Consider the following 60,614-nt stretch of genomic DNA (forward strand, 5'->3'; position numbering starts at 1 on the left):
TCATACTCCATAAATGAAGGATCTTGGCCTTTCAATCTCTTAGTAACTTTGAAAAGCAATGGATCACCAAATAAATCATCAAGCTCAATGGGTTATAGACTGGAACCTTCACACTGCACATCAATAACACAAACTGAACAAAAGAAAGGGGTATAACAACACACCGTTGTATACCATGACTAATTACTATAAGGCATTGTATATTATAAATCATTACCAATGACATCAACGTCTTGCAAGTATCACGTGCAATGGCCCTAACAACATCATCGCAAAGAAGAAACGTTGTCTCACTCTCAAGGGTACCAACATTGACCTTAAGCCTAAACTTGAAGTGAATATTCACACTCCACACAATTAAAAATGATTCGGCAATAAGGATCACGTGGAACACACATCATAGAATAGCAAATCACAATGGCAATTCCCTCCTCACGTGAAGAGCAAAACTCAGAAAAACATGTCACCCTTTTGTCCCCAACAAAATCAGAAAAGTTAGCCATGAGGAAGGAATGGAGAGGTGAGAAAGAAAGGCATTAACCTACCAACATATAAATAGAGATATATGGCAAGTGAAGAGGGAAAACCCACAATTCAAAAATTCTCACTTTAGGAAAGACATACTAATTTATTATAAAAATAACCGCAGTTAATATTATTTTACTTTTAACTACACCAACACATGGCCAATGTAACACCCTATTTCTATTAAAGCGATAAAACAAGCGAATATAACAAATATTCAAGAAATAGACGCTACGTCTCAAAATAAAACCAACTAACATCATGCATATATATAATATTTCTACGGTCAAAGCGGAATACAATTCATAAACTTCAATATATACATGTCATGGTGTTTACGTTGGATTTTCGTAAACAACCGCTGGTTTACAAATGGTAACTTGCAAGATCAACCAGTAAATCTTAGGACATATTGTGTTTGTTCTTGTTGTTAGAAATTCTGCGTTTTTGATGTCAAAAATATAAGAAATATGATAAAAACAATCGAATTCAATCCACTTGAACTCAATCGAACTTAATAAAATAAAGTGCAAGAACACTTAAAGAACAAAGGGTAAATTGCATTGATTAAACAAAGGTTGGTACACAGATTCATACATTGCAACTTGTGACTCGTTTCTCGCTTCCATACGGATACTTTGAGTATAAGTTAGTATGACGGAATTGTGACCCGTTTTTCCTATGAAAAACTACTATTTATACTAAGTCTAGAAATAACTACACTTCTTTGAAATTCAAACTACAACTGCCACAAGTCGACAGTTTTCCTTATTTGAAAACAAACTTAAAATAAAAACTGACTTAAAGAATAACTGTTGATAACCACCTTCGAAAACTGCTTTATCGAAGTCTTCTAGCATCTTCGAACCCATATTTGCTTTCAACACAACACTCTGTTCGAATCTTCTTTAAATCTAGGTCAACTATACTTTGACCACATTTATTACAGCTAGTAAAATATATTGGCTAACAAATTGCCCCCCAGAAACGCCATTTTCGATTTCACCGAAGGAGAAAAAGACGTTTTTGAAAAAAAAAAAAAAAACTAACATTCTCCATCGAAATGAATGATGTCAGTATTTAATTCAAAACTAATTCAAATTTCCTTTAAATACTGACCCCACAATCTTAGTTAGTGGGCCACGTTCTCTATCATTGGAAAAGACAACACTTTAATGGTAAAACTGTTAAAATAAGATCTTGACATGTGTCATGATCAAAGGTCCATATAGAAGCAAACTCACCTTTACTCTTTTCACTTTTCACCATTTCATTTTCACTTTCACTGTTCCTCTTCTCCGCCAAAAAAGTTCTCTCGAAAAAAACTTTGAACTTTCTGCAACTCCTATCTTTAAACACGAACTATTCATCAAATTCTCACAAAAACACTTAAACAATGACGAACGCAGCAGGAACCTCTCATGTGTATCGCGAAGAACCCATTGATTTTACTAAAGAAATCGCTAATGCTGCTCCTGCTTTTATGAACGAACCAGAGATCAATGAAGCTGAAAAAGCTATCTGGAAAACCCAGGTAATCATCCCTTGTACTGATACTCCATATGCATTTTTAGGCCCCATTTCTCTAGAACCTGAAACTCCAGAGATTAACTCTCTTTTCCCATGCATTGAAACTCAACCTCCTTTAATTTTCACAAAAGGTCCTTTTGACCTAAGTTTTGTAAAATCCAAAATTAGGACTGAACCGAAAACTTATCCAGAATACATTGCTTGGTTAGACAAAGTTCAAAAACAAAAGGGCCAATTTTGGAAAGAGAAAGGGATTTTTGATCTCATCCAAATATCTCGATATGGTCCAAAATACCATAATGAATTGATATTTGCTACTTTACATTTTTGGAACCCATCGAACAACAGCCTTCACTTGAAATGTGGAATGCTCACTCCTACCCTTTTAGATGTGGCTGGCCTTACTAGCTTAAAACCAACTGGATACACCTTTAATCCAGATGTTACCACTTCTCAATACTCAGTAAATTTCGATAGCCCTGCCTATGGTTTATTTATAGCTAACAACCATGATACCGAATGTGCTGAAGTATCTGCAGATGAACATGTAGCTTTTTTGACCTACTGGTTATCTATGCATGTTTTTTGCTCAAGGTCAGTACAAGTCCCTAAGAAATTCATGTGTCTAGCTAGTCAGTTGCATGAAGGAACAGATATCTGTTTAAGCAAACTGATTCTAGGTTCTTTATATGAAACCCTTAACCAAACAACTAATAATCTTAGAGATTATCCCCAAACTGGTGGAAATTTAGTTGTATCAGGACCCATATGGTTGTTTCAACTATGGCTTTTAGCCACTTTTGGATCAAAACTTGCTTCGATCCTACCTTCCTCTTACACATCAGCATACTCAGACAAGACCACTGAAGGTATAGGCTTAGCTATGTTTCACCCCGATGGGAACAAGTCTTCACAACAACTTTTTGAAAATGCTTATACAACCCTGCTTGATTGTTCCATTTTCACCCCTATGATGGCACCATTTACCACTAGGAAATATGGACCTAACTGGTTCAAAGAGGACTTTCCTACTACTTCGAAAAAAGCCAATAAAACAGAAATCAATGCTATATGGGAAGCTTATTTGACCCCTACCTATCTATCTAGCAGACTTACACCTGGTAGCCCTTATGGAGTATATGGTTATCAACCTAACCATGTAGCTAGACAGTTTGGTATGGTTCAATCAAAATCCAGCTCCTTGTTCAAAAGTATAAGTGAATGGAAAATTCCTCTGATCGAACCTGTGTGGAAATCCATAATTCAAGCCAAGAGAACAACTGTGTTCGAGCCTACATATTTCTCAACATCATTTGCATGCTCTGAAGCATTCTTTCGATGGTGGCGAAATTATTACATACGCCAATCCAATCGAGGGAATCCCGATGAATTGCTGCCTCAACTGACCAGTACTTTTCACACTTTGCAGAACAAAGACAAGAAGACTAGAGGTACGCACATTAAAGAAATTCAGCAATTTCAAAGATATTATCAAACAACATATGACCCTTTACATCCAAAGAGGACAATATATTATGCTGCTCAAACTCTGAGAGATAAAGTTCGAGAGAAAATTTCAGAAACAATTTTTCCCCCTGGAACACCCAATAAATATCTTTATGTTTTAGAAAAGAAAATGAGACTAGCAAGACTTCCATCTTGTAATCTTGCTTTGGCCTTCAGGCCACCATACCCAAAATGGTTACTTTATAATTTCAAATTCCCACAAAATAATTTAGTAACCTATGCTAAATGCAATTTATACCAATATAATGGTGAACTTGGCTATGAATTATCCCAAGTTCGAATCGAAACTCCCAGTATCATGGGTATGATTTTTTCTTTCGCTAAAACACATTAATACTATTGTTAAAAGAAATAGTACTTATCTGTATAATCACATATTTCAGCTTTGCCTTTAACTCCAGGAGAAGCAAAGCTCGATGATGCCAGCACCCAGAACACTTCGAAAAGCAAGTCTGACAAGAAGAAAAAGAAAGCTTCCCAAACTAAAGAAGTTGAATCGAAGAAATCTGAGGCTGCATCGAAGGAACCTCCTAAATCAAAGGAACCCAAAGTGAAAACAACTTCATCAAAAGAACATTCTAGATCGAAGAGCAAGAAAGAACGAGCAACTGTCGATCTCTCTGATGATGATAGTGAGGTGGAGATAACTAAAGAACAGATCGAAGCTTCCAAAGTAACACTTCCCAAAGTCCATACTGAAGGAAGAAGGAAAAGAAAACAAGAACAAATATCACTTGTCCAAGAAAAGGAAGTCGAAGTGGAAGCTTCTGAAAGTTCTCCCCCCATCTCACCATCTAAACCATTCAAACGTCGTCGAAAGACTTCTCATTCTAGTGCTCATTCACATGTTGGTGATAATGTTTCGAAGGTATTTTATCGAAACCATATTTTATACGAAATGTCTCTAAATGTCTTGTTTTTTAAACATCTATCTTATTCTTTTTAGGGTATCGAACAAGAACAAACTAATCCATCACAACATGGGCAAGTTCTTCCTTCTTCGAAGACCACTTCACCAATTGCTGAAGACAAAGAGGATGAGCATGATGATGCTAGCAGTCCAGAAGGTCTTAAAGTGGATCCTCCTCAACAACAACAGGCAGAAACACCCACTGATGACTTGGTAAATGATGAATCACTTAACAATGACCAATCTCATTCTGCACCCACCCTTGGAGATAATGTATCGAACTTTGCTACTGAAGATACAAACATAACTACTCAACAAGATGCTCCTGGTGATGCAGAGATGATTGCTCAACAAGATGCCCCTATGATCGATCTGGAAGAAATCGATCGATTGGCCAAAGATGATCCTTTCAATGCCTTTGCCTTGATAGCTAAGAGTAATACTCTTTTCTCAACTAGCACTGGCCAAACTTCTGATTCATCCAAGGGAAATCCTTCTGAGACTTCAAAGAACAACCTGCTAGCAGAATTTCAAAAGAAGATCATCGAAGCCAACTTGCTAGAGTTGATTGAAAAAGATGCTGGAGCTCTTGCTGAAATCAAGAGTTTATTTGAAAAACTTGGTGCTCTCCCAACTGGTTGGAAGTTTCGAAACCTGTTTAATTATCTTGAACCAATGTTGGAGAGTGCTAATCAAAATTTCCAGAAGAGGAAAACTGGTCAAGCTCAAATGGCAGAGAAGAAAGCGTATCATGATCAAATTGTGATCGAACTGTCATCCTTCCAAGAGAAATTTAGAATTCTTCAACAAGAAAGAAACAATGCGAAACAGCAAGTGGTTGACATCGATGCCAAGATCAAAGAACTGGAAGCTCAGAAAGCTGAAATTTTGGCTAAGGATGAAGCCAGAAATCGAGAAGCCAATGAAGCTGTTAACAAATTCAAGCTCTCCAAGGAACTAGAGTCTACCATTGCTCAACTTGCAAATGACAACCATGCTCTCGATACCCAATTGGCTGAATACAAAAGCCAAATTGAGAAACTCATCTCATCATTTGAGATTTAGTTCTGTTTCCATTTTATTCTCTAAGACTTTTATTTTATTTCAGCCTTATCGAATATCTTGGTCTATAATGTTTTTATAACAATTTGTGGACCATTTTCTATTTCGAACGACAATTTCTTTTCAATCATCGAAATTCCTTTCTTATTTTCTTGTATCGAATTTAAATTTTATTTAAATCCAAATAAGATTGGAACAATTTCCAAGACATTTTAATGATGAGGAAACAAAAAAGTAACTTTTTGTTTAACCCAACAAGTTAAACTTGCCTAGGAAGTTGAAAAGAAATAAAACAAATAAATGACCTTTTAACACAAATTAATCCTTTTTAAAATAAAACCTTTAAAACTTCCCTCAGATTACGAAGTTAAGTAACCATTGGCCATCGGAATAACTGTTCCCACGTGTCATCATCTTCAAAGCAAGAAGAACCGTTTGATTGAGCCACTTCTTTCAACTTCCCTCCATTATAAATATGATTTTCCCTTTTATAAAAATCACTCTTTTCTTTGTTTCGTCTTCGTCTGAAAAATCTTTCTTACTCAAAGCTTTTCTTTCTTAAATCATCTTGACCACCATTGATAATCTGAGTGATGATCTTTTAGTCAAGATTGCTGCAAAGATTGCTGCTCAAAGCAGGAAAGATCTTTTCGCCTTTCGCCATACCAATAGCAGGCATTGGCGCGTCAGTGAAGATTCTGAAATTTCTAGGGCTTTTGGAAATGATGTCCTCTACTTCCTCTACGACCCCAATGAATGGTACAACAATGCTATGGTGGCTCATTCTAAGTTTGCTTTTAAACTTAGACTCTGGAATCATGGCAACGCCATGTTCTGTATTCTTCGAAGCACTCAACACATGTTGGATGCTAATCCAAACATTGAAGAAATGAAACGCCTCCTTACTACTGCTATCAATGCCACTGGCTCTCTGAGTGCAAGGTACTACCTTCTTCTCATCAATGCGCTCTCCATGCCTATGCCAGAAAACATCCTCGAAGACTTCAAAGATCTTGCATGGACACATCGATTGGCAGAATTTCGAAGCGACATTTTGGGAGGAACTTCAACTTATCGATTTCGCTGTCCTTGGTGGAATAGGCCCATGCCTATTTGGCTTACTAGGCGTCGTTTTTGCAACAACTACCACAACTGTGCAGGAGATGGGAGAATTGGAGGCTGGTATTCACTTCTACCTGGGCCAGATCATGACTACTACTTGGTCAATGCTTGCTTCAGGTGTCGTCTCGATACAGAAATTCGCTGGTTTCTCGATCGTTTTGGGATCGTAACTGAATGGTGAAAACCATTTCTAAATGCTTTCTAGACTTTAAGTACTTTGTGTTTTCTTTTGTAATGGTTTTTCCATTTTAAGCATTTCAATGTAACCTGCCCATCAGTTGGCATTTTTAAATTAATGCCAAGTTTTTATTTCGAATCAAATTACTCTTGTGTAATTTTAATTTCTTGTAACATCGGTTTATATTTTTTCAAATATTTACCGTTTATGCGTAGAATTCTCTGATCTTCTTGTAGTTCCTCGATCTCATACGCATTATTCGAAAAAACTCTTAGAATTTTCCATGGTCCTTCCCAACTAGGAGACCATTTTCCTAAACATCGATCCTTTTTATCCATAGGCAAAATAACTTTCCAAACTAAGTCTCCTTGCAGGAATGATTTCGATTTAACTCTTTTGTTATAGGCTTTTGCTATTCTTTCTTTTTGCTTTGTAAGCACTTCTAAAGCCATCAATCTTTCTTCATCAATATCTACTAATTCATCCAACATCATATCCAAATATTGATTTGTTGGAATTTCGATTTGTCTTTGAATTCGAGTAGATTGAAGTAAGATTTCTGTTGGCAATACAACATCATGGCCATATGTTAATCGAAAAGGAGTAGTATTTATAGATTCTTTAGGAGAAGTTCGAACTGCCCATAAAGCTTCATAAAGAAACTCATGCCATTCTTTGGGTTTTTTCTTTTGGCTAGCTTTTCTTTTGATTATAGTAATCAAATTCTTATTTGCTGCTTCTACCTGACCATTTGCCTGAGCATAATATGGTGTTGAAGTCAACAATTTATATCCCATTTCTTCAGCAAATTTTACCATCTTTCGACCAGTGAATACAGATCCTTGATCTGTAGTAATAGTTTCTGGTATGCCAAATCTATAAACAATAAATTTTTGAATGAAGTTTATAACTTCATCTTGAGTAACATCTTTTAGTGGAACAGCTTCTATCCATTTAGTGAAATAATCTATTCCAACCAAAATATATTTGTAGCCTTTGGATGACTTAGGTTTGATTTTCCCAATTACATCTAAGGCCCATCCTCTGAATGGCCAAGGTTTTACTATTGAATGTAATTCACTAGCTGGTACTTTTTGAATTCCAGCATGTTCTTGACATTCTTTACAACCTTTAGCAAAGTTTATGCAATCTTTTAATATGGTTGGCCAATAAACACCTTGTCGAAACAAAAGCCATTTTATTTTATGGCCTGCTTGATGTGTACCACAAGCACCACTATGAGTATTCGATACAGCCAAATATGCTTCTGCTTCACTAAGGCATTTAAGTAAAACTCCTTCTGGAGTCTTTTTAAATAATTCATTGCCTATTATCACATAACTCAAGGCTCTATATTTGACTTTTCTACAAGTTGTGCCATCTGGATTTTCCAAAAAATTGACTATGGGTTTTCGCCAATCATCATCATCCAAATTGTTAATGACCAAAATTTCAGAAAATTTTGCACTCTGAAGGTATCCTTGAGATGTTTCCATGCCCCCAAGTTTTGGTCTTAACAATTTGTTAGGCACAATGTCCATCGAATTACGCTTTGTTTTAATTTCAATAACCTCTTGCTCTTGTTCCTTCGAAAGTTTGTACCCAGAAGCCAATTGAGCTAAATCATTAGCTTCTTGATTTTCTGCTCTAGGAACATGTTGAACTTCAATTTGAACAAAATGTTTAAGTAATGCATTAACTATAGTGTAATACATTATCAAAGTTTCTTTGAGGCATTTATATTCTTTTGTTATTTGCTTTATTACTAATTCAGAATCACCTCTAATAATTAAACATTTTGCCCCCAGTCCGAGCAAAATCTCTAAACCATTTATTAAGGCTTCATATTCTGCCTCATTATTCGAACAATATTGGCTAATTCGAAATTTATATTTGGTTACCTCATTTGTTGGTGAAACAATAACTATACCTATTCCAGAACCATTTTTATGACTAGACCCATCGAAATACAATGTCCATGGAAATGTTTCGATGCCCCCAGTCACAGGTTCTTCAATGGAATGATCAGCAATAAAATCAGCCACTATTTGGCCTTTCACAGTTTTCAAAGATTGATAAGTTAAAGAATATTCTGTGAGTGCCAAAGCCCATTTACCAACTCTACTATGCAGAATAGGTTTAGATAACATGTGCTTAATAATATCGAAATGGGAATAAACATAAACATCAAAAGGCTTTATATAATGTTTAAGTTTCATACATGAGAAATATAAACAAAGACATAGTTTCTCACTAGGATGATATCTTGTTTCAACATCACTTAAAACTCTACTAAGATAATAAATGGCTCTTTCTATACCATTTTCATCCTCCTGTGCTAACATACTCCCTATAGTTCTTTCAGATGATGCTATATATAACTTCATCTTTTTGTTTTTCAACAAAGGTGAAAGAATAGGAGGATTAGATAAATATGACTTTATGTCTTCAAATGCCTTTTGATGTTCAGGCTCCCATCTAAAAGTTTCCTCTTTCTTTAATCGAAGTAATGACGAGAATGCTTGCGCTCTGCCACTGAGATTAGAGATAAATCTTCTGAGGAAATTTATTTTGCCTAATAAAGACTGCAACTCTTTTTTGGTAGAGGGTGCTTTAGCCTCCATTATAGCTTTAGTCTTATTTTGATTGATTTCGATGCCCTTTTTATGGACAACAAATCCTAAAAAATCACCTGCACAAACACCAAACGCACATTTTAATGGATTCATTTTTAATCCATATTGTCTCATCCTTTCGAATGATAACCGTAAATGTTCTAAGTGTTTGTTTTCAGAAGATGATTTCACAACAATATCATCAATGTAAATTTGCATAAAATCTTCAATAAAATCATGAAACATTGAATTCATTGCTCTTTGATATATAGCACCAGCATTTTTAAGACCAAATGGCATTACTATCCACTCATAACATCCTAATGCCCCTGGGCATCGAAATGCTGTTTTAGAAACATCTTCTTCAGCAATAAATATTTGATTATAACCTGAATAACCATCAAGCATACTCAAATATTCGAAACCTGCTGCAGAATCTACCAACATTTCTGCTACTGGCATAGGATATTCATCTTTGGGAGTAGCGAGATTTAAATCTCTAAAATCAATACAAACTCTTATACTACCATTTTTCTTTTTAACAGGAACTACATTAGCTAACCAATCAACATACCTTGCAGGCCTGATGAAGCCACATTTGAGGAGTCTTTCGATTTCTTCTTTTATTTTTGGTAGAATCTCTGGTGCAAACCTTCTTGGAATTTGCTTCACTGGTTTCTTGTCTGTCCTGATTGGCAATTGCAACTCTACTACCTTTCTACTCAAACCAGGCATCTCATGATAATCCCAAGCAAAGCAATCCTTGTAATTTTTCAAAAGCGCCACAATTCGATCTTTGAAGCTCTTAGGAATCTTTGAACTTATGTATGTTGGTCTTTTTACAGAACCATCTCCTATATCCACTTCTTCAAGAGGATCTTGGGCCTTCATTTTTATTGTAGATCCCATTGGATCTTCTTCAAAACCCAAAGGTTCATCATCATAAATACAATCTAATTTTTTATCATCAATGAGGTCATCAGAATTATTTTCCACTGAAGCATCGAAGACCTCTTCTTCTTTGGCTGTTTCAGCCAAATCGAAGTTTTTCTCGGCTACATAAGCCGTAATCTTTTCCCATATGCTGGGCTCAACCATTGATCACTTATTGATATCCCACCTAGTTGGTGAGATTCCATTTGCTGAACATCCTTGGTCATCAGTGACCCTCTTGTACGAAGTACTTCTTGTCTTCAGCAAATCTTTTTCCTTTACAGGTATCTTCTCATGGCAATCTTCGTTGTTCACCACTACGAAGTCATCGTCGAATGCAGTTTTCCAACGAAAACCCCATTCTGGTGCAAGTTTTACAAAGAATTTTTCTTCTTTAGTCATAGAACTTGATGCATCATTTTCCATGAATGGTGCAATAAATTGAAGCTGTTTGTCAAAGTTCTTTTTGTTGATATCTTGATTATCAACTTCAGCTTTAAAATAATAACTCTGATCAGCCTCAATATTCTCTACCAAACCATCTTTCCTCCAAATCACAATCCTTTGATGCATTGTAGAAGGAACTGCACCTACAGCATGGATCCATTCCCTTCCTAATAATGCATTGAAATTGGCTTTAGAAGGAACTACCAAAAACACAGTTGCTCTGGTTATGCTTCCTACTACCAATTCTAGTTCGATAGCACCAAGAGATTGTCCAGTAGATCCCTCATAATTAGTGAGCACTACATTATGTGGTTTCAAATCACATTCAGAAATACCAAGTTTCCTTAGAAAAGATTGTGGTAAGAGATTAACAGTAGCACCACCATCTACCAACACTTTGTTAATTCCAACACCATTTAATTTAGCTTGAATAAACAAAGGCTTTAAATGAAGCTTCATGCTATCATCAGGTTTCTCGAACACTGCATGTTGATCTTCGATGCAGCCATTATTCATAACATAATAACATAGAGGTCTATGACGAGCCATTTCCTCAGTGAAATCACATTCATCATCATGATTGGCCTTCGAAGATACATCATGTGCATATTCAATTGGTAGTACAGAAACCACACATATAATGTCAAGACTTGGTTCAGAATCTGAAAAAGTAGAAGTTAGAATATCATCATCCCCTTTAGGGATGTTTAAAGCAGAAGATAATGGAGGGAAAATTCTTTCAGTAGCTGGTTTTTTAACCATTTCGAAAACTATTGGTTGTTTTCCCTTACTTTTGTCACCATTAGTGACATCTTTTAAAACTCCTTCCTTTTTCTGGCGTTGAAAACGGCGCCATTGAGTTCTAGTCATAGGATTCTTACCTTTATAGTTATTTTTGTAAGCATACTTGTTAGGATTAGAACTCTCTGGTTGGTCTGGAACTTTGACAGCTCTTTTTACCCATTTTGTTGGTGGTGCTGGAGGCGCAGAATGACCAGTTTTCTTGCCTCCAGAGAAAACCCAAGTATCAATAGGAGACTTCGATGAAGGAACGAACGTCTTCTTATGGTTCTTCATTTGATACTTCTCTGAAGTTTTCATCTTGTAAGGAACACCTCTTTTGTTAAAGCCAAACTTAGAACGGTTCTCGAACCACCCTCCTTTACGTTTTGTTTGAGGTTGATATCCTTCAACTGATTTCGCAGCTTCTTTATCGAACACTGCACTACATCGAGGACAAAGCATAGCATGGGTGTTAGATATTTTACATCGGTTTAAAAAATCAACCAAATCTTCTTCAGCCTTTGGATATGCTTTCTCCATTTCCTTGGCCAATTGATCATCAGTAACCACTGGCTCTTCAATTCGATGGTCCTCAGTAACCATTTCTACATCAATATTATCTGAAATTTCCACCATATTGATAGAAATATCAGCAAACATGGACTCTGCCTTTTTCATAGGATCTCCATCCACTTGTTGTTTTGGTTTTTCTCCGAATTTTAGCCTCCCTTCATCAAGAGCTTTTTGTACAGAATCCCTGAAACGAGTACATCGAGATAGGTTATGACCTAAAAAACCATGGAATTTACAAAATCCTCTTTTCTTCCTTTGTTCCAAAGGAGGTAACTTCATATTAGGTGGCACCAATATTATGCCATCATTAACTAATAGATCAAAAATTTCTTCACTTTTAGTAATATCAAAAGTATAAGTTTTAGAAGGATATTTGTCACTCTTGGGATCTTCAGGATTTTTTCCATTGGATGGCCTCAACATTTTACAAGCATATGGAGGTCCGTCTTTTAATTCTGCCAGGTTTATATCATTGTCTTCAACGATATCTAAACCCCAATCGAATTCGGTTTCACTATCTCCTGTTTCTATATAGGCAATTTTTTCTTTTTTAGAAAATTTGTTATGAGTTCTAGTTTTTTCAGCTTTAAGTCTTTCAACTTGTCGAACTCTGTCTGCCAATTGGGCCATGTCTCTTAAGTACTGGGTATCTAATTTCTTTCGAACAGAATAATCGAGGCCACCAGCAGCCATTTCGACTAATTCATATTCTGGAACAGAAGTAAAACATCTAGCCTTAAGGAGACGAAACCTATTGAGATAATCATCTATTGACTCATGACTTTTACGTCGAACACTGGCCAATTCTTTCAAACTAATCTTAGATTGACCCATGTAAAATTGTTCATGAAAAGCTTTTTCTAATTGGTTCCAACTATAAATTGAATGAGGAGGTAAAGTTGTAAACCAAGTAAAAGCATTTTTTGTCAAAGAACTTGGGAAATATTTCATTCTCAAATTTTCATTTTCTGCAATATTTCCTGCTTCCATGAGAAACCTAGCAATGTGTTCGACAGTAGATTCATCAGTTTCTCCAGCAAATTTGGTAAACTTTGGAATTTTCCAATTTCTAGGCAATTCAGCATCTAAAACATATTCAGACAAAGGAGACACAAAATTTGGTCGACGTAAACCCATATTAAAACCACTTTGGGCTAACAAGGCCTCGACAATACCCGCTATATTATTCTGACCATCGAAATTGTTCCGACGGGCTTGTAAAACCACTTGATCGGCATCCTGGTTTCTATTAACCAAAATGGGTTGCCTTTCAGGTTCTGCCTGAACTTGTGGTCGTACTACTTGTGGTTGGACAATATTTTCATGATTTCGAACCATTGGTTCATCAGCAATTATTTCAATTGCCCTCACATTTCGATTTTGAGGCAATTGGGTATTTTGGATTGGTGGAGCGCCAAAGAAATTGGCAATTCTTTCCATTTGATCAGACAACCGTTGATAACTAGTGTTGGTGTCTCGAATTAAAGGATTTATGACAGTACCAATTTGTTGGGTCATCATATTAATCATATCATGATTAGTTTCTTCCATAGTTTGCCTAATAGCAGCCATAGAAGCGTTGGTTAAATTTTGTTGGGGACTTCTATATGTTGTAGATACCCCAGGACCAAAAAGTTGTGGTAATGAAACATTTAAATTTTCTGAAAACATATTACCACTAGTTTGTAAGCCTTGCATTAATGATGATGGCATACCATATGGCATTGATCTATGATCCCAAACTCCTTGAATAGAAGTATTATTTGGATAATCATGTGAAGTTTGGGTAACCATCGAAGGCATGGCTTGAGAAATTACTGTGGCCATCGAAGGCATGGCCTGAGACGATGTTTGAATGACTGTATTACTAATTGGAATAGCCTGGGATGTTCTAACATTCCCTGGGGATGAAACATCATCTTCAACCGTCACTTGATCCACATCTTCATTTGAAGATGTTGGATTTGTTTTCTTTTGGTTGTTAGCGCGTGTCATATTAAGAAGCAATTTCTTGTTTCTTAATTGCATACACAACAAAACAAACCAGAATTAAAAGAAACTCTAACAAAAACTATAAACAAAAACACAAACGGTCCCACTGGGCGTGCCAATTTGTTTACGTTGGATTTTCGTAAACAACCGCTGGTTTACAAATGGTAACTTGCAAGATCAACCAGTAAATCTTAGGACATATTGTGTTTGTTCTTGTTGTTAGAAATTCTGCGTTTTTGATGTCAAAAATATAAGAAATATGATAAAAACAATCGAATTCAATCCACTTGAACTCAATCGAACTTAATAAAATAAAGTGCAAGAACACTTAAAGAACAAAGGGTAAATTGCATTGATTAAACAAAGGTTGGTACACAGATTCATACATTGCAACTTGTGACTCGTTTCTCGCTTCCATACGGATACTTTGAGTATAAGTTTGTATGACGGAATTGTGACCCGTTTTTCCTATGAAAAACTACTATTTATACTAAGTCTAGAAATAACTACACTTCTTTGAAATTCAAACTACAACTGCCACAAGTCGACAGTTTTCCTTATTTGAAAACAAACTTAAAATAAAAACTGACTTAAAGAATAACTGTTGATAACCACCTTCGAAAACTGCTTTATCGAAGTCTTCTAGCATCTTCGAACCCATATTTGCTTTCAACACAACACTCTGTTCGAATCTTCTTTAAATCTAGGTCAACTATACTTTGACCACATTTATTACAGCTAGTAAAATATATTGGCTAACACATGGTCAAATATATCCTTATGTGAAAATACTCCAAGTCCGACAAGTGGACAATAGCAACAACATAGCAACAGAATCCAAAACAACAAATAGACGCTAAGCCTAATCAGAGTCTAGATACTACGACACTGACACGACAACGGAGAAAGCTCCCTTCGACCAAACATCCAACAAGCAAACTCACCAAGCGTCTAATCCTGCACAACGTCTACCCATCCATACAGACAGGTAGGCGGTCGAAACCACTGGGGGTAAGTATTACATTAATCATAATCAAATCATAATAAACAGATATACAATTATAAAAGAGTTCATAGGTATTTGCATGCATGACCAACATCAACATTCAATCATACAAGCAATACAAGTCCACACTTACCACCCATCATTAACAATCACAAAACACAACCATCTGACAATTCAATTTATGCAATGCGCCTAAACTCGACACATATATGCATGTGGTACCAAATCAACAACAATAGATGTCAACCGCACATCTAAGTAAGAGTACACCTCCTCTTAGTATGTAAAAGTACACCTCCTTTTACATTTCAACAACTCAACATGGTATGATGCATGGACATATAGCAATGACTCGATAATGCACAACTCCAACATAACAACTACCAAAGACAATGTAGAAGTACACCTCCTTTTACATTTCAACAACTCAACAACATTGCATTATCAAGTAATCATGCCCACACATTCAACAATCACATCTCACATAAGATTCATCAACATACATCAACATCGATTTACAATTCATTTCCATTTACATCACATAAACCAAGTAAAATGGAATAATACAACAATTTATGATAAACATCATTCTCATCCTTCCGCAATCATTCAAATACAATCATTTAGTCATACGTGACCATTTAAAGAAAAGATTCATAAGACTTTAGTTCATCAAGAGTCATTTCTACTAAGTTCGTCTCCAAAAGTCACCATTTAAAAATACTAGAGGTTATGAACCAAAACCAATTCCACAAGCTCAATTGCCTATGCCATGTATTCTCACAAGTCACTTATAGGTGCAGTAGAGGTTACATAAGTATTTCATCGGCCAAAAACGACGAATACAAGAAAACCCAAAGTTCGTCTCACTTTTTCACTTTTCACAAAATTTTCCATTTTCAAAGCAAAACAAGTTCAAACTTGATAGAACCAATCACATCCATTTTTAGAAATCATATAAACAATATACAACTCTAATCCCACTTCAATTTCCGGAGAAAACGAGTTTTTGGAAAAATTGACGTTTGGACCGTTTCGGTAAAAGTTAGACGATTTTCGTAAATTCAAATCCAAACCAACTCAAATCATGTTCCAGTAGGATTAAAGGTGTAAACAGAGGTTAATTATGTCCAAAGAAACATTTTAGAAGTATTGGATTGGTCCCCCAAAGCTCAAAACAAACAAAACAAAAAAACTGTTTCTGGGCAATTTGGCTATTAGCTCAATCTGGGCTATTAGCGAAACAGAAGAAAACTGCTTCTGGGAAATTTCGCTATTAGCTCAATTTGGGCTATTAGCGCAGTTCTTGATAAATTCTGCAGTAGTTACGGGTTCCTCATCATTTTCACCCAAAATCCCATTTTTCAAATCCCCAACTCCCAAACCAAGTTCCAGAAAGTGTTTATGGGTCAAAATAGGTTCAATACACTTAAACAAACATGAATCATGCATTAGAAACAACAAATTGGCTTAGTTCATCAAAATCATGAAATTTTCTCAAAACACCAACATAACCACAATTCTCCTCATGAATCCATAAACAACGATTCCAGTTACACAAATTCGATTCCAACAGTTCAACAATCATCAACAACAACTAATGAACACAAATTCATGCACAATTCAACATCACAACCTCATTTTTCATCAAAATTGCTCAAGAACACAATATACCCACAAATGCACATTTCAACATGCTAATTCACATAATAACATGCAATTATCATACAAATCATGTTTTCAATCATAACAACAACAATCATGCACGAATTCAGAGCAATTAGATTCAATTTATCAATTTCATAAAAATGGGTATAAATGAAAAATGATGAAATTATGATTAAAATATAACCCCCTTACCTCTAACACCAAGAATCTCTAATTCAAGCTTCAATTTAGCTCCTAGATGATGAATCCCCTCTTCTAACTCTAGCCCTTGTTCTTGTTCTTCTCTCTAGCTTCTATCCCTTCTCTTCTCAATGAATGAAATGTGAAATGTTTGTAAAAACCTAATTTCACCAACAACTAGAGTTTATATATGTGCTCTATTCAATTGGGCTTATCTCACAACCTTAATGGACCTAACCCATTTCTATTCTAACCTCCAAAGTGTCACTACTCACTTAACGGTAATTTACAACACTAACGGTCACTTACCGGTAAATAAAACAATTACTATACCCTCTCTAGTAACTTGATAAAATAACATTCTTACTAACACTCAAAATAATAATCCTCAACCAAAATTACAAAATTACCCCTACTCTCAAAATGACCAAAATGCCCCTAAGTCCAAAATGACTAAAATACCCTTCTACACCAAATTCTACAATTCCCAACCAAAAATACACACAGATACAAATAATCACATAAGAGCACATACAACACACATAAATAAATAATAAAATAAATCTAGCGAAAATCGGGCTGTTACAGCCAACACATTAGACAATAGAAACATACATGCTTTAGGGTAATTGTCTGCTAAGTTGAATCTTCAAAACACAAAAAAGACAAACCTGTCAGCAAGGGGCACATTGCTGACATCAAAATACATAAAATATATTGCATGAATGCCAAATATACAAATAAAGGAGTACAATACAAAAACATAAACAACAAAATCAAAAGTCAAAAATATGTCACAAAAAACAAACCAACAATTGTTTACAAAAACACAATCTCAAACTTATTGATCGTATTATCCAAGCAGAGAACAAAAATACCACAAAGATCAATAATCGAACTTGCATAAATAAAAGGAAAAGGTGGAAGCAACGGTTGAGAAGCACCACAAAGATCAATAAACCAAGAGAGGTAAACCAATATTATGTTGGCCATCCTTGCATTACACCAAAGATATTACACCTATACATATGAAATTTTTCATACCATCATAAATGGAGTGTAAATGATGTATAATTGGATTAGCAGGTTAAGGTACCTATTAGGAAGCTCCCCACACCTGTCATTGCCTAAAACATAAATAACAAAAAAAAAATCCATAAATTACAGTTGAGTATACCAATCCAGGCCCTAAACAAACAAAAATTCTTACCCCTTTACTGATGGCCAAAATGCAAAGTGTTACACACCCAATAGGCAACGCATTACCTAAAAAAAGTACAATGACTTTCACTGCAACAAACGCAAATACTACACAACTTATACTCTACAATTGCTTGACTGATATTCTTAAAAAAAAAAAAAAAGAAACTTAAAAGCCCATGCATACAATACACACTATAAAAAAGTGAATAGAAAATAGGATCTCAAAACATATACAAATATGGAAGAATGAGTAAATTTCAACAACATACACAAATAAAGGATTGCACTCATGGTCCCAAGAAATCGGCGATTGCTTGTAAAATTAAATTGATTGCACCAATCAGACTGCATACATCAAATTTAAGGGAAAAAAATACAAACCTATACCAAAAACTAATCAAAAAAATACATAATAGTGAGATAAAATGGGAACTCGATTTCTCCCCAGATATGGTTATGAGACAAAAAGAGTTGATGTAAAATTGATCGTTTCTAACCAAATAATTAGCTCAAATATATTGTTGAATTTCTGGAACAAATAGCACTCGATTGAATTTCAGGAGAAGGGTAACAAACAAAAACTGAAGCGATATATAGGATGGGGTCAGAAGATTCCTAGGATATTGATTGGATCGGGCCAGAGAAAACTACCTATTGGGCCAATCAACATAAATGGATGGGTCCATGTACTGACTTTAAAAAACTAACACAACATATCTTTTCTACTGGAACAACCTTACATTTCATAAAAATATTTTTTTTTCCAAACATTCTTTAGGTTTACGCTATAAAAATCACATACATTAGAACATTAAGCTGGAATTGATGGTTACATCTCACTTATTTAAATCCCAACCAATATTATGTAATTCACTTTCTCGAAACAGATTATAAATCTCCGCCTAAAATCAGAATTACACTAACAAAAAAAAATAGAATGTATCCATAAAATATGTTGAAAATATCATTCTCATTCTTCCTCAACATGAGATACCTTGACAATGATTAAGGGTGGAAGAATTAATCAATTGAGCAAATGAATCCAATTACGACACTAATAAGAGCACAATTTTACAACCTTTTTGTAAATAATATTCTACTCTTAGCGCTAAAGGCTTAGTTGCTGTAAAGAAGGCATTCAAGGTGAAATCAAAAATACCTTGGCATATAAAAACAATGGTATAAATCTCCTCTAGTTACAAACAAAGGAAACCATATATATTCAACAAATAATTGTGGCTAGAGAGTTAATACATCAGATTACTCAACATACCCCAACATTACATTTAATACCAACAACAATTTGAAAATAACAATAACCAAGAAATACATAATAAGAACGACACAAACAACAATGGATAATTCCTTATTCAAACTAACACCAAAGAAACAAAAGCTAAAATACAACATCCTGAGCACATTCACTCCTTGTTGTTTTTCTTAGCACTCTTGCCAACGCGTTTTGAAACAGGGGTAACAGACAAACATCCTTCTTCTGCAGCACACTCAAATTCCATAGCCAAGCTCCTCTTAATGCTCTTCACCAGACGTCTTTTGTGAGGAACGTTGACACCATGGGAGCTCTCCGTATTAATGCATCCAAGATCCTTACCCAAATCAACAGGCTCGGAAACAACATCAGACACAATGACCTTCTGCAAAAAGGAGACGCGCTAAGAAAAATAGTATAATTGTTGTGCAAACCAAAATATACACATCAAATGTAAAAAACAATTGGGAGAGTAAATAACAAAAACAATTTCAAATCAACCTCAACAACAACAGAGGTATCCTCAAACTCCATTGGGTTAGATCTTTGAACATCAGGTGCCATCAGAGAATCTTCTGCAAGAACATCTTGTTGTGTCTCTTCAACAACAGTGGTGTCTTCACCACCTTCACGGTCCTTATCATTAGCAGAACTCAAAACAGTCTGCACATCTATATGGTTAACCTCAACCAAAACAACACAATGTAGCATAATTGTCGGAAACAATAACACATAGAAAATTTACCAAGACATACCTTTTCAGCCAAGGAACCCTCACTCTTTATTATAAATTCAGCAAAGATGGTTGGGTCAAGGCAAATCCTCTTCACCCTAAAGGAACCATCGTACATCACACTGGCAGATCTAGATCTCTCAACCTTAAACAACACCTTCTCACCCTTGAGTAAAGTCATCTCAGGTAAATAAAAACTTGCATTCTCGGTCTGATACAAAAAGAGCAAGAAACTATTGCCAAGAACGAAAAATAACAAAAAAACCACAAACAAAATAAATATATTTCACACATAAACACCTTCGTTGTAGATATCAGATCCCTGTAGGCAACACCAAGGAGCTTTTGCATATCACCATCAAACACTACAAATACTGCATCACCTGATCCATCACCAACACTAAGCTTAACCTTAAACCTACAACACAAGATAAATCATATATCAAAAATATATCACCAAATTTAACACATAATTATAAACAAATAGATGAAATAATGATGACCTAGCAACCATATGGAAAACATGCTTCACACATCCCTTGCAATAGTAAGCTCCAGAATCATGGGTAACACTCCTGTGACACCTACATTCAAGATACCACCAATCCTGCCCCTCAACCAAACCCTCAACAGTTGCAAAGACAACAAAAGTGCCATCCTCCTCCGAAGCGTTCAGCTCAGATATTGTCTTTGGTGGATTCAATTCCAAGAAATCCTCTCAAAATGAAGGTCTGACTCGAGGACCAATTGCAGGCACAGGAGCAGAAGATTCAACTCCATGAATTGCAACACTAAATAACAAATGAAACATATCAAAACTGGAGTGGTAATGGAAACAATCATGATTAAGTACAACATATACAGTCAACTCACCCCTCCTTGAACTTCAAAGCCTCTTCCATTGGAGGATTAACCAAGATTCTTGTGGTGTTCATCACATTTTGGATGGACACCTTTTCTGAAAACAAAAATGCAATCAAACCAATACTCTTGCATTTCATGAACACAGAAAATAGAAATGAACAATACACAATTGAGGAAACCTCGAAATAGCATAATCTTAGCGAACTGAACGACAACAACCGGCAAACCTTCCACAGATTTTCCCATCATCTTCTGCATAGAATCAACATAACTACCAAACAAAGCACACTCAACCTTACCGCTACGCAAATAAATGCAACAAACATCAATAACTAAATATATGTGACTAACAACATCTAAACACATAAAAACTGAAAATACAACTAACCTATCATCAGTTAACTCAAACACGATCATCTTCGTCACCTTGTCATCCCTCACATACTCACGCTCAATAGATAGATATGCCAGTCATCAACCCAATAACATCTTGTTATACCCTAATTTTGGACCTAAAAATACTAACTCAATTCTTCTTTTCTTGCATTTCAAGCTATTTGAACTGTCTCTGATCAATTGCATCTTTCTCTGCATATTATTTCAATATTGCTTGCAAATTTCATATAAAAGGGCATTTTAGTCATTTCCTATGTTAAAATTTCTTTCAATCTTTGAAAAATTGTTTGAGTCTCTTCAATTGGTTTGTATAAGTCCTTGTTTCAATTCTATGTCAAAATCCATTTCAAAATTGCATTTGAAATCATTTTAAGTCAGTTTAGCCCATAGGGGCGTTTTAGTCTTTTCATGTGTTAAAACTCTGTTTAAATTCTAAAAATTGTCTCTAAGTCTTTTAATTTGTTTGTATAAACTCTTGCTTAATTTCCTTGTTAAAAAATCATTTTAGAATTACATTTGAGTCGTTTTAAGTCAATTTAGTCCCCAAGGGCATTTTGGTCATTTCACGCAAAATTTCGGCAGAGAGAGGTTACTTTAAAGTACCTCATTTAAGTAATTGGTTCGTTTTAGTCCGTTTTGTCATTTTTTTTAATCGTTTCACTTTACGTTGTTTTCAAATTACATTTTTTATCAATTTTATTTTAATTACATTTTTAGTCCTTTTTTGTCATTTTTGCATTTTAGTCCGTTTATTTCAGTTAATTGCAGATTGGTCCACAAGAGTTTGTTATAAGTCCAGTGCCACGTGTCATTATTCCATTGGTCCAGTCATCATACACATCATCTATAAAAGCCCAGTCATCAGTCAAAGTCAAAACACTACTCATTTTTTTTACACATCATCACAAACACTTTCATCTTTTCTCTCTCCATCAAAACAAATCAAAATCACAAAAATCTCATGAATATTCAAGAACATTCTTGAACATTCATCACCAAACCACCACTCTAACCACCACAACAAACTTTTCCGGCCACCCTAACTAACCACAACAACCACAAAAATCATCAAATCAACAATATTATCACAAAAGAATCATCCTAAGACCCATATATAGCAATTTTCGGTACTGTTCATCACTATTCACGTCACTGTTCATCACTATTCACCGCCGGAAAAATCATTTTCGGACTCATCTCCCTCCACAAGTGCAAGGCCGATTTCGGCCACCACAAGAAGAGGAGGAGGCGCGCGGCAACCATCCCTCCACAAGTGCAACGCCGATTTTGGCCACCACAAGAAGAGGAGGAGGCGTGCGGCAACCACAAGGGGGGGAAAAAACTCGCGGTCGGAGCTTAACCGGAGAGGGAAGAACGCTTGCGAACCGGATCCGACTTGAGGTAAGGATTTAGAAGCTTTTTACCATCTTTTTTGTCACTTTTTCTTTCAAAATTTCTCAAACTTCAAACTTAGATCTACGCTTCACCGTTGATTTTCTTGAAAAACTAAGTCCGGATTCGTGATTAGAACGAAAAAGGATTGTTAAAAAGCTAAAAAAAATTTGGATCGGGCAAAAAAAAAATTCCGACGCGGTGGTGCCGCCACCTCGCGGTGGTCGGCCATCGCGCCGGACCGGTGGAGGTTGATCGGAGAAGAAGGCTGCATTTGCAGACCTTCTCTCACTAAAAATTTGTAGAGAGAGGAAGAAGAAAGAATTATGAAGGAAATAAACCGGATATGGCTTTTATAGGTGTAAGCGAACCGGTTCGGTTCGCTTGAACCAGACCGGTTCACTTGGTTTTCTTCTTCTTGTTCCTCAACTGTTAGATCTAGCTGGATCAATCCAACGCTCCTCACGCGTTTGGATGATCCAGGATCCATTTACCTTGGGCCTGGACTTTTGTTACTACTTTCTCCTTATTTTCTTGCTGTTTACTACGCTACTTCCTGCTGAATACACCTTTGCATGCCTAAAATCTCTTTGAAAAATTCCAAGAAAATTCCTATAATTTTTCTAGTATATTTTGATCAATTTTGATATATTGCATGTCAAGATTGATCAAGGAATACTAGAAAATTATTTTACCTTGGTTTAATGCTTTTTCTTTTACTTTTTGTTGAAAAATCTTGATGAAAAGCTTGTAAAATTTGGTGAGTTCTTTTTGCATTTGTGTTGATTGATTTAGGTTTATTTCTTGTTAATTTTGTATGATGAAAATTGTTAGAGAAAATACATGGAGAAATTGTTTGAATTTTGTGTCGTTTTGTCCAATTTTGTGAAGTTTTTTTTGCATGTTTTAATGCTAATTGTTTGGTTCATAATAATTGTGGTTTGTTGAATAATTTTGGAGTATTGTTTGGTGATTGATTTGGTGTTTTGGTGCTGGTTTGTGATATATGATAATTGATTCCTTATATGGCAAGTTACTTGATTCTTTAACATGTGAATTAGTGCAAAATAGGCTTAATAAAATGCCATAGTCTTTGACTTGTGTTTCTCATAACTCTCACATTGGGGCTGAACATAAAACCCTTTGAAAAATGTCAAAATGTGAGAGTTATGGGTCTCTTGCTTGCTTTGGAATTTTGGTATTCTATTAAGTGCATTCTTGCCACTTTTTCTTGCCATTTTACTATGTTATTATGCCTTATTTCTTTGCCAATTTTTTCTACCATCCTATGCCTATTATTACTAACCATTTGTTCATTGTTTCATACATCATGAGCATTCCATACTTCATCTCCTCCTTCACTTTATTTCTTGCACTTTAAATTTTACCAAGAGTTAGAATGTAAAAAACTTAGGATTTTTTGTACTTTACCTTCATGCAATTTTAAATTCTTGCAAGACCATAGAATGTAAACTAGGGCATGATGTAAAGGACAATGGACTCTAATGATGTACACCGACACAAGCACCGACACATGCACACACCTCACTTTAGATGTATGGCTAGGATATGCATGTTTAGATGTATGCTTAGGTTTTACACTTAGAGAAAATTCCAATTTTCCAAACAAAAAACTTGAACCATCTCACTCAAATTTTTTTTTTTCAAATAAACTCTTGGAACACATTCCAACTGAATTTTCCTCTTTATTTCTTAATAAAGCATCAATGAAACTAATTCCAACTTTGACTTGTTTTTGCAAATAACTAATTCAACCGCATAATTTCACAATCTTATGCCCTTGAGGCCTCTCTCTCTCATTCTTCAAATTCCAATTTTCAAACTTAAAATCAACCAACAAAAACAAAAACATTTTTTGGAAGAGAACTACGGTGGATTTGATCCCTTAAACGGGTACGTAGGCAAGGAATCAAAATTCCTTCAATTCAAATAAAATAAAAATTCAAACACATTCTTCTCCCTCCAATTCTTCACTTAGAAAGCCCTTAGGTGTAAATATCAATTTTCAAATAGCATTTAAAAATAAAGCGCGCGCGTAGAAAGTAAAGACGGTTCCTATAGGATACTATAGTCGTTATGGGTGCCTAACACCTTCCCGTAGCGAAAACAACTCCCGGACCTCGATTCTCAAGGGTTTTGCTTATTTTTTCCCTTCCCAAGAAAAAATGAGATATCACCGGTTAAAAGGTTCAAACGTAATCAATGTTTGACACCCGAAAACCAAGATAAAACACATCTGCAAAAGAAACAATAACTATGACCTAACATATAACCATAAAAAAGGCCACATCTAACCCACTGCAGCACAACAACAACTCACCAACCAAGTAATCGAAATCATCAGTGCTGGAGCACACATCAACAATCTTGGTCAAAAATAGACCATGTAGCGGAATAAGGGAACTCTCAACCTTGGTCTTCATTTGAAATATCAGCTTGTAAGGATAAGTTGTGGTACGGTAAGCGCCAAACCCTGGAGCAACGGAGAAGTACGACATCTTGTACACCTCCCCTTCCACCAGCTTCTTCTGGAAAACGTACAACAACTGTTTTCTAACAGTGGCATGGATCTTGGCACCCTGTCACAACACCCACAAAAACATTACAATCAGGGAAGATATGAAAGATTAAGCACATCATTACACAACTAAAACCTCAATAAATCAAATTCATTACATACCTTTTGATCAATCAAGACCATCTCCAGCGAATTAGTTTCATCAGGCTTGAGAAACGCAGGAACCTCCCACATCCGAAGGACACGAACCTTGATCCTTCAATTCTCACGACCAGGAGCAATGTCAGCGAAACAATCAATTGATTTCTCCATCAGTGATTCAAACCCCAAAATCAATCGAAGAACACAGCAAACAAACGACTCAATCTTATGTTGATTCAAATCAGAAATTTGACACATGCTCCAAACGAACCACAAACACATCCTTATATAGCCTTCAGAACTAAGGGGTAAAATAGAGATATCAATGCAATGGGGTAGCCTAGCTTCGACATTCTCTCCAATGCATCCACAAGCAGACAAAAATTTTGAATTTCATGTCGGAACATCGACCAATAGCCGCATAGAATCCTAGATATCTCGACATAATACATCCCCACATTCTCCATGTCACATGAAAACGACAAAACTGGAAGAAACCCTTGAACAAAAAAATTGAGACAAACCAGACAAAGGATCGCAGAAAAATTTGAGGGAAGACGCTACCAATAGAAATCGAATTCAACAGTAAAGAGAGAGACTATTCTCTTTTGTAAGATTTATTGATGTCTGTTCCCAAATATAACAGTCCATTACCAATAAAAGTTTGATAAAGATTACCCATCTAAATTAACATTAATCAAAATCATCTATTCCTCTAAGTTGACAAATGCATAATTTTGATTGTTGACAACCCGAATGAGTTACATTTATCCACCTTTTCATAATGGATAACTAAAATTACGAATTTGTAACCCACTTAGGTTGGCCTAGTAGTATTTGCTTGAGACTTGGGGTGTGTTCCTCCTCAAAGTCTCAGGTTCGATTCTCTCCGATGTCAATTTGTGTAGACTAATTTAGCTTCTCCATAATGAAATAAAAAATTAAGAATTTGTCAAATAACAAACGGTTGATGATATTTGTTGGTAAGATGCGTATACGGAAGCAAAGATGGGAGTATCTAAGAAAGAAGCATGGCCACAACCGAAGAAGATTCAAGTAGGGTCCACATACAACAAGTGTCAAGTTAAGCAACACATAAATAACCGTCACTACCAACTTCAAAACCAAATTTCTTACACGGTCATTCAGCTCCAAGATTAATCAAAGTAAAGAAATAAACAATAATGATGAACTTTGATGTTAAAGCAAGAATAAATATTCCACCTAAAGTATCAAAACCAAATTTGGTAGGTTTGTTTCCTCGTAGGTTATGGTTACTACCGACAACAACATGGGCATCACGGAAGAGGAAGGTGTCGTTTGAGGTTGAAGAGAAGAAGGTGAATAAGGTAGTGGTAGTGGAAAAAATTGAATCAGCTGCAAAAAGTGCTTTTAGATTTGGCTTTTCAGCAGCTCTTTCTTTCTGTATTTTCTGTCATACACCAACAGCTCTCTCCCAGTCCCTTACTGTCGCTTTTCCTGTTTCACGCGCACCTGAGGTCAGCTCGTATATCTCTCTCTTATGATAAGAACGAACACTATTTTGCACTGTATGTGGAAGTGGAACAAGTTTTCAAAGTGTAAAAGTCACGCAATAGAAAAGTGTGTTAGAAAAATCACTCCCAGTAATAATTAGTTACCATTGTTTCCTTCAAAAAAAAAAATTAGTTGCCATTGTTGCCATCTAAATTTTGTTGTTAAAAAATCCGAAATTCACCTTTTAAGGTTAACAAGTAAGAGGTGTTGGGGGTTTTTGAATCCGGCCCCTTCATATAGTATGTATTATTTCTATCGACTGAGTTAAACTGACGGGAAAAAAATCAATTTTCTATTAATAGTCATAATAACTTTTAAAAAATGAAAGGGCTTAAGAGTTAAGAGTATTTTTGTTGTAATGTTTTTAAAAAGTTAATCACTTTCTAGAATTTTCATATGTTTGTTTTACCATTTTTTTTAAATTGCTTTTAAATGAGAAGTTGTTTTAAGTTTTTTTTTTAAATAAATAAATTTTTATAGTAGACAAATACAAAATAACTTATTGAATTCTATAATTTGCAACAAACAAAATAATAAAAAAATCTTATGGTGCCTTCCCATAAAGAAAAAAAATCATATGGACACATTAAAATAATGATAAGAAAATGACAAAACCCATGTTGGTATTATTTTAATTGCTTTTTATTGGTTGTATTCATATAGTGTGCCCAAAATAAGTAGTACTCCATTTTGCATTATGATTCAAAGAGTACTACTAAATAAAACTAAGAATTTTGAAGATTAAAGCTATGCACTACTGAGCTTTGAGCAGGGAAATATCCAGTTAAATGTAACTCGATCCGTCCCTGAATACTCGAGTTTGTTAATTTGTTCATAAGCTTAATTAACATGAACCGTGCTTAGTTGAAAAGGGTTTGTTGCTAGGTGAATGCAGTTCAAAGAACTCTTGTTGAAGCATGGGGTTTGATTCGGGAAACATTTGTTGATCCTACATTTAACCATCAAGGTATTTCACATAATTTCTAATCATGTTCTATCTTAAGCTTCAAGTACCAAATCTGCATATAGAATGCATCATACTAACATCTATTGGAATAATAAAACGTATTCTTTAAATGCATCGATGTTTATTACATTGACGGATCAAATAACAAAAGGTACACTTTTTCTTGTAGATTGGGATATGAAGTTGCAGCAAACAATGGTGGAAATGTTTCCTTTGAACTCAGCTGATGCAGCCTACACCAAAATCAGTGGAATGCTTTCTACACTTGGAGATCCTTTCACTAGAATTATTAGTCCGAAGGTCTTATAAATAACATTTCTTTTTCTGAAATCTCACTTACTTTCGTTTCTTGGTCGGTCAACAGAAAAAGTAGTAACTTAAGATAGGATCATAGCTCCAATATATGGTAATGTTATTGCCTATTCTAAAGTGTTGCTGACATGTGAAAAATATTGTTCAAATGATGCCATTCTTAGATCAACAAATCTGTTTTAAGGTCATATTAATTGGTATGCACTGTCAGTGTAAAGATTTTTCACACTGCCAATGAACTATAATCGCCGGATCATCAAATGTATCTTACTTTAATTATAAGGGAAATGTTAAAAGTCATATTTGTGGTTGGTCGTGTTTACATGACAGTGTAAAAACTATTATACTGACATTGTATTCAAATTAAAGTCTTATGTTTAACGGTGATTCGTACTTACAGGAATATCAGGGATTTAGAATCGGAAGTGATGGAAACTTGCAAGGAGTTGGCCTCTTCATAAATGTTGAGCCAAGAACAGGACATTTGGTCAGTTACTTGCAAACAACACTTTCAATAATTTCTCAGCTGTCAAACACGTTCAAATTTTTATGCTTATTGTTATGATGTCAATTCATCATGCAGTTGATTCCTACCTCCTTTTAAAATTAGTTTTTTTTTTTCATTTTTTCTTTTAAAATTCTTGGTAGCAGCTAGAACTCGGTATTGAACCTGTGTTGATTTCTGTTTTAAAATTATGATTGTCTGTCTTTTAAAAAAAAATAAAAATATCTGAAAATCACAGGTTGTTTTGTCATGCATAGAAAACAGTCCAGCTGCTCGTGCCGGTATTCATCAAGGAGATGAATTAGTTGAGATAAATGGTACTGACCAAGTTAGTTTTTCTAAAATATTTAATCTGAAAACAGTAATGTAGAATGATGCTGTAAAAAGTGATTTTCTGTAAAATATTATTAGTTCTTGTGAAAATGAAATAGTAATTTTCTTTTGTTTGAAAATGGATCTGATTGTGCAGGGGAGAGGCTTAATGGCATTGATAGTGAAGGTGCAGCACAGAGGCTTAGAGGGAATGCTGGAACTACTGTTACAGTAAAGGTCCATTATGAAATATCATAGTTTCATTTTTTTATACAAGCTTTTTTTGAACGAACTATTGGGTTATGCTTCAGTCATATTTTCTATGATCGCCTTGGAAACATTGTTTTCTTGCATAGAGTTCAACTTTCAACTTTCAGATTTTTTTCTCTTGGAATTTGGGGTCATTTGTGTTAGCGGCCAACACTCGATGGGATTTAGTCCCACATTGGATAGATAGGATTCTTGAGAAGAGTTTATATAGAGGAGGCACTCCTCACCGTACAAGCCGGTTTTGTAAGGATGAATTAGGCCTCGATATTCGTTACATGGTATCAGAGCCTATCGGATCGGGTCCATCGGTGGGCTTCCTGCATTGTCCATGCTTCAGGTCCATTGGGCAGGGCTGAAGCGTGAGGGGGTGCGTTAGCGGCCAACACTCGGTGGGATTTAGTCGTACTCGGTGGGATTTAGTCGTGGTCCATCGTGGGCTTCCTGCATTGTCCACATTGTCCACGCTTCAGGTCCATTGGGCAGGGCTGAAGCGTGAGGGGGTGCGTTAGCGGCCAACACTCGGTGGGATTCGTACTCGGTGGGATTTAGTCGTGGTCCATCGTGAGCTTCCTGCATTGTCCACGCTTCTAACTTGAGCTTCCTGCATTGTCCACGCTTCTAACTTATTTGTAAACTTATCTTCTCTAGGTCAAAGATTCAAGTACAGACTCTTTTATTCGTGAGGTAAAGTTGAAAATGTCTTCTATTTTAGCTTATGTTCTTATGTACAAAAGCAATCACAATATTCCATTGCTGATCTAATATACTTGAAGGTTAAATTACCAAGGGAGTATATTAAGCTCTCTCCAATATCAAGTGCCATCATTCCTCACAGATCCTCAGAAGGGCAGGTCATAAAAACTGGTTATGTGAAATTGTCAACCTTCTCTCAGGTGAGCAAAATAATCACCTATAGAAAAACCGGATGTCTATATTTTGCTAAACTGGAAAATATTTTAAACCAACTACCATTTTGATATCTAACAACTTCCCTTACAAACTTTATCTTAATATAGGAGTTTTGATTGACTAATTTGAGCTTATCTACTGGCATGTGCATTTGTGTGACTGTATGCTAGAACTTGTGGAAACAGCTTATGACATGTCGATAAGCTGTTTTCAGCTTGTTTTCATAAGCTTTCTAGGATAACTTGTCAAAACATCTTATAGCATAAATGAAAACAGTTCGACCTTATTTTATCTTTTATTCTGGAAATTGTTTAAACATAAACATTTATATGATAAGGTTTGTGCTATTAGCGCTTAACAAAGTTGTCTATCCAAAAGGGTCCATCAACTTATCCTGTACCATATTGGTTATCGACAGAGTGCTGCTGATGACATGCGAAATGCTATTCAGGAAATGAAAAATCAAGGAGCACACTCATACATACTTGATCTACGGAACAATCCTGTAATTTACCATTTTCATGAAAATTTCAGTTTTACCACATCTTTGGATCGGTGTAACATAGAAGTGTTTTCCGTCGTTTTTACCTGAAATTTTGTTGCAGGGTGGTTTGGTAAAAGCAGGCCTTGATGTTGCTCAGATGTGGTTAGATGGAGATGAGACTCTGGTGAATACGATTGATAGAGATGGAAACATGTCACCCATCAATATGGTCAATGGCCATGCTATAACACATGATCCACTTGTAGTAATTGTGAGTACCAACTATAGCTAGTTAATAACATTGATTATGCCTTTTTATTTTGTACCACATGATCCACAAATGATTGGGTCGCTCAAGTGGTTCATGAGCTTCAGTGAATGTTAAATTGATTTGGAGTACCAATGTCTAGACCCTGACTAGAACAATCCTTAGTTAGACTTTACTTACATCCTGACCGAACATGGGATTATTAGGGCTCATTTTCCCTCGAAACAGGTGTAGTAGATACTTATTACCTTTCATATAAATATCCACTTGCATTTCTTTTAGTCATTCTTGTATGTTTCCCTGGACCATGCCTCTTATGTTAGCAAGGTGAATTATCAACAAAACATCTTCATTACCTAAATTTTTTATCATTCATTTGTCTTATATGCTAAGTTTCTAAAATGTACACCTTTCACATCTTGATTTTCTATGAACATTAAGATTATCTTGACTCAAACCGCTAGTTTGATGTTTGGCAATTTTTGTTTCCTCAACAGGTCAACGAGGGAAGTGCAAGTGCCAGCGAGATTTTAGCTGGGGCATTACATGATAACGGACGAGCAATTCTTGTGGGGAACAAAACATTTGGAAAAGGAAAGATTCAGGTACCAGTATTTTTTGTTACATAATGATCATAAAGTGATGTTTTTGTTTTTTAAATCTTGTTATTAAGCAATATTTCCAAAAGGAAAATCATGAAAAATGAGGTAATGTAATGTATATATGAGGTGCATCTATACTCCAAACGAGTCTTCCATAAGAGTGTTTTCTGTTTAAAAGGCGTGTACCAAGCATATTGGCGGTAGGTGTATAGCTCCAACACCACAGATTGAAGGCGTGTTTGGTGTCCGAAACAAACACGTGTCGGTGCTTGACCCGAACATAATACTAATACATGTGGTTATATTGAATTATTCTATTTTCTCAAATTATTACCGGTACCAACATGTGTCTTTGTCGGTGTAGTGTCCAATGTTCTCGTCTTCATGTGTTCCGAGACTTCTTTCATTTCTGTCAATCTCATGGAATGTATCATTCTCGCTGCAGAGTGTCACTCAGCTTCATGATGGATCAGCCCTCTTTGTTACAGTGGCAAAATATGTATCACCAGCCCTTCATGACATAGATCAGGTCGGGATAACGCCAGACGTTCAGTGCACGACAGAAATGCTTTCACCAAAGGAACTATCAACCAAAGATAAGGCCTCAATCTCATCTCTGGAAGCAGATTCATGCATTATGGTAGCAGAACATGAGTTGGATATGAAGGATTCCAAAGGGACTGTTTCTTGAACATTGTACTGTCTTTTTATCTCATTCTCTTTTCAATGTTGAAAGTTGAAAGGAAAGTTAGCCAAGTGCTGCTAATTTATACAATGTTATGTTGTGATTACTTGGTATGTATATATATAAAATAGTGGAACCGATTGTATATATCATTCAATAGAATAATAGAAAATTTACTTCTATGTTGAAGTGTGTATATATATATATATATATATATATATATATATATATATACTTTACTCAGTTTGTCATAATACAATATTTTTGGACAATGTTTAATTTGATTTTACAGAAAAGCAACATTTATTTTTTTATACTGGTCTAACTCATTCTTAAGAAAACAATTTGTAAGGTGAGGGTATCACTATATATAAAATAAATTGGGATGAAGAATTTTCTCAATACACCTTGACATCCATGGCTAATTTTGTTGGTAGCTTGAATGAACTGATACCATATTCGGTTTTCATATAAAATCTAATTCATCCCTAAAAAATTGACTTGTAAGGTGAGGGTTGGTGTCACTTTTTATGATGAGTGGTAGCATGCTTCACTCTAACACTCTTTTTTTAAAAGTCACTATTTTATTGCATGGAAATAGGTTCTACATAAAGTGGTGAAATCCACGTGAAAATGTGGAAATGGGAGACTCTCATAAATTTCACTTAATAAGAGAGTTTTAGTGAAAGAGTGTTAGTGAGTGTTTCTAGCACTACTCCACTTGATACAGAGAAAGACATTCATATGGTAGACTTTGCAGCCACCACCCTACCATGCTAGCTTTCCAATTCCACCACCCTACTATTGACAATAAGGCCAACAAGCCACCATGTTTGACAATATCTATTTTTACTAGATTGTGTTTCCATTGATGTATTAATTATTATTACTATTTCAACTACAATCTGGCCTCTATGATTGCTATAAATAAGGCCACTTCCTTCACGTATCATCATCAATTGAAATATATAAAAACTTGAGTTTCTCATTTGAGAATTAGAGAGTGGATTCTCTCTTGGTTTCTGAGCCACTTTGGCATCAGAGAAAGGTTCCAAATCCGCAGTTTTTTTTTTTTTGACGATAAATCCGCAGTTGAGTTTGAGTGAAAGAATCAACGGAAAGTTTGAGTTTTCTACTTTGCGGCCTTACAGGATTCTCTCTTGGTTTCTGAGCCACCACTCTTCGTAAACTCTTTCCTAGACTTATACCTCGTACTTGGATTTTTCTCATTACAAACATGCAAAGGGCAAGAAGAAAGATACTTATTAAGAATTTAATTAAATGAAACAACAAAAATAATCAATTATAATGAATTCAACAAATACATATATATATATATCAACAGACACCAAATAGGTGAGTACAAATTACAGGCCTAGTACAAATAATAATAAAGCTAGTTTTCAATACAATACCATTTTCAACAAACAACCATAAGCTTATAATTGCAATAAGAAATTTAAATCCATTGTTTTCAAATTCATTTCAACATGAATGCCATAAGAGAAGCCAAAACAGAAGAACACAAGACCACCTTAGAAACAGGCAATGAAAATCCAGCTCCAGCCTCCAACTGACCAGTTGGTGCTATCCCTGAATCCTGTGCCACAATATTGGTGATACAAAACATGACCACAAACATGAATGCCATCAAAATGTTAGCAGTGAAGCTACCAAATGATGTCATTTCCACAGAATATGTTTGTTTTACTCTTTCAAAGGGACTGGAGAGGAATTGTTCAATGATAGAACCAAGACTTGGACTTATTATATATAGGTATGAGGAAAATTTACTCAAGTTTACATCAAAAGGCATCATTTTTAAGTTGGTAAAATGGTGTATTAAACATTAAGATATGTCATTGTTACTATTCCTTTTAAGGATGTTAAAGACCCCACAAGACCAATCAAAGCTAGTTGGTACAAGGTGGCATATCAATCGAAAAATAAGGTGACTGACACTTATAGTATGTACTATGTAGCACCGATACTTTAGATTGAAGGATGTTTCACGTGTCCGACACTGACCATCTGACATGATACATATACACATAATTACATTCAATGACTTTTATTTTCATAAATTATTAATAGTGTTTATATGTCAGTTTCAGTGTTGTGTCTGGTGCCGATATTTTTGTTAAAGCTTCGTAGCGTATTACGGAATACCCTTGAGTTTTTAACAAGGTTGGATCACTTGCACGTTTGGACTACTAAAAAGCTTTTGCTGAAGTTATTGGTTACTTGGAAAGGAAAAAAAAGAAGAGAGAAGAAACGTGAAAGGAATTATTTGTCAGTCTATCTTTTCTAAATTCAGTGCAAATATGGTGGGAACTCTCTTTCAGTACAGCCAAAGCACACCCTTGACATAGCAACGATTCTGATTGGTTTAGAAAGCTTCTAGAAATAGTTTCATTTGGCAATTGAGAATATGATAGATGAACATAAACAATATATAACTATTTACTTTGTTGACTCTTCACTCTTCAGTAATACTAATACATATAGTTAATAAGAGATGTCACAAAAAAGATAGAATTTAAATTGGATTATTTTGAACTCTTTGTCGGAATCAATTGTAAAGCCACTCGACTCTTTTGGGTTGGTTTAGTGGTGTTGATTTTGTGTGTTCCTCTTAAATTCTCAAGTTCGAATCAATTTTGATAGGTTAGTTTATCTTCATAAAAAAATTATAAAGCCACTTAAATTATTATGGTGATAAGTAAATTTAACTGATTACAATTCAACTCGGTGACTGCTTGATCTTTAAGCAGAAGTACAAAATGCTCTACCCCATAGCAGGATATGGATGAATTGGTCAATATATAGTTTGTGAAGCTCTTAATTTGTATTGTAATTTTTCTTAGAAGGAATAGTCGCTATTTTTAGCATTTTAGACTGTTGTTCCCCAATTGGTATAGGAGACTCGTCCACCCCCTGATAGAAAACAAGATGGGGATGAAGAGGCAGAATTTTCCCTGCCTCATTGCATCAATTATGTCCAAAGGAAAATAAATGAATAAGATAAAATACAAAAGAAAACAATTGATGGTTGAACACAAACTTTGTGTTTCCCTCTCAAATCTTATCCAATCATTATATGTTTTTTTTTTTTTGAAAGGTCCAATCATTATATCTAAAAACTACAAAAAACTTGTGCTATCTCCAGATACAACTATAGTAATATTTGCTACTATTTATTTTATATTTCATTTGAACCTCTTCCTCTTCTAACAAGCATCCTTCATTCATCTCTATCAGCTCCTTTGCAAAAATCTCAGGCCAAGACATACCAGCATCATCATCATCATCTTTGTCCACAAAGCTTTCACCATCATCTTCTTTGTCCACAATGCATTCACCATCATCATCATGTTCATTGTCAGGTTGAACAATTGGATTTTGGTCAATATTCTCCTAATAAATGAGAATGCAAGAGCACACAATAAGGGATTGAATGATCTATACAATTAGAATGCAAAATGAGTTGGTCTGATTTACTCTATTGTTATAATTATTATAATATACAATATTACTATTAAATTTATGCTGACATATATATCAAATAACTTAAATATCAATTAATTTTGTCTAAGATGTATAATTTTGTATAAATTATTTTCAATCCCGATTTAAAATAATATATTTTTAATTAAAATTTTATCGGTACGTTGATTTCAAGCACGGGTATCATGAAAATCAAATTCCAGTTCTTTTTCAAGAAATGAAATTGCGAAATCATTTGTGTTCCTGAAACTGTAATTGTGTTCTTGTGGTGTTGAATCATGTTCATGTTTAATCATATTCCTCTGTTGTTGTGTAATCGAAAATTGTGTTCATGTTGAAATCGCAAAATCCAAATCGACTTGTGATGGTGACCCAAAGAAGATGAAGGTGTAAAACGAATTATGATGACAGTGTAAAATGAATTGAGAAAGAGTGTGTGTAAATGTTATAGCAGTTGAGACAAATGAGATGAAGACGGTTTTGGGTTAAGGGTTCACATAAATCCCCAAATTGATTTGCTGCTATGCTTTTCTTTTTTAATTTTCTGCAAGTTAATTGATTTCATTCATTTTGATTTCAGGTTTTGATTTTTTAAATTATACTAAAATATGTAATGACATGTAAATTCGCTTTACACCCACATCATTAAAAAGTGACAACTGATCTAATTTAGTGTTAGAATTTATATTGATAAACCCAAAATGTATGATTTTGAAAACAGGAAACCAAAATTGTAATTAAGTGCAACAAATTTTATAACATTGTGACAATACGTTCGTGAATAACTCTGAAAATAATATGTTGCCACAAAAAATAAGATTGTTACTACTTTTCATGTATAAATAAAATTAGACTTAAGTCAAAATGAGGGCCGAAATTGGTAAAAATCAAATTGAGGGGGGGTGGGGGTGGTAAAAGTACACTTAAGCCAATGATATATATAGTAAACATTTTGCTGCATTCGATGACATGAATATGAATTTTAAGATAAAAAATAAGTTGCAAAAACATGAATTGCAAGTAAGTTTGGAGCAAAAGATGGCTCCAAAGATACATACATAATTAAAAGATTCATGGGAAATTGCTTATTTAGCTTTAATGTGCTTAATCATCTGTAGAAGTCCTTGCACCTCTCCGAGTGAGAATCTTAGGAAAGGTAAAGTCTTCTGTTGAAGTCAGCAGTTTAGGATCATGCTCTTCAGTTTGCTGCATGGTGTGGTGATTAAAATAAAGTGTATCAGAATACGAAGATAACTACTGCAATGCTTATACTCTCTGCATGGTGTGGAAAATTACAATATAATATACATGACATACAGAATTCTTTTAATTTGTTATTCTAAGAGGGACTATGCTCACACACAGCTGAAAACAACAAAGCACTAGAGTGGGAATGGATAATAAAGTTTGAATCTTTTTTCAAATACCAAAAAATTTGGTTATGACTTATGTAACCAATAAAACTCCTCCAATCAACCTCTAAAAATGAATTTTGAATCTAATGAGTAATCTAGTTTGATTAACTTTAAATTTGACGAGTTGGTTAGATAATCTAACAACATTGAGATTGAATCATACAACACACTAAAACTCAAAATATTTATTTGTTTACATTTTACTAATCCCATCACACAAGTTGTCTATAATTAATAATTTTTTTGCCAAAGACATACTTCATATTTGATAATTTTATTTCCAAGACAAGATACAAAAAATTCAGATAACAATTACTGAAATTACCTACAAATAATATATATAAAATAAAGGTAGAATAATGGATTCTTTAAAGGTTTAAATTTATCTTTCATGTCACACAACATAGCAAAATCAATTAATTTAAATTATTTTATAGGACATAAAATTAAATGAAAGATTGATTGTTTACCTTAGGAGCACGGGGGTGCATGTGTTTGTAGTCAATGATGCAGAAACCCATGGTTTCTCCGGTATCAGGATGAACAGGTAAGGTGATCTCATTGATAACACCAGATTCACTGAAGATTGAGTGAATATTTCTTCGAATCTGGTCAACCTGCTCCTTTGGATAAATGGGGAGATTATCCAATTTAAAAGTGTCTTTGTGGTCAGATAACCTACAAGATGATCAATAGTATTAATAATTAAGATCGCTATGTGCGTACATATGTACAACTTGATTTGATACACATACCTGGACAGAGAGATCTCGACATTCGAAGAATATTCATTTTCCATGGCAAGGGCAAAGGGTAATGATGCGGCAGGTAGGAGCGGATGAAGTTTGAGTCTGTATATAGAATTCTGCTCTTTTTACCCAAATGATTTTGTTCATGCCCAAAGTAAAAGACTTTAATGCCCCTACGCATGTTAAGTCACGTTACGTAGGTTAATATGCGTTAGTGTTATTTCTAGAAAAACATCGCGCATGTTAACATGCGTTTGTGTTATTTGTAAAAAAAACTTTGCAATGTTAACATGCGTTAGTGTAATGCAGTGCGTGAGTTAACTCACGTTGGCATTTGCACTGGCGTGAGTTAACTCACGTTCATAGCAGAAACAGAAACTGCATTAAATGCATGCAGTAACAGAACAGACTTTTGAAAAGTCTAGAACGACCCGTAATCACGCCACAGTCATAACTTAACCAAATTACGTCAGTTTAAGTAGTTTATTGGATAATACGACATAATTGATCAAAATTACTTAAAAACATCGTTTTTCTCACAATCACGTAATCACATATAAACGATCCAAACGGTCCAAATTTCATAAATTCGCCGGTAATGACCCGTAATAATTTAAACACACTTAATGACACGTAAACGATCCAAAATAATTCTTTTCATATATTTATATAATATTAGTTACATATTGGCCATAAATATCAAAATTACACAATAGGCCACCAAAAAATATGCCGGGGTGTAATACCACCAAAAAATAGGACGAACACCCGCCGACCCAAAAGTGTCATAACCTATCTAACTAGACTAGTGATAGTGCATAATCTTCATCTTCATCCATGACTTCGTTCTCTTGCTTTGGCCGGAGTGTCCAAAGTAATAGGATTGTGCTCATTTGTTGGTTTCTTTGGCGACTTCGGCTCCTTTGACATGAGCTCATCGAAGGCGGCGTTTCTATCCAAAAACTGAAAAAGCCATTGCTCCGCTTCACCAATCTTGTGAGTCATCCACTCCTTACGAGGAGGTGGTAGAGGACAATTTTCTTTCAACTTCACATGAAGAAAGTGGTCCGGAATCAAGCAAAGGAACATTATGTTGGAATGTGGCTTAAGTGGTGGAGCACTCCGGATTGGAAAATATGTCTCACATGAACTACCCAATTCGGGCAAAATCAATAGAACAATCGCTCTATTGTAGCAACTAGCAATAATGTGACCCATATCCGGAGTGGTCAATCACTTCTCTGGAGGTGCAATACCACTTTTACTTATTGGAGGGTGTAAACCATCCAAGATAAGTTTGTAACGACTCTCGGTAGCATATATTGGCAAGTAGTCACTCTTGTGAGTTTTCAACTCATTAATAAGTGCATGACGAACCAAAACATGATCATCCTCATGAAATCCCATGTGCCTAGCTATGACTCGGAAACCACAATTACCATCCCCTCTAACTTTCACAATGTCTTCAACGTAAGGTCTCATGAGATTTGGAATTTGTGACATGTATGCTATTTGCAAATAAGGTTGTTTCTTTGAAGTAGGAGTTGAAGTTTGTGAGCGGGAGCAAGTGCCAAGACGAGAACCTTTAGTCTTTTGAGACTTACTCTTGGCATGCGAGCATTGACTATCGGGATTTTGAGCATCAATAGTCTCCCACCTAGAGGGGATTCGACCGGTGGACCTCTTTTTCGGTGTAGACTTCACCCTTTTAGGTGCCCCCTTGGTGGCCACTTTTCTCGGAGGTGGCTTCAACATTGTTTCCTCCGGAAATCCTAGTTCACGCAACTTGTATTTGATGAAGAGTTTCATCTTGTAAGGGGCCCTCTTGATACGTTCTTGAATGGCGTCCCATTCCTCCGTAACGGAAAAATTGGCATCAACCTCTTCTCCAATTACACTTAACCTTCGCCAATGAGGGTGTATTTCATCCAAAAGAATAGGCAATTTTTTCTTTCTCTTCTCGGCAAGAATACAAGCACAAGGCAACCCGAACGTTGCCATTTGCACACAACCATGTAACATCCCGATTTTCGCTAGATTTATTTTATTATTTATTTATGTGTGTTATATGTGCTCTTATGTGATTATTTGCCTCTGTGTGTATTTTTGGTCGGGAATTGTAGAATTCGGTGTTAGAAGGGTATTTTAGTCATTTTAGACTCAAGGGTATTTTGGTCATTTTGAGAGTAGGGGTAATTATGTAATTTTTTCTGAGGATTATTTTAGTGCTTAGTGAGAGTTGTTATTTTACTAAGTTACTAGAGAGAGTGTAGTAATTATTTTATTACCGGTAGGTGACCGTTAGTATTACATTTACCGTTAAGTGAGTAGTAATATTTGGGGATTGGAATAGAAATGGGTTAGGCCCATTAAGGTGTTGTGAGTTGAGCCCAATTAGGTGAGACCTATATAAACTCTAGTTGGTAGAGAAAATAGGGTTTTACCAACATTTTCATTAGAGAGAAGAGGTAGAGAGAGAAAGAACAAGAGAAGAAAAGGGTTTGAAGAAGGAAAGCTAGAGAGAGCTAGAGGGAGGTAGAGATTCAAGCTTTTGGGAGCTAAAGTGAAGCCTTAGTTGGTGGTTGTGAAGAATTAAGGTAAGGGGGTTAGTCTTTAATCATAATCACTTAGTTGTAGCTTCTACCCTAATTCTTTACTTAAGTGCTTATTTGAATAATTGATTATTGTGGAATTAATTGGTAAATTCGTGCTTATGTTGTGATGCAATGTTTGGGTATGTAAATTGAATGTTAATTGAGTTATTGATGATGAAATTGCAAGCTTAAATCATGTACATATGTATGCTTTGTGTTTTGCCCAAAAATTGATGATATGATATGTTGTTGATGATGAATTGTGATGAATTCATGATTGGTTGTTGTTGTTGTTGATGTTGTGAGGTGTTGTTGTTGATGTTAGAAACCTTGGGTAATCATAATCTTTGATGTTGTTATGAATTTGTGTTGTTCTTGAGGTTTTCATAAAAAATGGGTTGATAATGAAGAAGTTTGATTTTGATGATGTTGAATGAGTTAAGAAGATTGTTAGAATGGTTAGGATGGTATGATTTTCTATTTTAATCACTTGGTTTTGGAGAGAAATCATTTTGGGAAGAAAATGGGTTTTTGAGTAAAAGTCATTTTAAGAGCTTTTGTAAAATAAGTCATTTTGGAATGAGTTTGATTAAGTTGTTTTAATGTTGAAAATTCAAGTCTTCAAGTGTGGTCTGTATGGTCTAAGTGTTAGGAATGCATTGGCGAAAACGGAATTGAAATCGGATTCGAAAACAAGATTTTATGCACGAAAACGTAAAAATACATTTTGCTGTACTGGTGAGGTGACACGACCGTGTGTCTAGATGACACGACCGTGTCAAAGTCTCCTGTAAGGGGGTGACACGACCGTGTGTCTAGATGACACGACCGTGTCAGACTCTCCTGTAAGGGATGACACGACCGTGTGTCCTGAAGACGCGACCGTGTCAGTTCTGCAGAATCCCAAAACCTTGTTCTTTCGTGTTTTTGTGTAATTTTAAGCATGCCAATGGATTACAAACACCTAACCTTATTCAATCAATTTATAATTAAGCTTCTAAGAGTATCATAGCTTTGGTCTAACTTGGTTTTGTTTTGGAAATGAATTGGTTTTGCAAAATGATACCAAGAGACGAACTTTGTGATTTATATGATTTCGTCGTATTTGGCCGGTGAAACGCCAAGGTATCCTCTACTGCACTCACATGTGACCTAGAGGTATACTTAGTTGAGGCATTGGAACTTGTTTACTTGGTTTTAGTTCAATTGCCCAATTATTTCTAAGGTTGTGATTTTGGGAGACGAACTTGATTGAAAATGATTTTTAGAGCCGATTGCTTCATGAGTCCTTTATGGATAGTTGATATAATTATGTGGTGATGATTAATGGTGTATATATGTGACAACTATATGTTGATTGAATTGTGAATGTTGTTGGTGATTGTATATATGTCAAGTGGTGGTGAATTGTTGTCGACTGCATATATACTAAATGTTGGTGATGATCATTTGATGAATGAATGGTGGTGAACATGTTTATGTTATGTTGTTTGTTGAACATGTTAAATGTTGATTGTTGGTGGTGAATTCATACATGCTAATTTGATGATGATATTGTTGGTGAATGCATGTATGCAAAATGTTGGTGATGTTGAGGTGATTATTGATTGTGTGAACATATGCATTGTGTCGAGTCATATGTTCATGCATTCCTGACTGATGGTGGCGGATTTTATATCCAATTGAGGTGATTTGTAAGAGAGGAGGTGTACTCTTACATACGATGTTTTTGTTGCATCGAAGGTGACGACCTTGAGGTGATCTGGTACCGCATGCATCTAGAAGAGTCTAGAACATTGCATGCATTTGAATAGTTGATGAGTTGTGACATAATTGAATATGTGACTTGGTGAATTTGTGCATTGGTGAAATTTGGTGAATGTTGTGATTGTGTGGATTGGTGTATATGTACATTGGTGGAATTTGTTGATGGTTGTGAATAATTGAACTTTGTTCTAATTGCATGCCTTACTTGTTTGTGCTTATACACTTGATGAATCATTTGATGATAACTATTTTGATATTAATGATGAGGTGCGAATTGTATATGTATATATAAATGATGTGGTGATTCCTTTGATAATGATGTATGCTTGCTTATAACTTTGACATGATGGATTGTACTTGTAGAACTAAGCATGCTAGATGAGTAACGAGGTGAGTAATGTTTCATTGATTAATGTTGATAAATGATTTGCTTTTGTTGATGACTTGATTAAATATGTCTGTTATGCTATGATAATAATGTGATAGCTTGAAGTGCAAGTGATGGGGGATAATGATCATATGATGCTAGTATTCTAGGAGGGATGGTTATGTATATGTGATATGTATGAATCCTTGAATGCTATGTTTGTATGTGTCGATTATGATTAATGTAATGCTTACCCCCAGTGGTTTCGACCGCCTACCTGTCTGTATGGATGGGTAGACGTTGTGCAGGATTAGTCGCTTGGTGAGTTGCTTGGTGGATGTTTGGATAGCGGGAGCTTTCTCCGCTGTCGTGTCTTAGAGTCTAGGATAAGCTCTGATTAGGCATCTGTTATGTTGTTTAGACCGTCTGTTGTGGAGATTTCTATTTATGACTTATGTTGTTTATGACATGTAATTCTGGTGATGTATGAATTATATTCCGCTGTGACTGTTGAGGATTTTATATGCATGTCTATTAGTATTTTTGTTGAGACGTAGCGTCTATTTCTTGAATATTTGTTATATTCGCGTGTTTTATCGTTTTAATAGAAATAGGGCGTTACAAGTTGGTATCAGAGCCTGGTTGGTCTTGTCCAGACCAAAACCCGTTGAATTCCCTGTTGTATGCGACATGTACGGGAGTACTGTCGGTACTTGTTGTGTTGTTCCGTTCTTTAAGTGGGTTTGAGCTTAGTGGGGGAGTAGCAGGTTGCTTCAAGTTTGTTAGGTCTGGCAAGTGAGGTATCTTTGGCTGCAGAGGCTCAGTTGGTTGTTGTTGGTGTTAAGGTTTCTGTTGATTTCGAGTTGGATCTTGTGTGTTTTCCGTTGAAGCATATGGACGTGATTTTTGGTATGGATTGGATGTTACCTTTTGGTGTTAACATTAACTGTTTGACCAAGAGTGTAACGTTTTCTAAGCCGGTAGCTGAGGAAAGTGGAAAGTTCTTGACCACGGAACAAGTGAAGAAGTCCTTGGATGGTGAAGCTAGTGTGTTCATGATGTTTGCTTCCTTGAAGGAGAGTAGTGAGAAAGGAGTTGGTGATTTGCCGGTAGTGCAAGAGTTTCCAGAAGTTTTATCGGACGACATTACCGAGTTGCCGCCGGAGAGGGAAGTTGAGTTTGCAATTGATTTGGTACCAGGAACGAGTCCTATCTCGATTGCGCCGTATCGGATGTCTGCATCAGAGTTGGGTGAATTGAAGAAGAAGTTGGAAGAGTTGCTCGAGAAGCAGTTTATCAGGCCGAGTGTTTCTCCGTGGGGTGCTCCAGTGTTGTTGGTTAAGAAGAAAAATGGAAGCATGAGGTTGTGTGTGGATTATCGCCAGTTGAACAAGGTGACAATTAAGAATCGGTATCCGCTTCTGAGGATTGATGATTTGATGGATCAGCTAGTTGGTGCAGAAGTGTTTAGCAAGATTGATTTGAGATCAGGATATCATCATATTAGAGTAAAGGCGGAAGATATATCCAAAACTGCATTCCGAACGAGGTATGGACGCTATGAGTATTCTGTGATGCCATTTGGAGTATCTAATGCGCCAGGTGTTTTCATGGGATATATGACTAGAATATTTCATCCTTTTCTGGACCGTTTGTGGTGGTGTTTATAGATGATATTTTGGTGTATTCGAAGTCAGAAGAAGAGCATGTCGAGCATTTGAGGATTGTATTGGGAGTCTTGAGAGAGAAGAAGTTGTTTGCTAAGTTGTCAAAGTGTGAGTTTTGGTTGCGGGAAGTGAGTTTCATTGGTCATGTGATTTCTAAAGGTGGTATTGTCGTGGATCCGTCGAAGGTTGATGCAGTGTTGCAGTGGGAATCACCTAAGTCTGTTAGAAGCTTTCTTGGGTTGGCAGGTTACTATCGGAGGTTAATTGAAGGATTCTCTAAGTTGGCGTTGCCATTGACGCAGTTGACTCGGAAAGGACAAGCTTATGTTTGGGATGCTAAGTGTGAGAAGAGTTTCCAAGAGTTGAAGAAGAGGTTGACTTCAGCTCCAGTTTTGATTTTGCCGAATCCGAAGGAATCGTTTGTTGTGTATTGTGATGCTTCGAAGATGGGTCTTGGTGGTTGTTTTATCTTGGTTTTCGGGTGTCAAACATTGATTATGTTTGAACCTTTTTAACCGGTGATATCTCATTTTTTTCTTGGGAAGGGAAAAAATAAGCAAACCCTTGAGAATCGAGGTCCGGGAGTTGTTTTCGCTACGGGAAGGTGTTAGGCACCCATAACGACTATAGTATCCTATAGGAACCGTCTTTACTTTCTACACGCGCGCTTTATTTTTAAATGCTATTTTGAAAGTGTTTATTTAAAACTAAGAGTTTTCTAGGTGAAGAATTGGAGGGAGAAGAATGTTTTGTTTTATTTGAATTGAAGGAATTTTGATTCCTTGCCTACGTACCCGTTTAAGGGATCAAATCCACCGTAGTTCTCTTCCAAAAATGCTTTCGTTTTTGTTGGTTGATTTTAAGTTTGAAAATTGGAATTTTGAAGAATGGAGATTGAGAGGCCTTAAAGGCATGAGATTGAAGAAAAAAAGTGAGGTTTGATTAGTTATTTTGGAAAAAAGGTCAAGTATGATTAATTTTCATTGAAATTTGATTAAGAAAATGAAAAGAGAAAATCAATGGGATTTTGGATCCCAAGGTTTGTTGTGAAAATGACTTGAGTGATATTGTTCAAGTTTTTTTGGAAAATTGATTTTTCTAAGTATAAACCCTAATCATTCATCTAACATTCAATCCTAAACATACATCTAAACATGCATACCCTAGCCATACATCTAAAGTGAGGTGTGTGCATGTGTCGGTGCTTGTGTCGGTGTACATTATTAGAGTCCATAGTCCATATTACATCATTGGCCTAGATACATTCTATGGTCTTGCAAGAATTTTAAAGGCATAAAGTAAAGTACAAAATTCCTAAGTGTTACATTCTAAGCCTTTGTGTAAAAATTAAAGTGTATGAAAATAAGGACTAGGAATATAGGATGGAGGATGAAATGCTCATGGAATGTGTGAAGTATGAAATGAAATGGTTAGTAGTATGAGGTGTAATATGGTAAAGATAAAGCATGGACAATATCATAGCAAGAGCATAGGAATTGACACAAGACATAGCCAAAATAATGCAAGGTATAGCTACAATTCAACCACAAAAATGCAAGAATCATATGGCCTGTAATTCTCACAATTCAACCTATTTTCAAAGGTCATAAACTCTGGTTTCAAAATGAGGATCAAGGCAATATGATGGACTTGACATTTTAAGGTGACTTTAGACATATTTGCATCATTTACTCACAAACATAACTTGCAAATCAAGCAGTTGAGCAAAACTCACACACATGCAACAAAAGCACATACAAACAGTAGCTAAAGTTTCACAAAATCATATGGTATAGGTCACAAACATTTTTCAAGGAATTGGAATTAGAATCAAACAATTTTCACAAGTTTTTAATCCAAAAATATCACAAAATAGCAAGAAAATCAACACATTATTTTTTATCAATTTTAATATGCAAAAATCATCACAAAAACACTACAAAATTATCAAGAAATGTATATGAAAATTTTTAGAATTTTAAAGGATTTTTGGACTTAAAAATGTACAAGAAAATCACAAATTTTAACAAAAATAGTAAACAAATTAAAAAAATGCTACACATATTTTTATCAAGATTTAACACATAAAAGTATCACTAGAAGGTTAAGAAAAATATCAAAAAACATTTGGAAAAATTTATGGAATTTTCATGAGAATTTTAGGCAAGGCAGGGGGTGTAAACATCAACACACAGTGTTAAAATAGCAAAAAATATAACAAAAGAACAAGATCCAGCACAAAAAGGCCCAAGCCCAAAGTCATTGATGGATCTGGATCATCCAAACGCCTCAGAGGCGTTGGATTGATCCAACTCCATCAAAACCCTAGATCTAAAGGCTAAAAACAGGCAGATCACAGCAAGGGAAAACAAGCACACAGAAGGTAAATCTATGCCGTACACGTCATAAACCCTAGATCTAAAGGCTAGGAGTGAGGGAAAGCCGAACCAGAAATGAACTGGACTGGTTCAAGTGCCTATAAAAGCACAAGAACACCGGTCCAATTCATTTCCTCTCTTCTTTCTCTCTCTTCGTTGTTGTTTAGTGAGAGAAGATATCGCCTCTCTCTACAACCTTCATCTTCAACCTTATGATTTTTCTGGAAAAACAAGAACATCGATGAAGATTCCGGCGACGGTTAGGTTTCCGGTGACGGAACCACCGCGTCGGAATCCCAATCTTGATTGTTTTTGAAAACTTTTTACACCGGTGTGTTCGTTCTTTCCTTCTAAGTTCGAAAACCTAACTCGTTTTTCCTAAAACTCACTAGATCGGTGTAGATCTACATTTAAACCTTTCGGTTTCAAAATCTTTCAAGGTTTTCAACGGTTTTCGAAATGAAATCTCACGTGTTTGTTCAATCTACACCGATTAGTGAAGAATATTACTCATGTGATTGAAAACTGGAAAATAACCGGTGAGTTTGATGATTTACCTCTTTGAACTTTGGAGATTCGAACAAAAGATCCACGTGAGCTTTCTGGTAAGTTATTGAACCGAAAATAAATCGGTGTTCTTCTTTTTCTTCTTCACCGGTTCAAAACCTTGCTTCGATCTTTCTTCTTCTCACCCTCGATGCTTCGTTTCTGTGATCGTTCAGGTTTGTCACTTAGGTGATGAGCTTGAGCTTTGAATTGCAGAAGCAAGAGTTCGATGATGAAGATTCTTCAGTGAATCTTTGAGAACTGCTTTGAATTCATTGCTATTGATAGAAATTTTTGTTACTGGAAAGTTAGGGTTTGTGTGTGTTCTTCTGTGTTCTTGAGTTTTCTGAGATTTTTGATCTAACAGACTAGAGAGAGAAAAATGCTTCTCTGTTTGTGATGTGGCAGTTATGGAATGGTGATTTTTTTTTGACTTGTACAGTGAGGTGGCCTTTTATAGCTTGACATGTGGATTCGTTGACCAATAATCTTGTGACACCTGTGTTTGGACCTGTTTGATTCGAAACTGGACTGAATTTTGGACTTGAGGGCCTCTTTACAATTTTTGAATTCGAAGGACTGACCTGCAAAAAAATTATTAAGGACTAAAGGACTTAATTGTAATTGACCTAAAAAGGACTTAAAATAAAAGTTTGACCTAAAAGGACTAAAACCTAAATTTTATAAAAAAAAAAAGACTTTAAAAGAAATAAAATGAAAAAGGACTAAAGTGCAATTTTAAAAGTTTGAAGGACTGAAATGCAAATTTAGAAAATTTTGAGGACTGAAATGGAAAATTAAAATAAAATTGAATTTAAAATTGGTAAATGGAAAATAACGTAAAGTGGAACCAATAAAAAACACAAAATGGACTAAAACGAACCAATTACTTAAATGAGGTATTTGAAAGTAACCTCTCTTTGTCAAAATTTCGTGTGAAATGACCAAAATGCCCCTGGGGACTAAAACGACTCAAAAATGTCTCAGATGCGATTCTAAAATGATTTTTAACAAGGGATTCAAGCAAAAGTTTATACAAGCACATTGAAAAGACTTAGAGACAATTTTTAGGAATTAAACAGAGTTTTAACACATGAAAAGACTAAAATGCCCTTCTAAGGGTTAAACTGACTCAAAATGACTTCAAATGTAATTTTTGAAATGGATTTTAACATGAGAGTGAAACAAGGACTTATGCAAATCAAATGAAAAGACACAAACAATTTTCAAGGACTAAAATGAATTTGAATGCAGGAAATGACTAAAATACCCTTTTTCATGAATTTTGCAAATAATATTGAAATAAGATGCAGAGGAAGGATGCAATTGGTCAGAGACAAATTTAAATGACTTGAAATGCAAGAAAAGAAGAATTGAGCTAGTATTTTTAGGTCCAAAATTAGGGTATAACAGTGGTGTGCTTATGCAGAATCGTCAGGTTGTGGATTATGCTTCGAGGCAGTTGAAAGTGCATGAGAAAAACTATCCGACTCATGATTTGGAATTAGCAGTCGTTGTGTATGTGTTGAAGATTTGGAGGCATTATCTGTATAGTTCTAAGTTTGAAGTGTTTAGTGATCACAAGAGTTTGAAGTACTTATTTAACCAGAAGGAGTTGAATATAAGGCAGAGAAGGTGCTTGGAGTATCTTAAGGATTTTGATTTTCAGTTGAGTTATCATCCTGGAAAGGCGAATGTTGTTGCTGATGCTTTGAGTAGGAAGTCGTTGCATATGTCTGCTTTGATGGTTAAGGAATTGGAGTTGATTGAGCAGTTTCGAGATTTGAGCTTGGTTAGTGAGTTGACGCCGGATGGTGTAAGGTTGGGAATGTTGAAGTTGACGAGTAATATTTTGGAAGAGATTAAGAATGGTCAGAAGGAAGATTTGGAACTTGTAGATCGAGTGGTGTTGGTTAACCAAGGCAAGGGTGGAGACTTCAGGTTGGATGAGAACTGTGTGTTGATGTTTCGTGATCGTGTTTGTGTACCAGATGTTCTTGAGCTTAAGAGAAGGATTTTGGATGAAGGTCACAGAAGTTGTTTGAGTATTCATCCAGGAGCGACTAAGATGTATCAGGATTTGAAGAGGTTTTTTTGGTGGCCTGGAATGAAGAAAGAGATCGCAGAGTTTGTGTATGCTTGTTTGGTTTGTCAGAAGTCTAAGATTGAACATCAGAAGCCGTCAGGTTTGATGCAACCGTTGTTTGTTCCAGAGTGGAAGTGGGATAGTATCTCTATGAATTTTGTTGGAGCTTTGCCGAAGACTGTGAAGGGTTTTGATTCGATTTGGGTGATTGTTGATCGGTTGACGAAGTCGGCACATTTTGTTCCTATCAAGACCGGTATGTCTGTGGCGAAGTTGGCTGAGATCTACATTGAGCAGATTGTTAGATTGCATGGTATTCCTTCTAGTATTGTGTCGGATCGGGATCCGAGGTTTACTTCTAAGTTTTGGGAGAGTTTGCAAGTTGCTTTAGGGACTAAGTTGAGGTTGAGTTCTGCTTATCATCCCCAGACTGATGGTCAGACGGAGAGGACTATTCAGAGCTTAGAGGATTTGTTGAGAGCTTGTGTTTTAGAGCAAGGTGTTAGTTGGGTCGAATGTTTACCGTTGATTGAGTTTACTTACAACAACAGTTTCCATTCTAGTATCAGAATGGCACCGTTTGAGGCTTTATATGGTCGGAGGTGTAGAACTTCATTGTGTTGGTATGAGTCAGGAGAAAGTGCCTTGTTATTACCAGATGTGGTGCAAGAGACGACCGAGAAGGTTAAGATGATTCAGGATAAGATTAGAGCGTCTCAGAGTAGGCAGAAGAGTTGTCATGATAAGAGGAGGAAGGACATTGAGTTTCAGGTTGGTGATCATGTGCTTTTGAGAGTAAATCATGTAACCTGTGTTGGACGTGCTTTGAAGTGTCAGAAGTTGACTCCTCGTTTTGTTGGACCGTTTGAGATTGTTGAGAAGGTTGAGGCTATAGCGTATCGGATTGCGTTACCGCCATCTTTGTCGAATCTTCATGATGTGTTTCATGTCTCTCAATTGCGGAAGTATGTGTATGATGCGTCTCATGTGATTCAAGTGGATGATTTGGAAGTAAGGGATAATTTGACCGTTGAGACTTGGCCAGTTAGGATTGAGGATCGTGAAGTGAAGCGTTTGCGTGGCAAGGAGATCGTTTTGGTTAAAGTGATTTGGGTTGGACCGACTGGTGAGAGTGCCACTTGGGAATCGGAGAGTAGGATGAAGGTTTCGTATCCAGAGTTGTTTCCTTCAGGTAATTTTCGAGGGCGAAAATTCTTTTTAGTGGCGGAGAGTTGTAAAAGCCCGATTTTTGCTAGATTTATTTTATTATTTATTTATGTGTGTTATATGTGCTCTTATGTGATTATTTGCCTCTGTGTGTATTTTTGGTCGGGAATTGTAGAATTCGGTGTTAGAAGGGTATTTTAGTCATTTTAGACTCAAGGGTATTTTGGTCATTTTGAGAGTAGGGGTAATTTTGTAATTTTTCTGAGGATTATTTTAGTGCTTAGTGAGAGTTGTTATTTTACTAAGTTACTAGAGAGAGTGTAGTAATTATTTTATTACCGGTAGGTGACCGTTAGTATTACATTTACCGTTAAGTGAGTAGTAATATTTGGGGATTGGAATAGAAATGGGTTAGGCCCATTAAGGTGTTGTGAGTTGAGCCCAATTAGGTGAGACCTATATAAACTCTAGTTGGTAGAGAAAATAGGGTTTTACCAACATTTTCATTTTCATTAGAGAGAAGAGGTAGAGAAAGAAAGAACAAGAGAAGAAAAGGGTTTGAAGAAGGAAAGCTAGAGAGAGCTAGTGGGAGGTAGAGATTCAAGCTTTTGGGAGCTAAAGTGAAGCCTTAGTTGGTGGTTGTGAAGAATTAAGGTAAGGGGGTTAGTCTTTAATCATAATCACTTAGTTGTAGCTTCTACCCTAATTCTTTACTTAAGTGCTTATTTGAATAATTGATTATTGTGGAATTAATTGGTAAACTCGTGCTTATGTTGTGATGCAATGTTTGGGTATGTAAATTGAATGTTAATTGAGTTGTTGATGATGAAATTGCAAGCTTAAATCATGCACATATGTATGCTTTGTGTTTTGCCCAAAAATTGATGATATGATATGTTGTTGATGATGAATTGTGATGAATTCATGATTGGTTGTTGTTGTTGATGTTGTGAGGTGTTGTTGTTGATGTTAGAAACCTTGGATAATCATAATCTTTGATGTTGTTATGAATTTGTGTTGTTCTTGAGGTTTTCATAAAAAATGGGCTGATAATGAAGAAGTTTGATTTTGATGATGTTGAATGAGTTAAGAAGATTGTTAGAATGGTTAGGATGGTATGATTTTCTGTTTTAATCACTTGGTTTTGGAGAGAAATCATTTTGGGAAGAAAATGGGTTTTTGAGTAAAAGTCATTTTAAGAGCTTTTGTAAAATAAGTCATTTTGGCATGAGTTTGATTAAGTTGTTTTAATGTTGAAATGTCAAGTCTTCAAGTGTGGTTTGTATGGTCTAAGTGTTAGGAATGCATTGGCGAAAACGGAACTGAAATCGGATTCGAAAACAAGATTTTATGCACGAAAACGTAAAAATACATTTTGCTGTACTGGTGAGGTGACACGACCGTGTGTCTAGATGACACGACTGTGTCAAATTCTCCTGTAAAGGGGTGACACGACCGTGTGTCTAGATAACATGACCGTGTCAGATTCTCCTGTATGGGATGACACGACCGTGTGTCCTGAAGACGCGACCGTGTCAGTTCTGCAGAATCCCAAAACCTTGTTCTTTCATGTTTTTGTGTACTTTTAAGCATGCCAATGGATTCCAAACACCTAACCTTATTCAATCAATTTATAATTAAGCTTCTAAGAGTATCATATCTTGGGTCTAACTTGGTTTTGTTTTGGAAATGAATTGGTTTTGCAAAATGATACCAAGAGACGAACTTTGTGATTTTTATGATTTCGTCGTATTTGGCCGGTGAAACGCCAAGGTATCCTCTACTGCACTCACATGTGGCATAGAGGTATACTTAGTTGAGGCATTGGAACTTGTTTACTTGGTTTTAGTTCAATTGCCCAATTATTTCTAAGGTTGTGATTTTGGGAGACGAACTTGATTGAAAATGATTTTTAGAGCCGATTGCTTCATGAGTCCTTTATGGATAGTTGATATAATTATGTGGTGATGATTAATGGTATATATACGTGACAACTATATGTTGATTGAATTGTGAATGTTTTTGGTGATTGTATATATGTCAAGTGGTGGTGAATTGTTGTCGATTGCATATATACTAAATGTTGGTGATGATCATTTGATGAATGAATGGTGGTGAACATGTGTATGTTATGTTGTTTGTTGAACATGTTAAATGTTGATTGTTGGTGGTGAATTCATACATGCTAATTTGATGGTGATATTGTTGTTGAATGCATGTATGCAAAATGTTGGTGATGTTGAGGTGATTATTGATTGTGTGAACATATGCATTGTGTCGAGTCATATGTTCATGCATTCATGATTGATGGTGGCAGATTTTATATCCAATTAAGGTGATTTGTAAGAGAGGAGGTGTACTCTTACATACGATGTTTTTGTTGCATCGAAGGTGACGACCTTGAGGTGATCTGATACCGCATGCATCTAGAAGAGTCTAGAACATTGCATGCATTTGAATAGTTGATGAGTTGTGACATAATTGAATATGTGACTTGGTGAATTTTTGCATTGGTGAAATTTGGTGAATGTAGTGATTGTGTGGATTGGTGTATATGTACATTGGTGGAATTTGTTGATTGTTGTGAATAATTGAACTTTGTTCTAATCGTATGCCTTACTTGTTTGTGCTTATACACTTGGTGAATCATTTGATGATAACTATTTTGATAATAATGATGAGGTGAGAATTGTATATGTATATATAAATGATGTGGTGATTCCTTTGATAATGATGTATGCTTGCTTATAACTTTGACATGATGGATTGTACTTGTAGAACTAAGCATGCTAGATGAGTAACGAGGTGAGTAATGTTTCATTGATTAATGTTGATAAATGATTTGCTTTTGTTGATGACTTGATTAAATATGTCTGTTATGCTATGATAATAATGTGATAGCTTGAAGTGCAAGTGATGGGGGATAATGATCATATGATGCTAGTATTCTAGGAGGGATGGTTATGTATATGTGATATGTATGAATCCTTGAATGCTATGTTTGTATGTGTCGATTATGATTAATGTAATGCTTACCCCCAGTGGTTTCGACCGCCTACCTGTCTGTATAGATCGGTAGACGTTGTGCAGGATTAGTCGCTTGGTGAGTTGCTTGGTGGATGTTTGGATAGCGGGAGCTTTCTCCGCTGTCGTGTCTTAGAGTCTAGGATAGGCTCTGATTAGGCGTCTGTTATGTTGTTTAGACTGTCTGTTGTGGAGATTTCTATTTATGACTTATGTTGTTTATGACATGTAATTCTGGTGATCTATGAATTATATTCCACTGTGACTGTTGAGGATTTTATATGCATGTCTATTAGTATTTTTTGTTAAGACGTAGCGTCTATTTCTTGAATATTTGTTATATTCACGTGTTTTATCGCTTTAATAGAAATAGGGCGTTACAAACCACAATCTTCTTTAGCAAAGCCGAATCTCCTAGAGCGTTCATATTCTTCATCGATGAAACCCAAAGCGGCCTTAGAGACATACCCCTCCAACTCGAAGAATAACTTGTTTTTTTGTATTTGTGCACCATGACGGTTTTGCTCCTCCCAAAACTCCCATGTATCTCACCGAATTGGTTTTTCAACATTTTGTCTTTTTCATCCCAACATGATGCCAAATCTCCCACACTACTCCTCAAGTATCTTTTCAATTGTGCATGAGCCGATTCAACAATGTTGGTGGTCCTACACCCTAGATGCAAGTATGTATTCGTCCATGCCCTCACAAAATGCTTCTTAAGGGGCTAAACGGTTTCCTCAACATATTTAACAAACAATGGAAACGGTCCGCATACCTCATCTTTGAATGTCAACCATGCAATTGCAAATGAATCCTCCGTAGGAGAGTTAACCACATCTCTCCAAGCACTCACTATTTTCTTAACAAGCTCACATTGCTTGTCATCATCCGCTTCCTTTGCTTCTTTGGCAACAACTTTTCCTTTTCCTTTTGAAGGCTTGGCATTGACTTTACAATCCGTGATGCACCTAGATCTTACATTCTTCTCAATATGAAAATAGCAAAGTACATGGTCCGTTTTAGGAAGAACTTCGGCAACAGCTTTGATCAAAGCGGGGTCCCTATCGGTGACAATCAACTTAGGCATGTTGTGTTTCGAGGTCAAAAGACCAACCAACATCTCAAGTATCCATATGAAGTTATTCTCTCTTTCAAAGGAAAGAAAGGCAAACGCAACCGAATAGGTCATTTTGGTAGAGGTGACACCAACAATCTCAAATAATGGCATTCGGTATGTATTGGTTTTGTAGGTGGAGTCCATGACGAAAACGGTTGGAAAAGTGTTGAGCATATCAATTGAATCCGGATGAGCAAAGAATAAATCTTCAAGAGTGGTTTCCTCGCTATTTGCTCTTGTGAAATAGACATACCGATGCTTCTCCAACTTTATAATCAAGTATTGCAACTCGGTCTTGTCCTCTCTTTGCTCCTTGTGCATCTAGTTCGTGCATTATACACTTGCTTGATGAGTGTCACACTTTCTTTGTTTCTTTCCTTCAAATCCGTGAGAATATTCCTAGGCTTTGCCAAGCTCTTTGTCATGTCAATAACTTTTTGCTTCTCTTCCCCTTTTAGTCGACCCGCAAGAAGGTGGCTGGATAACTTTGGTGCCAAGTCATGGTTGTGAACTCCACAAAGCATTGCAATCCACCATTCTTGTGTTTTTTTTTCAAAGAAGCATTTCAACCTAAACGGACAATTGCACTTCCTTGATCCCGTGCCTTCAACCTTCGGTTTCCTCCTCGTCTTAGGTGGCTTGTATGCACCACTCCTCTCACATTGCATCGTCGTGTATGGCGCTATTGTACTAGATTTATCTATAGAAATATTAAATCCCGCCCTAGCCGCTTATCGACGAACCCAACCAAGCAATTCTTCTCGATCTTTCCATCTCTCGTTTGTTGCAAAAAATGAACCGGTGTTTACTTCAATAACACGAACATCGGTAGGTACCGGTTTAGGCTTCTCTTCAAAGTTACCGGTAGGTACTGGTTTTGCTTGATTGTGAAGTATGTGAGCTTCAACTTGAAAAGGAATTTTCACTTTAAACTTCACATCATTCGTTGGTTTGCCTACGCCGGAAGCTTCACCGGAAGCTTTGTTTTTGCCCAGTTTGGGCTCAACGCCTTCCTCCGCCACATTTTCAACCATGCCACTAAATGTCTACTCAATAAAAAAAACAAAAAATAAATAAATGACTTGTACAGCAAGCAAAACAATTAAAACAAGAGGCGCAAAATTTCAAAATATGGGAAACACACTAGCGTGAGTTAACTCACGCTAGTGTTATCTTCCAGCGCAAGTTAACATGCGCAACACTTACAACTAGCGTGAGTTAACTCACGCTGAACCCTACCCCCTACTGAAAAAAATGACGTGACACGCACAAAAACCAGGAAAATAGGATGAGTTTTGGGGTTACATTACCTATTCTTTGATGCTTGATGAGCGTAGAAACTTGCTTCCTTACGATTTGCAATGATTTGGAGTTGAGATTATGATCCTAAAATTCGCACTTTTTGGGTTTTTGGAGGTGGAGGGAAAGAAAAAATGGTGTTTTGTGCTTGCATGCTGAGTTTTGAACGAAACAGTACTTTGCGTGAGTTAACTCACACTACGTTACTTAAGTCACGTAGCGCATGTTAACTCACGCTACGCAAGTTAAGTTGCGTAGGGGCAGTTTGGTTTTTTACTTTGGGAATGAGCGAAATCATTTGGGTAAAGAGCAGAATTCCTGTATATAAAAGGAAGTGGAGTGGGCTTGGATCACAATCACCTTGTATTCTTGTTTTTTTTTTTAGTATTACTTTTTCCACCCTATGCCTTTCCTCACACGCCCTATTTTTTTCTAATTTTACCCCTGGTCTGGATTTCGTTTTCCGGAATGCATTGTTAGAATTTTGCAGATGTATCCGGATTTTAAAATCCAGAATAGTGTTTTACCAGAACTTTTGCAATTTTAAGCTCTACAGTTCGTAAAATAAAATGCGCATAAAAATAAAAAACAGAAATAAAAAGACATAAGCATAAAAACAACTCATTTTATTAATATATGAACAATACATTACAATAATTTTCAAGCTTTTTAAGCTTATTACATAATCTCCTAAATCTATTTCTAATCTCCTAAGAGTCTAATTCTAATCTCCTAAGAGCCTAACCACTGGTATGTGATAGGACATACTAGTAGTTTGGCTATTGGAGGAAAACCGGATGAGGAGGGAAGAGGAGGGCGGGAAGAAGAAACAAATGCCACTGAGGGAGGTGGGGGTGCTCAGACTTACGCCCAAACAGGCGAAGCTAAGAACCACACTGACCCACATGACCCTCAGATGAACCGCACTTCGTTGCAGCACGGTTCCATCCTCATTGACCATTCATACAAACCCTTAAAGTTTTCAACGAGGCCCTTATCTATGAAAGGCCAACGATTGAAAACCATGGTTGTAGAAAGGAAGAAGAGGAGGAGAGGGTGGGAGAGGATGGTGTGAGAAATGGTGGGATTTGGAAGGCTGTTTATAGGGAGGGGTGGGTCAAAAACGGTTGGGATGCAATAAATTCAGTCAAAAAACATGGTAAAACACATTTTTTTGACTTGACCACTGACAAAAACGTGTGGTACAGACCACCGGCCATGACACTGATGCATTCCGGAATATACAATCCGGAATGCACCTTAGGTTTCCGGAATATACGTTCCGGATTAATGCGATAATGGTGAACGAGGGAAAAGTTGGCACTTCCTGTAGGGCTAAGGACATTCCGGAATGTAAAATCCGGAAATATTCAGCATTGGATTCTTTTGAAAGAGAGCCATTAATGTGGGTTTGGACGGTTACAACCACTAACACGTTTTCATTGACTGTATTAATGACCTAGGACTTGTTTAAGGCTATAAATAGGCTTTCATCTTCAACAAATACCTCCATTCTTCACTTCACCTTTTTTCTTCAATTTTCTTCAAATGTTTTTAGTTTTTATGGGTGTCGGTGGTGTCATGGTCATTGTTGACCGTTCATATGAACCCTGCAATAGCATTTCAGCTTGTGTGGGGTTCATATAACGGTCAACAGAGACCCTTGACATCAAAGAAAGACACAAAAAAGCGCACAACATCTGGTCCGGATTTAATTTTCCGGAAATCAATAACAATATGGTCCGGATTATATAATCCGGACTAGGGGTATTTTTTCCTTAAATTTACAGGGCGCGCTAGTCATGCATAGGGTGCGAAAAGTAATTCTTTTTTGTTTTTATGGATCACAGTCACCTTCTTGAAAATTGCTATTTAGACGCATATCAATTGCTCACACACACCTCAAACTACTAAAACCACCGTCATCGGTACCGTTCATCACTAAAAACAATAAGGATCGCAACATTGTCGGCTATTTGATGGGGTAAATCCGCAAGTGCACGGTTTACCGAAGTAGTAAAAAGAGAGTATCGTTCCAACATGCAGTTGTTCAATTCAATTAATTTTTATTGATGATTAGAAAAGAGTTTCAGTTGCAAAGTTGTTATTATAACGGTTTAAAAAGAATAATAAAAAGCGCCTTGGGATTATTGGTTCATCTTGATGACAAACCCTTCACAAACCAAACCCTAAACCTACAACTTTATATTGGACCCACTATCTAAAGACAAGTTTCTCTTAAGCATATCACATCTCCTTTCGGTTTCAGTGAGAGTGTTCCTCTAGCAACCACACCTATTCTCATGGTTGATTGCTATTGGAATCCTTGAAGAACGAAACTTTATTTGTCTCAAGGTTTGCTAGATTATTCTCATGTTTCGCAATCCTTGTCTAATTTCACTTGTTCCAATATCAAAACTTCTTCTTTCGATGCTTTGCTTTGATATTTGTGATGATGAATTAACAAGTAATAACCATCCGTTGTCGCTTTATGAGTTTGATACTTGTTAATTCATTATAAAAACGGTGAAATTAGATTAGAAACTAGATTTATATAAAATTAGGGTTCAAGGCTTGATTTGATTAGGATTAGGTCATTAGACTTATCCAACAATCCCAAGACAAGAAGAGGCTACTCACTCATGTTCATCGTAGACATAGAAGAGAAGAAGGAGAAGAACATAAAATAAAATAGTAAGAAAGTAAAGAACTTTTATTCAGAGAAAACAATTGTCACTATTGAATTCCAAGAACAAAAGATGATTTGTTGTGATTGCTAGCTACTCTATTTATAGTTTACAATGACTTAAGCCCTAAGAAATATATCACTAGAATGTTCCACAAGAAACCACAGGCTTTTAGGTCAGAAATAAACTAATAGGTAGCTTGTCCATGAAGCAGAAAGCAGCAAAAGAGGCTTCTGGGGGTCGGCAGGGCCGTGTGGCTGGTGGCACGGGCCGTGCCAAGCTTCTGACTTGGGGGAAATATATTTTTGTCTTCAATCTTTGTATTTTCATGTTGAATTAGCTCCAAATTCTCTTTCTTTTGCTCAAAGACTAAATCTTTAGAATATTTGTTCCTGAATTTAAATAACTTGCAATTGAAGTAAAATAGTTCTAAAAAGGAAATAAAAACAAATAAAATCTAAAAAAAATAGACTCAAATAATATATTTAAAAAACTAATTATTGACTCATCAAACTCCCCCACACTTGAATCTTTGCTTGTCCTCAACCAAAAGGCATAACCATATCAGCATTCACATATGACAATACAATTAAAAACTCATGTCTCATCTAAGGCTTCATAACATCATCAGGCTAGTTAAAAATAATGCTCCCCCTCAATCGGCAGATTAGTAAAAACATACTACTCCCCCTCAGGTAATACTCCCCTTTAATAGGCTTATATCTTCCCTGGAGCTCACCCAGTAGCAGGTAGGGTGCCTGCTCTGATACCGATTGAAATTCCGACAGGCTAGTTTCAGATGTTTTATACGATGTTTCAACATCAGATACGAACAGTGTAACACCCTACTTTTATTATTTATTATTTTATTGAGATTAGATGTCTTTTTATAATTTAGTCGACTTATTTTGATGAGTGATATTTTGTTATGTTATACGCTGGTATTTACTAGTATAATATATATGTTATTTGGTGTAGAAATATATTTGTTATTTTGTGTGGAAATATATATGTTATCTGGTGTAGAAATATATTTATTAGTAGCCCCTACTGTATATATTTAATGGGAGAATATATTTAGTGGAAGGATATATTTAGTGGGAGAATATATTTAGTGGAAGAATATATTTATTGGAAGAATATATATTAGTGTAGAAATATAATTAATAGAATAAGTAGATTTGGGGGCTGAAATAGAAAGAAGAGGGTTATTGGGTCTAATTAGATTTAAGAAAGAAGTTAGTATTATAAATAAAGGAGATATTAGGTTGAAAGACTAACATATGCAAAAAAAAAAAAACAAAGATTTGGAGAAAACAAGGTTTAGAGAGAAGAGAAGAAGAGGAGAGAAGAACCAAAAGAAGGTTTTCCAATCGATAATTCTAAGGTAAGGGTGAGACTATCATTCGATAATATTAAGTTTGTAATTCTGAATTTGCAATTAACATGTTCTAGGATTAGTTTGTGAGAATTTGTGAATTAGGGTTCTGAGAGAGAATTGATGATTAGATGATGAGAAGTTGTTAGATTGATGTAGAAATTGTGTACAGACCTTAGATAATCCATGGGTAATCATAATCATAGAGCTTGAAGTGAATTTATGTTGTTCTTGAAGGTCTTCATGAAAAATGGGTCAAATGGTGATTTTTGTTGAAAGGGTGTTTTAGTTCAAGTTTTGTATGGATTTGGGTGTCTTTTCATGTTTAGAAACGTTTGAACAAACTTTGGGACCAAATTTGGGCTTAGGGGATTCAAAATTGGGGTTTTGGATGAAAAATGGAGTTTTCCCGAGAGCTATCTCT

General features: G+C 35.8%; 3 protein-coding genes, 1 long non-coding RNA gene and 2 pseudogenes across 5 annotated transcripts in view; 1 reads left to right on the top strand and 5 right to left on the bottom strand.

Moving 5' to 3' along the window:
* The window catches only part of LOC146955093 (uncharacterized), a 4,177-nt gene extending 3,559 nt beyond the window's left edge, over positions 1 to 618 (bottom strand). The window contains exon 1 of the long non-coding RNA XR_015007982.1: positions 1 to 618. This exon is cut by the window's left edge and continues 85 nt beyond it. This is a non-coding gene — a long non-coding RNA (uncharacterized LOC146955093).
* A 19,573-nt stretch (positions 619 to 20,191) lies between these two features.
* LOC146955094 (replication protein A 70 kDa DNA-binding subunit B-like) lies at positions 20,192 to 25,700 on the bottom strand (annotated as a pseudogene).
* A 1,038-nt stretch (positions 25,701 to 26,738) lies between these two features.
* LOC146955095 (Peptidase S41 family protein) lies at positions 26,739 to 32,630 on the top strand. Of its 2 annotated transcripts, none has more exons than XM_085719960.1 (12): positions 26,739 to 27,088; positions 28,011 to 28,092; positions 28,262 to 28,392; positions 28,805 to 28,891; positions 29,148 to 29,226; positions 29,379 to 29,458; positions 30,140 to 30,175; positions 30,265 to 30,384; positions 30,819 to 30,905; positions 31,006 to 31,155; positions 31,650 to 31,757; positions 32,200 to 32,630. In XM_085719960.1, the coding sequence occupies exons 1-12, from the start codon at positions 26,774 to 26,776 to the stop codon at positions 32,443 to 32,445; spliced, it is 1,521 nt and encodes a 506-aa protein (XP_085576086.1). In that variant the 5' UTR covers positions 26,739 to 26,773; the 3' UTR covers positions 32,446 to 32,630. The 2 variants fall into 2 exon arrangements, with proteins under 2 accessions (XP_085576086.1, XP_085576092.1); XM_085719966.1 differs by having other exon boundaries at positions 28,021 to 28,092.
* Positions 32,631 to 36,887: 4,257 nt separating this feature from the next.
* Positions 36,888 to 38,253, bottom strand: LOC146955096 (eukaryotic translation initiation factor 3 subunit B-like). The gene is made up of 3 exons (XM_085719991.1): positions 38,117 to 38,253; positions 37,832 to 38,039; positions 36,888 to 37,152 (listed from the first exon to the last, which is right to left on the bottom strand). The coding sequence occupies exons 1-3, from the start codon at positions 38,158 to 38,160 to the stop codon at positions 37,051 to 37,053; spliced, it is 354 nt and encodes a 117-aa protein (XP_085576117.1). The 5' UTR covers positions 38,161 to 38,253; the 3' UTR covers positions 36,888 to 37,050.
* A 688-nt stretch (positions 38,254 to 38,941) lies between these two features.
* On the bottom strand, positions 38,942 to 39,328 carry LOC146955097 (uncharacterized). Its single transcript, XM_085747693.1, has one exon. It carries the CDS (start codon positions 39,326 to 39,328, stop codon positions 38,942 to 38,944), a length of 387 nt encoding a protein of 128 aa, XP_085603819.1.
* A 15,831-nt stretch (positions 39,329 to 55,159) lies between these two features.
* LOC146955098 (uncharacterized) lies at positions 55,160 to 55,920 on the bottom strand (annotated as a pseudogene).
* Between the last annotated feature and the right edge of the window lie 4,694 nt (positions 55,921 to 60,614).

The sequence above is a fragment of the Medicago sativa genome, chromosome 1, assembly GCF_051527215.1.
Source record: "Medicago sativa cultivar Bolivia chromosome 1, Bolivia_mono, whole genome shotgun sequence".
NCBI lineage: Eukaryota > Viridiplantae > Streptophyta > Magnoliopsida > Fabales > Fabaceae > Medicago > Medicago sativa.

What these genes read in the sequence shown, in the direction of transcription:
- LOC146955095 (XM_085719960.1), top strand. Translation starts at nt 26,774, where the DNA reads ATGATGAACTTTGATGTTAAAGCAAGAATAAATATTCCACCTAAAGTA. An exon ending in GAACTACTGTTACAGTAAAG is followed by an intron (nt 29,459 to 30,139) that starts GTCCATTATGAA and finishes TATCTTCTCTAG; the next exon opens with GTCAAAGATTCAAGTACAGA. An exon ending in TTGATCTACGGAACAATCCT is followed by an intron (nt 30,906 to 31,005) that starts GTAATTTACCAT and finishes ATTTTGTTGCAG; the next exon opens with GGTGGTTTGGTAAAAGCAGG.
- LOC146955096 (XM_085719991.1), bottom strand. Translation starts at nt 38,160, where the DNA reads ATGGAAAATGAATATTCTTCGAATGTCGAGATCTCTCTGTCCAG. An exon ending in GTCGAGATCTCTCTGTCCAG is followed by an intron (nt 38,040 to 38,116) that starts GTATGTGTATCA and finishes ATCATCTTGTAG; the next exon opens with GTTATCTGACCACAAAGACA. An exon ending in TGCACCCCCGTGCTCCTAAG is followed by an intron (nt 37,153 to 37,831) that starts GTAAACAATCAA and finishes CACACCATGCAG; the next exon opens with CAAACTGAAGAGCATGATCC.
- LOC146955097 (XM_085747693.1), bottom strand. Translation starts at nt 39,328, where the DNA reads ATGGGTCACATTATTGCTAGTTGCTACAATAGAGCGATTGTTCTATTG.